At 41.7% G+C, this 50464-nt stretch overlaps 2 protein-coding genes across 6 annotated transcripts; one reads left to right on the top strand and one right to left on the bottom strand.

The window, feature by feature from the left end:
- Window positions 1-1445: 1445 nt before the first annotated feature.
- On the top strand, window positions 1446-6694 carry LOC122192025 (clathrin light chain A-like; the record flags this gene model as incomplete). Its single annotated transcript, XM_042892448.1, has 3 exons — window positions 1446-1581; window positions 2581-2692; window positions 6397-6694. Coding segments are annotated over 3 exons (420 nt in total), but the record flags the coding sequence as incomplete, so codon positions are not given.
- A 4729-nt stretch (window positions 6695-11423) lies between these two features.
- LOC122192024 (bifunctional UDP-N-acetylglucosamine 2-epimerase/N-acetylmannosamine kinase) lies at window positions 11424-47522 on the bottom strand. 5 transcript variants are annotated; one of them, XM_042892445.1, is made up of 13 exons: window positions 38067-38103; window positions 37213-37363; window positions 32272-32480; window positions 30038-30489; window positions 28721-28873; window positions 28078-28290; window positions 27407-27494; window positions 21830-22040; window positions 18583-18712; window positions 15781-16002; window positions 14697-14879; window positions 13921-14037; window positions 11424-12636 (listed from the first exon to the last, which is right to left on the bottom strand). In XM_042892445.1, exons 3-13 carry the CDS (start codon window positions 32433-32435, stop codon window positions 12401-12403), a joined length of 2169 nt encoding a protein of 722 aa, XP_042748379.1. In that variant the 5' UTR covers window positions 32436-32480; window positions 37213-37363; window positions 38067-38103; the 3' UTR covers window positions 11424-12400. The 5 variants fall into 5 exon arrangements, with proteins under 5 accessions (XP_042748379.1, XP_042748378.1, XP_042748377.1 ...); XM_042892444.1 differs by lacking the exon at window positions 38067-38103 and adding an exon at window positions 37473-37729; XM_042892443.1 differs by lacking the exons at window positions 37213-37363; window positions 38067-38103 and adding an exon at window positions 47472-47522.
- Window positions 47523-50464: the final 2942 nt, after the last annotated feature.

Here is a 50464-nt window from a genome sequence, read left to right on the forward strand (position 1 = left end):
GCAGAGAGGTGGTGGAGTTGCCGTCCCTGGCAGTGTTCAAGAGGCGTTTGGATGACGTGCTGTGTGATATGGTTTAGTGCTTGTGGTGGCAATAGTGATGAGGAGATGGACTGGATGATCTTATAGGTCGTTTCCAACCGGTTCTGTAATATGACTTAGCATATACTTGATACAGGCTAATAAACCAAATGGAACATGTTCTGATTATCTACTTCAGAGTCAAGTTGCTTACTCTTTAATGATAACTCATGTTGTCTTATCAAAATTGGTCTTACAAGGAACAAATTGACTGAAAATATATTTGTTAGTGATGTGAAGTTGCATGACATTAAATTACTGGCATGTGGCTCATTCACATTATGAAAGCGTGTTTGTTATATTACAGACAATGTTTTGTGTGTGTCAGGGAGAAACAGAGCATGCTCACACAATTGTTGTGGTATAGCTGAATTTAATACCTGTTTTGCTAAGGCATTGCTGATTGTTGAGAGAATTCTTTGGAGAGCCCTGTTTAGATAAATACTTAAAAGGGAGCAACATATAAGCTACTTTTCCACAGACATTAGTGAACACTGAGATGGACAGAAACAAACTGCTTTCACTGCTACCGTTTTTATATCCTCACTCTTGCTGTGAGGTTCTTAGGAAAACTGCTTGTTATTGGTTCTCAGTTATACAATAAAAGGCAAATGAAATACCTTGATTGTTTATGATTCCAATAGCTGCTTTGTTTGATAGAGCTTCCACTTGATGAGGTATTTAATCTGTTAAGGGCATAGTGAATCAATGGAAAGGGTTGGACGTGGAGTATGCTCTGTGGCAATGCACTTGTCTTTGAAAGTCTAATGTATTAATAACCCTGTGCACTGCAAGTCTTTGAAACGTTGTATGATAAACTGCAAGTGCTAGCATACCTTTTAAAATTTAAGCAAAAAAAAAAAAAAAAAAGCATCTTGTGTTCTAAGCAGCTTACAGTAGTCCCAATTCTGTAATGCCTCTAACCAATGTTAGAAGCCAACTTCCGTTGAGGCTTGCAAATTTCTCTGAAGCAGACAAATGCAAATTATAGAGAATACTTAAATCTCCTGTGCACAAAAAAAACCCTCCAAAAATATACTTTTGTTGCAAATATTTAATGTGATATTAGCTGGGGGGTTTGTAGGCCTACAGCTGAGATTCTGTGAATGGTCTTATTCTTTCTTTGGTCTTAGACCTCTGACACAGTTTGAATTCCCAGTTAGCTTGAATTTGTTTGATCCCCAGTTGCTAGAGGCAACTTTCATATTAGTTTACATCAATCGTGCTGCCCTTTATAGCCAGAGATTTTTCATCATGTGGTATGAATGTGGTATAGCATCAGAAGAATATCACATGTTCAGTTCAAATCTCTACTTTTTGTAGCTTGCAGGTATTTACTGAAATGTACAGTTTTAATGTTTAAATGACATTTCTTTTTTCCCAAGGAAAGCAATGGTCCAACAGACTGCTATGCTGCCATATCACAAGTAGATCGACTGCAGTCAGAACCAGAGAGCATTCGTAAGTGGAGAGAGGAGCAAAAGGAGCGCCTTGAGCAGCTTGGTAAGGAGACTGTTTGTTGTAGTGGTATTCTTGGTTGAAACTCAGAAGTGGCAGTTTCTTAAGCAGGAGAGCTTTTCAAACAATGGCCTCTAGCTTTCTGGAGTTCAACTTGCTGCTTAAGCAGCCAGCCTACAGGGTAAGACTTCTAGTAAGCAAACTTTTAATATTGGTGTAGGAGTTAGGAAGCAAGTGGTTCTCTGAACTTTCTTCCGACACTACTGAAGTGGCCTGTTTAACTTACCAGTGAGTTCCTCAGTTCTGTAGCAGAAAATGAACAGCTTTTATCAGCAGGAAAGAATGAGTAGATACAACTGCCAGCACTTTTCTTCAAGGAAGGAGATTGCTCATTTTAAGATTGCTGAGGCCACTTGTCGTTTTGTCATAGTGAAATTAAATAACCAAGTAGTAACTAAATTCAGCTATCAAAGGCAGCCATACCTACCTGTGGACAACTCTAAACTGGTGTACTTTCCAGTTTCTCTACGGAGGAGGCCTTACTTTGAGACCATCAGGACAGCCTTCTGAACATATGATTCCAGACAGAGCTGAGTCTGTTGTTCCTCTTTTATACTAGTTACAACAGATGAGCTTATCCTGAACTGTGAGTTGGGTGTAAAGGCAAACTGAGTATCACATTCCCTTAATTTGTCTAATGTAGAGAGTTTACTGAGCTTTATTCTAGAACAGCCATAGCAAGGTGGCAGTGTTTTCGAATGGTTTGCAGGCTAGCAGACTGACTGTATTATAATTAGTCTACATATGCTTAGACTAAATTGAACTAGACTGTCTCAGTGCTGTACAGGGACATTCTGTTTAGCTAATCTTTTGAATGTTGAGGGCATTAGAGTTCTCATGGCCTAAATCAGAGAACCTCATAAACCATATTTGAGTGGATTAAGTAATAATTTGCACTAGAGTACACCCTGAACTATCAGTTGAAATGTTAATGAAATCCAATTGGAATAAACATGACTGATAAATCAATTCTTGAATCTTTAGATGCTAACTCAAGAAAACAGGAAGCAGAATGGAAGGAGAAAGCAATAAAGGAGTTGGAGGAGTGGTATGCCAGACAAGATGAAAAGCTCCAGAAAACAAAAGCTAGCAACAGGTAAGATTTCTCCAGCTATCTGAAGAGCTATATTGCTGGCTTTGGAAGTAATTAGGCAAAGGAGAGAAGAGTAGAATGTTTACTATATCCTAAGTCGCTAGTCCTTCAGCCCACTAACTATCCTGTTAAGAGATGAGTGTCCAGTTGTAGACTAGTCTGAGTTTCTTTAGAGGCTAGCTTAAATGTCCAAATGGGAACACTGAAATAACAAGCTATTTCAGAAGCTTCCTTTAATACAAAACTTGAATTTGGACAGAACTGTTCAGTCTGCTCACTTCTCTGTATGTACCTAGCTGCACAGCTCTTCAGTGGCTAATTACCTTGCAGCTAGCGGTCTTACTTGCCAGCTCTCAGAAACTTGGAAGTGGTCTCCTAGTTACTCCAAAGCAGATTATTTCATTAGATATCTTAAAACCTTTGGCTGCTTCTTGTGGAAGTTTATGAGAAATAAGCAGAGTTCTGTGAGTGACTATTTAACTCATTAAATTCATCATGCTTGAATTGGCTTTTATGGGCTGTGGAGCAGAAACAAGTGACCTAGGCACAATCTAGTAAATTCTTACACTTCCTTATGAGTTCCATGCAGAACTTTGACTTCTGGCTACATAAAGGTAAATATGATAATGCTGACTTAATAACGCTTAGGACTTCACTTCTGACCTAAGTCTGCCAGTGTCATTTTCTTCAGGTAGTCATTGGGGCTGCTTTAAACTTTGGGAATCTGTAGACTTCAAATTGAAATGATTTTTGAAATGCCATTTTTCCTATCTGAAGAGCTGGTTTATCATAAGTAGTCTTAAGTAGACTTTACTTACTGAATGACAAAAGGAGACTTTATACTTCCTACAGAACTATGGATTTGACACTTTCATTCCCTCAGACACAGTCTTTCTGTTGGGCTGAAAACAAGATAGCTGTTACAGGTGGTGGCAAGAGCTTATTACCTCTTTAACTTTGTCTTGGCCAGTGGTTTGAGATCAGGGTGCGCATTCTGGAGTAAGGTCAATTTAAAAAGAGCTGTAGTCAGAAAAGTCAAGTGTTTATCTGAGGGGATGTTCAGCATTCTCACCAACCTGGTGAGATCTCTCTACTTCAAGTAGTCTCTGGTATCTGGAGATGATGTCATGCCAACACTGGGACTAGCCCTAAACTAGGTAGTCCTAATTTTCTATGATATAGGAGAGTTTTTGTGTTCCCCCTTGAGTTAGCAGCTTAATTGGTATGTTCTGTGTGGCCGCTGCTTCCCTGTTTCAGTGAGTGTAGGTGATACTAGTTAAACTTGCTTTTTAAAACTGCCTTCGGTTGTGTTCTGTACTTCTCATCCTTATCTCTTTTCTCCTGCCTGCTTGCCTGCCTGTTGGACTATTTGCTACCTAGGGTGGCAGATGAAGCTTTCTACAAACAACCCTTCGCTGACGTGATTGGTTATGTGTATGTTGCTTAACTACTAATTCTGTTTGCTAGTCAGCTAGGTAATGAGGAGGGTCTGAAATAGTGCTGAATGTCTGAAGATGTCTTCTGCCAAATATTTCAGCCAGTATAATAGTAGAATAATAATAATTAAAAAAGTAGAATAATAGCCTGTTTTTTGTCCTGACTCTGATCTGCAGCATTAAGTGCTGTTTTCCTGTGATGATCATACCCAGCACACTTAAATTATGTAGAATACATGCCACTGGAATTTTGTCAGTGATTCAGTACCCTGTAATACATTGGGCTTCAGTTTACTGACCTTCCAGGCCAATGCAACAAGGTGCTTTGATGCATGTATGGGTTACAGTCAGATGGAGTCTCATGTGGGTGCTGTGTTTAGTCCCAGTCACTTCCATGGTGAAGTATAAAGTATAACTGCATGTTTTGTCATAGGCACTGTGTTCCTGGTCTGTTCCATTTGACTAAATAATCAGAAAAAGATTAAAATGAGGTTCACATACAGTGCAAGGGGAAGAAATTGCATGCTTAAATCAAAGGAGAAGAGGTGCCTATAGAATTTAGGATGCTATTAGAGAACATGTGGAAAAAACAAGATGATGGTACTAGAAAGCTAGTAGTTGCTGGTGAAAGAGCACATATGTGCAGATGTATTGCCAGCCTCACAGATCAGTGAGAAGACAGCCAGGATATTCAAGCCCCAGTAATTATGCTAGTTTCTGTGGGGCAAAAGGGTTGCAAGGTTCATTGGCTTGTTCATGTATTTTAATTTCTTCCCTTAATTTGTAGACTTGAATTGAAAGATGGCCATGTCACAGATTCTAAGGTGACACCTTTAGAAGGTGTACTGGTGAACCATGGTTTGTCTTTGAGTGCATTTATACTGAAGGTCAAGTGTGGAATTCATTACCTAATTGTAGATGGATGTAAAGCAAGACTTGTGAAATGATGGATTTACAGGTGGTGTTTGACTTTGTTCTGAAGTTTCCTGGAGTTAACTTAAATTTTTTCCAATAAAATCCTTCTTTTCCTGTAGCAAATGTGCAGTGCAAGTGCTGCAGAATAAAATTGGCAGCATGCTTCCTGAATGTAGGCCAAACTGCTAGTGCATGTTGAGCCAGCTGACCATCTGCATTAAACTCATTCTCATTTTCTGTATCTGACTTAAACTTTCTCTCGTTTCTTTTCTTCTCTTCACCTTTAAGCACAAACATAAATCATCCTTGCTACAGCCTAGAACAGTTAAGTAAAAAACCTTCACTGCCCATTAAAAGTGTCATGTCACATAAAGTAGCAGTGTTGTAGTGATCCTTGTCTTCAGTGGTGTCTGTAACCTTATCATCCCTGTGAACAGTGCTGAACCCTCATGGGGGAGTCATCCTCACTGCTTTTTCTGTACTGCTTGTTGGAGTAGATGGATTTGGTTTGATCTCTCAATGCTTACTGCTCTTTTACTCAGGCAGCTACCAGGGCCCCAGAGTTCCAGTAAATGATACTGGATTGTTACACGTGCATTGAAGCAATGCTGTTGGTAGCACAGAAATGCCAAAAGGATACTGCTGGGAAGCCTCTGGTGCTAACCTGTACATATTGTATAAAGCTTCCTTAGAGTATCCTTAGGGTAAGAAGAGGGGAAACATGTTTATCCTGCTAGCTGACTTCAGATGAGTCATCCTATCTTCCAAGATGTGCTTTAGACTACAGCACCCACAGGCATGGAATTCATTACTTACGTTCCTTGTGATTAATACTGCTTCCATACAGCATTGGGAAACATCAGCAGATAGTTTTATGATGGCCTGAAGGCCTTGGAACTGATTTAAATCCTCAAATGGAATCTATTCTAAGACATGCTTGCAGGGAACTGTAAATTTCTGGTTGGCAAGTGTCCAAAGCAAGCCATCAAGTGACAGAAGCTTAAATATTTAAGACCTGGGCATTTTTCCATAAATAAAATGTCTGCACAGGAGTACCTTACCTTCTGGGAGTTTGGTGACTCCTGTAGGCAAAGACTCAGTGACTACTCTTAAAACCAAACACCTGTATTCCAACATTTTACACAGCAATCTTTTGCACTGCTTGTGCATAGCATACTACTGCAACCTATTTCCATCTCCAGGGCTGGGGCAGTGGGAGCTTAAGTAGCCATGATGTTCACAAGCAGCTGTCAGGTCACATTTCTTATGAAACGTGCTGAAAGGAACTGCATCCTGTAAGTGGGAAGGAGTGCCTTATGTTGGGCATTAACACAAGGTCCATTGCATTGCTTTCAGGGCAGCTGAAGAAGCCTTTGTGAGTGATGCAGAAGATGTTTTTCCAGGCACTGAGTGGGAACGCGTGGCTCAGCTCTGTGACTTTAATCCCAAGTCTAGTAAGCAGGCTAAAGATGTGTCCCGCATGCGTTCAGTTCTCATCTCACTCAAGCAGGCTCCGCTGGTTCGCTGAAGAAAGGCACAATGGAAACACTACAAATGCAATATCTTAACCTTACTCAGAGAAGCTATGTTTGCTGTAATTGGATTAATTGCTTCTATGTTTTTGTTGGACCAAACATGATGTATCTAGAGCTGATCACTGTTTCATTGCATGTTCTTCCTCATGTCTTTGTTTTAAATGAGAGAACCTCCTGAACTGTAGTCTGTGCTATTTGCACTGAGAAGTCACTTCCAGTGTTACTGATATTAAAGATGTGTTAAACTGCAAAATGTGTTGACTCTGGATGAATTCAGAAGCTCTCCTGCACTCTTTTCACAGGGAGTGTTTAAATCAAATGTTTCTCTGTGCTAGTGAATGACTAGCCAGCAGTATCTCTAGTTTCTCAGAGGCTGTCCTGCTTGTCTCTCTGTAAGCTTTCTTAAAGCTCTTGAGAGCTTTAGTTAGAACTGCTTCCTTATCCAATTTATTACACAAGGCAGAAGCTTTGGGAAACTGGAGCACCAGGCCTGTTAAGGAGCTTATCTTAGTTCTGTTTGAACCAAGGACGCTACCTTGTTGATAGTTTTCTGCTAGGTGACAAACTCACTCCGGCTATAGGTTTTAGGTACAGAAAATACCACAAGGGCATTGAGTAGTTACAAACTCTGACATCCATCTGCTTGTTGGGATATCTGTTTTGCCATGTAATTATTCAATACCAGTTTCACATGCGGAGCCCTTTGGTGTGGAGGCTGCCTCAGATGCCAGCATTCAGATCAGATTCCAGCTTTGCTCTGGTTGATATAGTAGCTTAGCTAATGTGTAGGATTTCTTAATCTTGTGTGCATGAGCTGAAAGCCTAGCTTAGTTTGGGGAGGATTCCTTATGCAGACTAACATGGAGTACAGAGGAAGCTTTCTGTGTGCCAGTTTACATGCACTGCACCCTGTCCTGGCACCGGGCATTTCTAAAAAGAGCCTGACTGCATCTTCTTTATGCTGTCCCTCCAGCTATTCATACACACTGATAAAATCCCTGATAAGTGGGAACCTCCACTTCTCCGGACTTAACAGTCTCAGCACTGTAGGAGAGGTGCTCCAAGTTGTTTGTCACCTCAGTGCACCAATGTGTCTGTGTTTTCTCTTGCACTGAGGTGCCTGTAAGTAGTCAGTGTGTTGTAGTATACTCATACTGTACTCATGCTGTCTGAAAATTGTTTTTGTTACTTATGCCATATTCAACAGAGCAAAAAGGCAGTTAACTTTCTCTGGGTGAATCTAACTCCTTGTCTGTACTTCAGAACAGACTCCTTTCTGGTGAGCATCTGCCACTGTTCTGTGACTTGGCATGACGCTTTTGCACTGTGTCTAGCCTAGCTGAGCAGACTCAGTCCTCTTCCCACCACTGTTTATTTCCATAGCAGTAATGGGGCTGAAGAAAACTATCAACGGAATCTCAAAAAACATGGACAATTCCCGTCTTTTAAACTAAATTCCAGCTGTATGCACACCAGCAGCATTGAGAGAAGCTGTAGACTCTACTGAATACATCCTGGAATATGACTGGCTTCATTTAGCCTGTGGTCAGGTGGCAGACAGACCATACTGGCCTGAAATGGTGATGAGTGTATGTAGAGCTGAAGGGGGATGGTGTCAAGGCCATGAGTTCATTAGAGATAGGAACCTGAGTACTGCCCTGCAGCTTTCTGCCTTTTTTACCTATTCCCTTGCCGATCAAAACAAAAATTTACCTTTCTTTTTTAACCAACCCTTTTTTTTTTTTTTTTTTTTTTTTTTTTTTTGCGGCTGGTCAAGAAGAGAACACATAGTTTACGGGCAAGTATTTGAGAAGGGACAAGGGATTGTCTGTTGGGGTTGACAAGAGGATTCATCTGGTGGTACCTGTCACATGGGCAAGCTTGTTCCTCTGCAGAGCAGTGATGCTGCAGCAGCATGTTGGCATTGGGTGTAGTCTGTGCAAGTCTGGGCAGTCTGCTGATCTTCATTGTGAAAGGTTCTCAATGGAGGCCTTTGTGCTGTGACCGGGTATGGGACAGTCCATTTAAATTAGGAGTTGTAGCAATGGTGGCCTGATTGTAAAAGCAAAGCCTGATTGTGTGGGGAGGTACTATCTCTTTTTAAACAAACAACAAAAAAAAAAAAGTGAGGTCTCAAACAAGATCCTCTTCAGCTAAAAGTTAAAGATTCATAATGATCTTTGGTTTGCTTACAGTACTGCTGATACCTGTATGGGACCAGGAGGAAGGCTGTGCACACAAAAGCTTCCCTCGGTTATGAGAGTAGCAGAAAATTGGCTGCATTACCCATGTCCTTGTTGCCTTGCTCATTCTGGAAAGTGTAAACTTAGTATGATTTTACACCAAACTGGAGTGTACCATACAGTCAGTGTTTTGGGCATCATTCTGTTTCCAAAGAGCAAAGTATGTGTTTCGTGCTTTGTGTGAATTAGCTGATGGACCAACCCAAAAGTGCTACAGTTGCTTGTGCAAACTTAATCCATGGACTTTGGCTTTCTGTGTCTTCTTCAGAACCTCATGAGCATCTTTAGCTGTTTTTAAAACACTTACTTACATACTCATAGTGCGAAGTATCTGCTTTCAGACTACAAAGCAAACACAGCTGGGTGCCAGACTAAAACACAGCTGTACTAAATGCATGACATTAGCAAGGACATTTCAGCTGCCAAAGCAAGGGTTTTAGTGTGCCTTTGATGAGCAATTTTCCGAAGTTACTTGGACTTCCCTGAGGGCTGTACAGTTCCAGCATTTTCCCCTCATTAATGCCTGCATACTCTCCACTGCATTTGAGAGAGGCACGGTAATCAGATTTCACTGAGGCAGGTGACTTTCACTGTGCAGTATGATTTGTTTCTGCAATACACCGTTAACAATATTTCTACTTGGTTGTGCATCCCAATTTTTGACCATTTAAATGGAAGGACCTCCAGAAGACTGTGGCATTTGTTGATTTTCACTCTCTGGACAGCAGATCAAAGACAGAATAATTACAGAATAACTACGCTTGTTGCTCAGGAGACTAAAAAGACATTCCAGACATTGTTGCAGTGCTGAGTAGCTATGCTGCTTGCAAAACATCAGCAGAGATCAGCAGGCAAGCAGCAGCGGACTAGTTTTCCTACCAGATGGAGCAATGCAGCATGTGGACACACAGAAGTCTTGTAGTGACTACATTCATTGTAAGGTACAGCACTGAGCCTGCATCAGTTGAAATTACTTTTCAGCCTTTTGGCACTATGCAATTTCAGGTACTGCTAGTGCATGTTAATACTGATGATAAAAATGCATGTCCCAAGGGGTCTCCTGGAATGCTCCTCAGAGCCGTATGCCATTCTGTTCAGAGAGTTGACTGTGGCATGCTTGGCAAGCTTATTAAAACTTCAGCACAGTTGTGATAACATGTGCACTTACAAGGCACATTGTAAAACCAGACTTCCACCTCCTCCAACAGGTGGCTTTAGCAGATGGTTCCAGTACAGTAACGGGAAGGCACGATTGTGTAAGTCTCACATTTCGTTACAGTCTGAAAATGCTGAAGATAGTTTGGAAAAAGGAAATCCAGCTATTGCCTTTCTGCCCTCCCAGAAATGGATATAAAGGCCGCTTTGCTGTCAGTAGGGCTCATGACTTTCAAGGAGTGGGGTGCTTTAAAGTGCACAGGGTCAACATATACTAATCACACAGCATGGCACTGTAGATATTCTCCCCTGGCACTGGATAGGACTAAGAGTAGTGTCCATGAAACCTTTGGTTCACAAAGAAGTGTCTGAGGTGTGACAGGATTCTGAACAGGGGAGGAAGAAATAACAGAAAAAGCAAACAAAAGTCACACTTTTAAATATGAACATCTTTTTAATTTTATAAACTGACAACTGTCTCAGGAAAACCAAGGACTTCTTCTGCACCACTTGCCCCTTTGCAGCTGGTTTTTGTCCAGTTGCCAGAAAAAAACAACTTCAAAAACATTTTAATAATTGTTTTCTTAAAGAAAATAGACTTTTGGTTTATTTTATCAAATGTTTTCAAATGTTTAAACATCTTTCATATTTTGTCACTGCCTGCCATCTCCCTTCAGCTGCTAAGGAGAAATTTTATCTGAGATGTCAAAAGGGAAACAGCATTGGGAAGTCTGGAAAGCAAAACCTGGTCCCACTTTTTATCAAACAGTCCTCGTGATGCTGGGGGGATGGAAAGGTCAAACGATAGGTATTCTCTCTGCTAGAACCTCAATACTATTATCCCCACCCTGAGCTGTTGTCACTGTAGATCAAAACAGACTTCTTGACCTGCTCATGGAGCTACTGCTCTAGTACTGAAGTTACTGAAGTTAGTCTAGTCTAGTCCTAGTTAGTGAAGGAACCCATCAACTAAATCCAGACACTAATGAAAAGGAACACATAAAGCCTGATGCAACTTAGCAAAGGTTAAGAGCCAGTATATCCTCACTATGGAGTAGATGATTCATTAAATGCCAGGATACAAGATTGTTTCTCTGGCTGCTGTCTTTTTTCTGGGATAGCTGACCACTTACACTGTCCTGTTTTTAAGTTTCTTCTTGTGTCAAGTAATTGTCAGTATTACAGCATCTTGAAAGCATGCCAAAAAGCAGATCAATAGAGACAGAACTATGTATCAAATAAAGACTTAAAGCTAAAGAAACCTGCCTTCCTTAAATGCACACAGTACACTGTGTGATCTTTGGCCTCTATGCAGGTCCCAGAAAAGCCCTCTCTCTCTCTCAGAATGTTTCCTGTAAAAATTTCCAGAGTGTCATATAAACTGTTTTTTAACAAGGCAAGCCTTTAAGGTTAGCTGCTCCAAGGCTAATAAATACCTTGTGAGGACAAGGCTCAGATTTAACTTTCCATCCTATGAGTTGATGGTAAATGCAGGACATCACTGACACTTCACCTGCATCCCCAGCACTGCTGAGGAGATGCGCTAAGTCACTCTGCAGTGAATGAGATTTCTCAAAAGGCAGTCTTTATGCTTATATATACCACATTATTGGCTGTCAGATAACTGGCCACTGAAGAATAAAGTCCCCTCTGCTAATTTGGGAGACAAAGTGGTAGACTAAGTCCCTTGAGAATACCCATTAAAATGAAATTCAACCTCAAAAATAAAAATACTTACTGCGGGCTGTAGCCAGAACACAAAGGTGAACACTGCTACACTTGTCAGTTTGTTTGGACTGCTCTTGCAGCGTGCAAGCTCACGAGACATCTTTCTCCTTCATATGCAAAGCTTCTAAAATGGGACTCTGCCCTCTAACGGCGATGTAATAAATAACTGTATCCTCCAAGTCCTTCACAAACCACTTCTAAATAGAGCTTTGTTTGCGGAGGCACCTTCTGTTGTTTCCACTTACAGAAACTAACACCTGCTGTTGGTGATTGTATCCTATTTACTGTGTGGGTGGAAACCTGTAAATCGAAAAGCTGGTCACATTGTAGACTTCTCATTTCACAAAGGTGAAAAATGAGAACTGGATCCCCAAGTATTAGCTATAATTTGACACAATACACATATTCCCTACCTTACATCAAGATACGCTCATAAATAATTCAGCTACACTTAAAGCCTACTCTGGGCTTTGAGGTGATTAAAATCAACAGAATTGCACAATAGTTCCTACGAATTTTGATGAAATTTAGAAAAACTACAAAAAGCTAATACCTCAATTAGGAAATGTAGTCACTAACTATTTAGAACATCATTACTCTGATTCTGTAGCTGCTCTGGTCAAAAAAAGATTTTGGGCAAAGTATTCCCTCCACCCATAAGGAATATGAATAGTTCATTTCTGTAATTCTTCCAGGCACCTAGTATATTCTACGGGTAGTATAATCCAGTACCAGGCTAGCAGCTCCAAGAAGAGCAGGGTCTGCTAGATTTGAGACCACCACATCCACAGTTTTAACAGATGACAGAGCCTGTCGATGTATCACATCTTTGACAGCATTAATATAGTGGCTGGCTAGAACTCCAGAAAGGATCACAAGGGAGGGGTTCATGGTGTGCAGAATGTTCACAACTCCAAGTCCTAATGCTGTACCAGCTGAAAAAAATAAATGAAATTACATGGAATACTCAAAGCAGTGCAAACACAATTTTTTGAAATAGATCTGATAGCAGCAAATAACTCAGTATTCAGAAGAATGTTACAAGTTTTGAACTTATGTTATCAGACTGTATTAATCTTTCCTTTAAAAGGAAAAAAAGAAGTGCAGTAGTGCATTATTCAATAATATGGATGTGAAAGATCAAGCTGTGTATTACCACACTTGTACTCTAGAAGAAAACAGCAAAGCATTATTCTAACTTCTCAGTGCTACCAGGTATGTATGAAGAAAGGCCAATGGCATCCTGGCTTCTATCAGAAATAGTGCAGCCAGTAAGTGATCGGCCCTCTGTACTCAGTCCTGGTGAGGCCATGGCTCAAGTACTGTGTTCAGTTTTGGGCTCCTCACTGCAAGAAAGACACTGAGGCCCTGGAGCACGTCCAGAGAAGGGTAACAAAGCTGTGAGGGGTCTGGAATACAGGTCTTATGGAAAGTGGCTGAGGGAGATGGGATTGTTCAGTCTGGAGATGAGGAGGCTCAGGATTGACCTTATTGCTCTCTACAACTGCCTGAAGGAAGGTTGTGGTGATGTGGGGGTCAGCCTCTTCTCCCATGTAACTAGTAATAGGATGAGAGGGAATGGCCTCAAGTTCTTCCAGGCAAGATTCAGGTTGGATGTTAGGAAATACTTCTCCAAGAGAGCAGTCAAGAGCTGGAATGGGCTGCCCAAGGAGGTGGTGAAATCACTGTCCCTGGAGGTGTTCAAGAAATGCTTAGATGTGGTACTGAGGGACTTGGTTTTGTGGGAAATATTGGTGATAGGTGGATGGTTGGACTGGATGATCTTAGAGATCTTTACCAACCTTGATCATGATTCTATGACTATATGTTTCAAGCTAGTAAAATAGTAAATTATCCCATGTAAAATAATAGGCAAATTGCCTCTGCTTGCTCAGACTAGACATTCACTTGCATACAATAAAATGTCTTTTCCCAAATTCTTCAACATGAAGACCTTGAGACCTCACTTCTTTTTTTCATTTAAGACCAAACTGATCTTTTCAGGATTTTAATCTTATTTATTAGAACAGAAAATCTTTGATATACCTTCTGCTCACACTTCCTCCAACACTTGTGTTTAACATTTCATTACAGGTAGAAATTATAAAGATAGAGGTCCTCAAATGTACATTGGTGTTGTGTTTGTAGTGTATTACCATATCTGTATCCCCAAAAATCTAATCATGGGAGGGTTTTTCCACCTTTGGCTGTCTTCTTACCTGTTCTGAGAATGCTTTCTGCCTTTGTGTTTCCAAGTTTAGCTGCTTGAATGAGATGTGCAGCACTAACAACCTCTTCATTCTTCATTGACATTCCTTCTACTAAAAGCAGATCCTCTGTTTGGAGAGGAGGAGAGAAAGCCAAGAGATATAAACGGTGATGTGTTAACTTAAGAAATGGAATAAACAGCAATTAATTTTTCTATGTCTCTACTTACATTCTGAAGTCTGAAATTTGAGCTATCGGCTCTGCTCTGAATTTAGTGATCACAGTTCAGAGAACTGCTTGTAGAAGGAGAGCATCAAATTCAAACAAAGTAATTCACTAATATGATTACCTGCACTAAAACCTTCATAAAATCAAATATAAATGTTATCAAACTCAGTCAACAGAGTGAGAAGCTGTTGCTGAAAGATGATGCCTGTGAAACTCAACTGCTCACAGAATGCCTGTCAAGTTGCAAAACTTACCACATCATTAAAAAGGAGAAACTGAACTCTGCTACATGTTTATTGCAATTTTGAAGCCAGAGGTTCTAAATATGGCGTGACTGCATACTACCATATCTGAAAAAGAATTGTTTGGTACTAATACAGGCTGTTGCAGCTCCTCCACTGCCTATACACAGGACCTTCTAGCCAGTTGCCTGTATACCTGCTATTGCCTCCTCCTGGTGGCAGGTCTTTTTTTCAATGTCTCCTTTGAATTTTTTTTTTTTAACTATACTGCAATTTAGGAATCATTTAAATGTTTTCAAAAATAAAACCATAGGTACCGTCATGCAGTTTCTTAGCTTCTCTCTGTAATGCTATTCCAGAGGCATACGCTTCTATACATCCTTGGCTACCACACAGGCACTCTGGTCCATCTAAAGATACTACAATATGCCCAAGCTCAGCAGCACAGAAAGAACTGCCATGGATCAATTCATGTTGATGTATGATTCCACCTCCAATTCCTGCAAAGATACAAAACCAGCCAATAGTAAAAAAAGTAAAATGCAGTCTTCAAACACCCCAGTTCAGTAAGACATTGAAATTGGCTTATTCTAATACAGATTGGAAAAAGTATGTGCATCCATGGTCTTCTGTACGGGAGCCCACAAATGACTGTTATTCAACAAATTTCTCCTATTCAGCATACATACTAAGTAAGCTTGTATTACCTCCTGTTCTTATGTAACAAAACCAGTATATATTGCTTGCTATTTTTTCCAATCTTATTTAAAATCTGTGGATGACACGGGACTACTGTAACAGATCTTTTAAGCTTGTGGATCATGCTTTTTTCCTCAAAGATGACACCAGAAGTGGCCTTAAATTTTTTTATTTTCAGAGGTTTTAATACTGTATTTCAACAGCTGTTTAGAATAACTAGTCATAAAGAATACTGTAAATGTTGTGGCAAATGGTCAAAAGGACTGTATGCTTAGGAAGAAAAGTCTACCTCTGCACTTGAGATACTATCTGTCTTACTCAGTTTTCTTATCTAGCTATTCTACATATATACTCTGATCTTGTATTTCTGCAGACAGAAGAGAAATAATTAAGATATAGAGCTGAACAAACTAAAATTACTCCAGCTAAAATTGATCAAATTTTGCTTATTTCAAGAAAATGTCTTGTCAGCAACAGCAGAATTTACATTTATCAAGAAAGATGTACCATGCAAAGGGTATCATATCATTCACCTGAATAAAAGTACAAACAGATATAGTGGCACAAGGATTTGTGGTTTAAGAAGTTAATATATCAGAGCTTTACAGGTGCTTATCAGGTGTTTATGCTTTTAAAACCAGATGAGCCTCTGAGTATTCTGGTGTTTCAACTTCACTTTTCACTGAACTATAACATACTCACCTGTACCAGTGATGAGTGTTACAAAATTTTCTATTCCTTTTCCATGACCAAATTTCCTTTCTGCTAGAGCAGCACAGTTTCCATCGTTGTCCACCCAGACTGGCAAGTGCAGAGCATCAGATATTGGGGTTCTGAGATCTACAGAGCTCCACTCCTGAATGAGCTTTGTGGAGTGAAGCACAATTCCTTCTCGAGGGTTTACCCGTCCACCTGTGGAAATACCTAAGTCCCAGAAGTATAGGAGAGAAAAAGCAGAACTAAGTCTCTTTAGAACCATAAGTAAAAATTAGTTTTTCTCTGTGCATTGAGAAGTATTATTTCTCCTATTAGTGTTGAAGCAAAGTGGTAAGGTAAAAAATTCCATGTATTATTGCCAGTGTTATTGCTACTAATGACATGTAAGGAGAATTGTTACCATTAACCAGTTTTCTCTAGCTGGAGAGGATTCTAAAGCTAATGGACTCTTTCGGCACCTCTGAGGAGCCACTCTATTATAGAGATATCTGGGTCTAGACACCACAGTTTGGATATTTTAGTCATCATTCTAGAGCAGACACTATGCAATTCTGTAGTTTATCTAAAGATACTCAGAAAATCCTTACTAAAAAAAAAAAAAAGCTTTCCATGCTAACTCAGCAAGAACTTGTTAAAACATGCCTTTACTTTTACCATTACCTATGATAACTAATCAGTAGTACTGACAGTGGCTCTAGGATCAAGGATCCTTCTAAGTATTTACAGGACAGAAGAGATCACTTAAGTTTATGATTTTTAGCCTTAAGGAAATAATGATAATTTAGCAAATTAGTTATTCCCATAGAAATTACAAAAGAAATCTTAATTTCAAGTAACAGCCTGATTCAAACTGCAACACTGAATGAGGCAAGTATCAGTCAGCAAAAACAAAATAACCAGGTAAGACATGTATCTTATTCTGTAGCAAAATTTTTCCTTCAAGAGCAACCAAACGGTAACAGTCAGTCACTGAAAGTCAAAGAAACTGGGCTGCCAAGTAAATAGGAATGTAATTCTGACACAATTAAACAAATAAAAGGAAAGCTTTTTCTTCACATAATAACACTGTATATTGGTTCTTGTAACACCGTTATCCTAATTCACCTAGGCGATGATAAAAAGTTCTTAGACATTTGGGATACCTATTAATGCAGAGTTTGCGACCACTTCTACAAGAAGTGTGAGGCTTTCAAGACTGAGCATCTGGGCACAGTAAACTAGTCCGGGTGGTTAAGTCATGGGTACTATGCAACAGGTAGTCTGAAAGATGCAAAGTGCAAAACTGACACTTCTTACTGACTCTGTGCTTAACATTGTTTCAAAAATAATAAACTTTCAAAGTTCAGAATAACTTTGATATGCTAGACTGCAGGGATGTAATCTGGCTTGAGGAGTGGGTCTGTTAAACAAGGCCAAGTGTAAAGTTCTGCATCTGAGCTGGGGTAATCCCCAAGGTCAGTACAGGCTGGGGGATGAATAGATCAAATCAGCCCTGTAGAGAAGGATTTGGGGGTGCTAATGGATGGAAGACACATTATGCCTGCATTAAAAAGTATGGCCAGCACAGTGAAGGAGATTACTATCCCCCTCTGCTTTGCTCCCATGAGACCTCTCACAGAGTAATGTCTCCAGTTCTCAGTCCCCAGCACAAGAAAAACATGGACCTGTTATACTGCATCCAGAGGAGGGCCACAAAAATGATCACAGAGAGCTGAAGAACATCTCCCATGAAGGCAGGCTGAGAGAGTTGTGGTTGGAGAAAAGAAATGTTTGGAGAAGAGAAAAATTTGGAGAAAACACTTGGAGAAGACTTTCAATGTACATAGGTAACTTATAATAAGGACTGCAAGACTTTCTACCAGATCATACACTGACTGGAAAAACGACAATGGTTTAAAACTGAACAACAGGAGACTTAAATTGAATGTAAGGAAGAAAAATTCCATGATGAGGGTGGTGAGACACTGGAACAGGTTCCCAAAAGAAGCAGTGGATGCCTCATCCCTGGGAGTGTTCAAGGCCAGGTTGGGTAGGGTACTTTGGGCAACCCAAACTAGTGTGCAAAATCCCTGCCTATGGCAGGGGCATTGGAACTGGATGGTCTTTAAGGGTCTCCTACAAATTAAACCATTCTATGACTCTACTACAGTGTAAGCAAAATGGAAATGAATTAAGAATGTTGCCTTTGTTTCTGTTAGCTGCAAAACTGATATAAGATTGTAGCCTTTTTGTTCTGCCCCAGTGCGACTGAGACTTCTACAGCACAACCAACCCTGGCCATAAAGAAAGGCTTACAGGTAACAAAGCAAACTGAACTCAGCTGAGGTTGTTTCAAGACCTGTTTCAATACAAAGATTCTGCAGGGAATTTCACAATCCACTTCTGTGTACCATGGATTTCATATATGTTTAATTCAGAGAACTTTTAGAATGTGCCATTCAAATTCAGAAGTATAGAAACCATATAATAAGTACAAACAGCCATTTTTTTTCAGTAACATGGGAGCCTTTACTGTAAGCTTAACTGTGCTAGAGGTTATGACTTGGGCACTGTTAAAACTCAGCAGATTACCTTCCTGGCTGTTACAGGCTAGAGCAATTTCAGTATTTATAGTCAGCTTCCTGTTTTCATAAAAAGTTAATTTTTTCAGATGTGGTGGTAGGAATGAAGTGTAAGAGTTCAAAATACACAGGATCAGTTTGAAAGAAGTGCTTTACATTAGTCAGTAACATTTCGTTACATGTTGAACTCTCAGATGAAAAGACAAAAAAGTATTCACTAACTTACCTACTCCCAAAATTCTGCAGTTCAGATTTACTGCCTCCGATGCAGCTTCTACACACATCTTTAGAATTAGATCTAGTCTGTCTTCATAAGTTTTAGGGTTGAGCTGGGTATACTTCTTAACTATTTCACCCTAGAAAATAAAAACCATAAATGTTCTCCACAGAAATTTACTTTCTAATGAAATTTCTCTTTAATTTCAATACAGGTCAACTTAAAAAGTGAATATATATATATATATGTATATATATTTAATACATCTTAGACTTTGGTGCTACAGAACAGATTGTCCTCTGATTCCTGAGGACTCTGGGGGACAAACTTGCAAGAGGAAGGCTTTAAATTCTGTATCTTAGGCCTTACATTCTGCTTCAATTTCCCCTAGCTGAAATAAAATACAGATGGAACATGTGAATTGGATAAGGAAATGTGCTGGAACTGTTGTTAGGAATAAACTGTGACACAGCAGTACTCTTTTCTTAAGCTCAATTCTTAAGTATTAAGAAAATTAATAATAATTGCTAAAAAAAAAAAAAAAAACAAAAAACACAAAAAACACTGCACTTAAGAATGAGATGCTTCTAATCTGACTGCATGGAAATTTGAATGGTGTTGCTAGCAGTAGCTAGTATCTTGTTGCTATACCAGCCAGAGAGAAGTGCTTCAAATTTTAACGTACAACTTACTATCCTTTCAGAAATAACCTTTCTTCTAAGTGGTTATGACTCTGAGTCACTGGAAATATTTCTGGAGTACATCTACTGTGACATCTGATGTATGTGGGAGGGAGGATGCAGGAGGAAGGGATTATTTTTAAAGCCTGTGAGTCATGTATTGGTAGTAAAAAAATTAATTACGCACATCTGAATCTGTGGTACAAAAGAACTAACCTTAATGTAATGATTATATTGCAGGACAAGGCTATGAATATGCAGAAGATGCTATTTTCTTTAGCAAAGCTGTTCTTTGTATTATATAGTGAGTACTCTACAAAAATATGCATAAGTGAACAGCAGTGTATTTGCACATCTAAGGAAAAAGGAATAACAAAGTCAGTCAGTCTATATGCCACACATCTCACATGTTCTTGCCAGAGTAACTAAGAAAATGCCAGAACTTTGATATTTTTGAGCATTACATTTCACTCCATCAGCATCAGCAATGGTGCTTTCTGTTGTTATTTTAAATGTTATGTTTAGTTTCCTCTTCTGGTTTGGAGGGGAAGGCAAAACAGAGGAAGGCATTTGTAAGACAAGGCCACAGCAAACCTCCAAAGACAGCATCTTTCAAAAGGAGCACTTCCTGAGTTCTTGAAAACTACTATTTTCTTCCTGGAAACCTCACCTTCATCTCTGCCACTTGCTGTTAAATCCTTAAAACTGTGGTGTAAATTTTATTATGAAGCGTTGATCTTTTGCTCTGATGTGCTAACATTTTAACTTTCATAAATGCCACCTCAAACTACACACTGCAGAACAGACAACATTTTTTCCAATTTAGTTACCTTCATCTTTGTGTTGGCAGAAATCGTGGCATTAGTTTGACTGCTAAAAAAAATTATAATTGAAAATGTTTTCTTCCAGACCTCAGCTGCCACACACATACTTTCAAGTGAATACAAACATTCTGAACAATAACAGGTCTATTTAAACAGTTCTTCCCATTTCTTCAGGGACAATGTTTTGTCCTCCTTTCTAACTATGTCTAACTGATTTAGATATCTGAAAGTACACAGTGCAACAGAAGGAGTAGTTCTCCAACACTACGGAGAATAAAAGCCAAAAACTTCATCACAAACTTTAATCAAATCCTTAAAGTGCTGCAGAATTCAGAATTTTTATTTTTCATTATTACTTTGTTTTCTAAAGCAGAAAAACTGATGTTTAAATGAGTTTAAATTCTTAACTGTCTTCTCATTATCACCTTGATAATAATTGCAAGAATTTTAACACCATAGCTAAATAATAGTTACATCAATACTGCCCCTACCTTGAAGCTTCCAAGTTCAAGTAGATATTCTCTAATTCTGAAATTCTGATTCTGGGAAATCAGCTGATGATCATGGGTGTGTTTACTTGTTTCACTACAGGACACCTTCACAAGTGATCTGACACCAGACTGATACTGATGCCATTTTGGTAGCCTCTCTTTTTTTCAGGACTTCAGTTTTCATTACCTTTCACCAACTACATATCTTCACCTTGTTGAGTTAGTTGGCAAGCACCTATGATATGCTGTCTGTAGGAAGCAAAACTATGCACACAATGCATCCTTATCTGTTCTATGGCACAGGCAAAGAAAAGGTTCTTACTGTGCCATGTTAGCAGACAAATGGGTAGGTGAAGTTTTAAGCATGGGTACCATTAACTCTCCCTGCACACTCTAATTTCAAGCTGTAATTTCAAGCCTATTTCAAAAGTAGTTCCTACTATTTCTGTGACGAAGACATCATACTGTCCCAAACAACCTGTTCTAACTTTTGAATTTACAGCTAAGTTGGATAGTAAAAAATCCTTTAGAGTAATTTTCCACTCTGTAGTTTTAATCTGTTGCTATTTCTTCATACACATATTGGACTAATTTTTTCTCCTTACAGAAAAGGCTTCTACATATCTGAAGGCTTTTTTCTACAGCACTTTTCTCTTCTCTGTATTAAACAACTCTAGTGTATTCAACTTTTCCCTGTTTTCCAGGCCCGTAATTAGTATTTTATTTTTTGCCTGCCTCTCTATAAGTGGTTTACATCTCTGTGGTGTTATGTCTTACACAGAATGCTTTTCCATGTACGGTTTGGTGCCGCTACTTATCATGATGCTGTGTAGGAAGATACTAAGATTTTTTGATTACTTACTACCTTTTCCTCTCCAGGTAGAAGAGATGCAAAACTCTGTGTCCTGTGACCACCCACCATCTCCTCTGAGTACACTGCTTTTATAAATACTGGCTGTTACTAAAAGTGGTTCTGTGCATCTGTTACATAGCTGTGTAAGTCAACAGGAAAGTAACGAGACAGGGTATGGAACCCTTCCCTCTTTGCTGACAAATGAAAAGCTGCATGGTGAACTCAGGCCAACAAATCAGAAACTTGCCCTGTACTTCTAAGATCATACGACTTTGTGCGGAAGGTATGCAACTAGGACCATACTGCTTCTTTCCTCAAGTCTTCTGCATCCTAAGCATATCTCCATTCTAGGAAAAGAACCACAAAGTCCCCAAAAGTTTGCAGAATAGCTAGAAGGATAGTATTTACCTTCATACTGACAATTGCTACTCGGAGATTTGTTCCACCTAAGTCCACAGCCAAAGCACTCTGTGTCTCTAGAATGTGGTCTATATCTTGAGAAATATTATCTTTGACAGGAGGAAAACAGAATTTCTTTTGCAATGGCTCTTTGAGGTCAATAGATTTAAGGAACTTCAAAATCCTTGGAACAGCATTACCATCACCATATATTTTTGAGCTATAATATGAAAACAAAAAAAAACAATTTAAATGGAAGTAACACTGCAATCTCCAAATCTTTTTAAATGACAGAAGGCTGTGATACTGTATCGTTACAAAATTATAGTATCACTATTATGATAACATTACACTTTCGACTACTCAAGTACATTGTGGTATGTGGTAGATAGAGTACAGTAGCTTGAAGATCACACACAACAACAGATTGTGCAAGCCTGACATTAGCTTCGTTTAGGAATATGGAACATGAGATGGAAAAAACTGGAAAGTTTTTAACAAAAAAAAAAAAAAAAAGAGCAAATAAGAGTTCAATTAAAGCCCCACAGAATAATAATCTAAAATTACAGATACTGAGTTTCTGAACATGCTACACACTCAGACAAGATATCACAAATATGACAAGTAGTAATAGTAATAAATGGTAGTAATAGTAATGGTATGTTCACAGAATCACAGAATCATATGGGTTGGAAGAGACTTCAGAGGATTATCTAGTCCAACCCCCTGGTAAAACAGGTTCCCTACAGTAGGTACCATAAGAAAGTATCCAGATGGGTTTCGAATATCTCTGGAGAAGAAGATTCCACAACCTCTTTGGGCAAACTGTTCCAGTGCTCTGTCACCCCCATAGTAACTAAGTTCTTCCTTGTCTTTGAATAGAACTTCTGTGTTGCACTTTTTGTCCACTGTCTCTTGTCCTGTCATTGGACACTACCAAAAAGAGTCTGTCCCCATCCATTTGACTCCCACATTTCAGATATTTATAAACAGTGATGAGATCCCCTCTCAATCTTCTTTTCTTCAGCTTGAAGAGTCCAAGATCTCTCAGCCTTTCCTTAAGCGGGAGATCATAGAATCATAAGGCTGGAAACGACCTATAAAATCATCCAGTCCAACCGTCTCCTCATCACCATTGCCACCACAAGCACTAAACCATATCACACAGCACGTCATCCAGACGCCTCTTGAACACTGCCAGGGACGGCAACTCCACCACCTCTCTGCGCAGCCATTCCAGTGCCTGACCATCCCCTGAGAGAAACAGTTCTTCCTTATGTCCAACCTAAACCTCCTCTGATACAACTTGCGGCCACTGCCCCGTGTCTAGCTCGTTGCCTGGGAGAACAGGCCAAAACCCTCTTCACCATAACCTCCCTTCAGGAGGTTGTACAGTGCATTGAGGTCTCCCCTGAGCCTCCTCTTCTACAGACTGAACAATCCCAGCTCCCTCAGATGCTCCTCATAAGGTTTGTGCTCCAGACCCCTCGCCAGTTTTGTTGCCCTTCTCTGGACACGCTCCAGGGCCTCAATGTCTTTCCTGTAGTGAGGAGCCCAAAACTGAACACAGTACTCAAGATGTGTCCTCACCAGTGCTGAGTACAGGGGGATGATCACCTCCCTGCTCCTGCTGGCCACACTATTTCTAATGCAGGCCAGGATGCCGTTGGCCCTCTTGACCACCTGAGCACACTGTCGGCTCATGTTCAGCCGAGCATCAACCAACACCCCCAAGTCCTTCTCCACACTCATCCAGCCACTCATCCCCAAGCCTGTAACACTGCATGGGGTTGTTGTGCCCAAAGTGCAGGACCTGGCACTTGGCCTTGTTGAACCTCATCCCATTCACCTCAGCCCAGCAGTCCAGCCTGTCTAAATCCCTCTGAAGGGCCGCCCTACCCTCAGGCAGATCGACACCACCTCCCAGCTTGGTGTCATCTGCAAACTTACTGAGGGTGCATTCAATCCCCTCATCCAGGTCATCAATAAAGATATTAAACAGGATGGGCCCCAGTACCGACCGCTGGGGGACACCACTTGAAACGGGTCGCCAGCTGGACTTCACTCCATTCACCACGACCCGCTGGGCACGGCCCTCTAGCCAGTTCCTTACCCAAAGAAGTGTATATCTGTTCAGACCACGGGCAGCCAGTTTCCCCAGAAGAAGCCTGTGAGGGACCTTGTCAAAGGCTTTGCTGAAGACTAGGAAGACTACATGGATGCTCCAGGCCCCTAGTCATCTTTGTGGTCCTCTGCTGGACTCTCTTCAAAAGTTTGTTTTTGTTGTTGGTTTGTTTTGTTTTTTTTTTTTTTTAACTGAGGAGCCCAGAACTGGACAATACTCCAGATGTAGCCTGACCATGGCAGAGTGGAGAAGGATCACCTTCCTCAACCTGCTGGCCATGCTCTCTGCAACACACCCTGGGATACACTATTCTTCTTGGCCACATGAGCGTACTGTTCACCGTACTTGCTGTCCACCAGAGCCACTAAGTCCTTCTTACAGCTACTTTCCAGCAGGTCAGCTCCTAACCTGCACTGATGCATGCAATTACTTCGCCCCATGTGCAATACTCTACACTTGCTCTTGTTGAATCTTATCAGATTCCTCTCTGCTCAGCTTACCAGTCTTTCCAGGTCTTGTTGAATGGTAGCACAATCATCCAGTGGTGTGTCAGCCACTCCTCTCAGCTTTGTATCACCAGCAAACTTGCTGAGGGTGAACTCCATCCCTTCATCCAGGTCACTGATGATGTTCAGTAAGATTGGGCCCAGTAACCACCCGTGGGGAACATCATTAGTTACAGGCCTCCAACTGGATTCTGCCACTGATTGGAGCTATCTGAGCTCTTTCTGTCAGCGAGTTCTCAATACACCTCATTGACCTCCACTCATCTATCCCACATTTGACTTGACCTCATTACAAGGATGTTGTAGGAGAAAGAGTCTAAAGCCCTGCTGAAGTCAAGGTACACAACATCCACTGCCTTCCCCTCATCTACTTAGATGGTCATGACAGCATAGAAGGCTATACCAGATTGATCAAGCATGATTTGCCCTTAGTGAATCCATGCTGACTATGCTTGATAACCTCCCTTTCTTCCACTTGCTTGGAGATGCCATCCAGGATAAACTGCTCTACCACCTTCCCAGGGACATACGTGAGGCTGACGGGCCTGTAGTTTTACAGGTCCTCCTTCTTGCCCTTCTGAAGACGTGAGTGACATTGGCTTTCTTCCGGTCCTCAGGCACCTTTCCCATTCCCCATGACCTTTCAAGGATGACAGAGGGTAGTGTAGCAATCACTTCTGCCAGCTCCCTCAGCACCTATTAGTGCATCCCATCAGGACTTGTGGATTTGTGTGTATCGAGTTCGCAAAGACAGTCTCTGACCAGATCCTCATTGACCAAAGTGAAGTCTTCCATTCCCCAGACCTTCTCTTATCTCCAGTGTCTGGGATTCCTGAGGGGCAGTCTTAGAAGTAAAGACTAAAGCAAGAGAGGCATTCAGTAACTTCACCTTCTCAGTGTCCCTGTTACCAGGGCACTCACTTCTGTCAACAGCAACCCACATTTTCCCTGGTCTTCCCTTTGCTATTCAAATACTTAAAAGAAGTCCTTCTTGTAGTCCTTAACCTCCTTTGCCAGATTTAATTTCAGGTGAGCCTTAGCCTTCCTTGTTGTATCCCTGTGTTCCCTGCCTACGTTCATATATTCCTCCCTCATAGAGAGACCTCTTTTCCACATTGCACTGACCTTCTTCTTCCATTTGAGTTCTTCCATGAGCTTTCTGTTCATTCACGTAGGTCCTCTGCCACCTTTGCAGAATTTCTTTCTCTTACAGATGCACTGAACTTGAACTTGGAAGAAGTGCTGCTTGAATGTTAACCAACTCTCTCCAACCTCCTTGCCTCCCAATGCTCTAATTACTGGGATACCTCCAAGTAGGTTCTTGAAGTGGTCAAAGCTGGCTCTCCTGAAGTTCAGAGTGGTAATCCTTTAATCCTATTTAGTACCTTTCTTCTTCCACGTAAGGTTTTGAACTTCAGTATTTCACAATCACTGCATCTCAGGCTGCTCCCAACCATCATATAACCAAACCCTTCCCTCTTTGTGAGAACAAGGTCCAGCAGCACACCTCTCCTCATTGGCTCCTCCATGATCTGCCACAAAAAGTTATCTTCATCTCATTGCAGAAACCTCCTGGACTGTGTATTCCTGGCAGTGATGATTTTCCTGCAATTATCAGGGTGCTTGAAGAATCAGCACCTGGGACTGTGAGACTACTTTCAGCTGTCTATAGAAGGCCCCATCAATTTCCTCCTCCTGATCAGGCAGCCTGTAGTAAACATCAACAACGGTGTCACCCGTATTAGTCTATGACTTTGTTCTCACCCACAAGCTCTCCACTCATTCATCAGTCATCCCTACATGGAGCTCAATGCATTCCAGTTTTTCTTTCATATAAAGAGCAATTCCACCATTTCACCTTTCTGGCCTGTCTTTTCTAAAAAGGACATATTCATCCATGACAGCATTCCCAGTCACATGTGCTGTCCCACCATGTCTCTGTGACAGCAGTGAAATCACGGCCCTGTGACTGCACATAAATCTCTGTTTCCTCCTGTTTATTCCCCATGCTGCATTGGTATACAGGCACTTCAGAGAAGAAAAGGGAGCAGAGGGTGCAAGTATCCCTAGAGGGAAGCAAGAGGATCCCCTGTAGCTATACACACCCGTGAGGCAGCTGGCATTGTGGCTCTTGTCATGCAACACAGCTAAAAAACATCTGCCACTATTCTGGTTGGCCTGGTTCATTCCCCAGTTGATTGCAATGGGGTTTTATAGTCTTCTTGGATTCTGCCCATGTTCTGCTTTACTGCATCCTTCATGCCCATGTGAAAGAGCAACAGGGGATAGTAGTCTGTGCTCTCGACAATCTGTGGTACCCTCTCAGCGATGTCCCAGATCTTGGCTCCTGGGAAGACCTCTCAAGACTCCCATTTACATCAGTTTGCTACAGATAAGTCTCATTTTTAAATATCTCTGTACATAATAATGTCAGACATTTAGTTCTCCAGTGTTTAATTTTATTATTATACTGAGATCTTCAACCAATACACTCTTGAGTCTTGTCCTTAATGAAACATATGCAACATCCTGAAGTTTTTAAGAGCTCAGATGTTTTAGAACTGAGGCTCAGTACTGTACGTATGAAGAGCAGTGAATACATCCAGCAGCCTCTCTGAGAGTTTGTACTCATGGCCCTGCATTTATTATGCCTGAAGCCAATCCTGCTACAAAGTACTGTGTCTTTCAAGCAGATGTCAAATGTAGACAGGCAGGATGTTCTCCCCATACTCTGTGTTCCACTATGGAATGAGCTGTCTTCATAATTCTAGTCTAAACTAATACATGAATTTTCTCCTCTTTGCTTTCTGTTAGATGTTAAACTACCAATTGTATCAAAACATCATTAGTAACCTCAGATTAGCACACTAAAAAGTCTGTGATCAAATACGACAAGCCATATCTAAATACTTTCCTCAACTACTTCTACACCCCCCCCGTGTGAAACATACTTACCATGGATACTGCTTACCAAACTGGAGCTGTAGCGCATGCAGAATTTTATCCTGTGTGTCAGCATCACGAACATGAAGAACATTTTCACCTAGATGAAAATAACAAAATAGGATGAGTCACCTACTTAAATGATGTTAGAGGATAAGAACTGCTTTACAAATGAATAAGGAAGTAATCATTTTTAGTTCTTCTGAGCAAGAGACTCCAGCCAAATCAACGTTACTCTTACAGAACATGAAGGGTAGAGTACTAGTTTTCAACAGAATTCTGTAAGTACAGTGAAAACCATAGACAAGTGGTCAATCTGCATGACTGAAATACCACAATACAGATTTGGGTACAGATGATGGGTTCCTGTTTTTAAAGTGAAAAATGCATACAAGTGAACATGGAAGTAGCTATAAAGGATAACAATTAGTCCTCTCTCTGCTAAATGGGATGCACTGCAAATGGAGATCTATATTTAACTTGTCTACAGATAAATGCCTCATTATCTCATCACTAACATGATACAGAAATATGGGAATAGCCAGCAAAGCTTTAAGAGGTCAAAAATTAAGTTGTACTGACACTGCAGGATGGTCTCTGTAAAGCCTTTGTTTTACTTCATTAAGTGAAACAAAAAACCTTCAGAACTACAAAAAAATTAAAGTAGTTATGCAAACACTTACCTGTTTCTCTTCCTGTCTGGCGTGTCCCCAAGTTGATAACAGGTGTGCCAAATGCTCCCACTTCTCTGACACCACAACTGCTGTTACCAATCATACAACCAGCATGGGCAACTAGCTGAATGAACTGGTCAAATGGGACATGCTTCACTGCCCGAAAATTGGGATGATGTTCAATGCCCTTTTTCCTCATCACCCGAACCATCTCTTTGCTTCCTACACAAAAGCAAAAGACATGAATAAAGGAAAAAAGTTCAATGAGAGTCTCAACACACAAAGAAGTGAATAGCAGCCTACTGAATTGTCACCTCTGGGCTGTTTTTGTTCCCTTTCAGGCACATAAACTTAAGTTTAATCCCCAAAATCATTTCAACAAATCTAACATAATTTTTCAGTTAGTGCAGGAGGCATTGCATGTTGCTTCCATATGTAATACAGTTTCCCTTCATCTTCCTTCCACACTGAAAAGCTGTGACGTCCTTCAGCAATTTGGACAAGGACAAGTTGCAGTGGATGCAAGTCTGACGCTGAGATCATCCAGCTATTTCCATCTGGCTGGAGATTATGGGAAAAAGCACTCTGTATGAACCAATGTATGCTTCACAACTAGTTATCCGTCCTTCTGTCACGCAGGCATTTTACTCACCTGCGTCTACATTGGGGAATAGAACAAGCGTTCTCTTGTTAAAGGAAATGAGCGCATCTAGTGTCAGTTCAAACATCTTTATGGAATGTTTAATATCTGTGGTTACAGGATGTTGCAGAGCAACTATATAATCTCTGGGTTTAACATCTTCACCTGTTCAAATGGAAAAAAGAAGAAAAGTGTTTTTTATTTTTCAGTAGCAGAGAACAGTAAGAGGAGGGAGTGATGTGACAGCTTATTATTTACCTCTCTAGGCATGACTCATAACTTTTACTCTCCAAAGCTCAACACACTGTTAACTTTCAGGCCTAGATCTCAATCTTTGCAGGTCTAAACCAGAGCTGAGAGCTGTTCTCACATCTCCCTGTGTAGTAAGTCTGTAATAACATGAAAGCTTTGAAGCTCCTCTTAACTTTCACTGACGGCAGCAAGAAATGAATCTTCCTGAAGAGCTGCTTCACAACAGGAGATGAGTAGGTTTGTGATTGTCATTATCACTCATTACTTGGGTTTTCCGCCACCTCTCCATCATCATGCAAAGAAAGACTTTATTCCTAAAGCTACACTTGTTTTTTGCGTATTTATTAAACAGCTGATCTACTACACAGTCACCTACTAATCTAATAAGATTCCATTTTCCAAGTACTCAGGCTACTGTGCATTATAGGAGACTGCTTTGTCAAATTTAACTAGAAAGCACAAAGAATCAACATTTACAGGAAATACTTGGAATACAGGGAATCAAAAGCGGTAAGCACATATGGCCCTATTACAATAAATTCTGCAAAGGAACGTTCAGAATGTAAATTTGCTCAATTCTTTTTAGATTAGTTCTAAATAGCTCTGATTCTCTTTTGACATATTCTTTACACCATAAAAAAAGTGTTCATATAGGAAAAAGTCTATTTTTAAATTGTTTGCATCAGAGAAATTACCAATTTAAGAAGGTCTTGGTGGTGGGTTTTTTTTTTTTTTTTTACTTTGTTAAAGGACTAATTTTCTGGTAAGACTGATTTGCAGCTTTTCTTACATACAGAATAAATACAGAATAAGGCCAAATGGTGCAAATAAAGCTATGGTAGATACTGGTAGCAAATACATTCCTTCTCTTTGTTTGTTCTTTCTTTAGAAGAAACACTTTCACAATAATCCCCAATTAAAACAAAACCCACTACCAATAAGTCTGTCCTTCTTTGTTTCCCATACATTTCCTAGAATCACTGGGCAATAGATCCCCAAGGCAGCACAGACCATGGATTAAGAACTCAGTGAGTTTGTCTAAAGTCATTTGAAAACCATAAAGAAGTGGATGCTCACCTAGCCATACACGTATAACACTCATGTAGTCCTTATTTTTGGCAGAGAGAAGCTTGTCATATGAAGGACAGCCTGCTAAAAGGATGCGATCGTGGTCTTCACACATGGCTATCAAATGCTGCTCTGCACTCCTTGTGCAGCACACGTGGTAATGGGCAAGTTTGGTGATAGCATGTCTAATAGAGTCGTCAATGGTCCCACTGACTTCCCCACCTTCAATGTGAAGAATGCGAATATTCATCAGGGCTGCAGATGTGGCTAGTGCCAAAGCATCAAATCTGTCACCATGAACTATCATTATGTCAGGTTTCAGGCGGTTCAGGACATCTGGTAACTTCACTAATGCGAGGCCTACTGATTCCACCATGGCTGCCTCATCCTCCCCTCTCACAATAGTGTGCAATCTTGTATGAATATCGAAGTCATCTTGTTCAATCATGCGATAAGTGTTACTGAAGATAAGAGAGAAAGGGTTAGAAGAAATAGAACTTGGATTTACAGCAACACAGCTTGACAACATAATTGCACACCAGAACACTAGAATAGTTGTACTATGTTTGAACAAAAGCCTGCATATCAAGTCTCCCTCACTAAGGAAAGTAATCTGGGAACACTTTAGTCTATATAAAGATCATTCCTCCTACTCCAATTCCATCAAGTTTTCTGTACACCTTTAATAAAAAGTTTTGCTAAGCATGTTCCAGAACCCCCAGAAACTAAACTCTTTATTCATGTCTTTGCGGGGTCTACTGGAAAACTGATATGGCTCATTTTCTTTTCTGAAAAGATATGCCAGTTCTTCACCAATAAACAGACATTGCTGGATGAATGTATAAATACAACAGAAAAAAAAATGCAACGCTGAAGACTGCTGCTTGCTTAAACCTAAGAGAGAAAAAAAAAAAAAGTTTTCCCATTTTGTCTTCAACCTATCTACATTCACTGCTCTTATCTAAAGGTTACACTTATAAATTAATTTAAATCAGACTGGAACAACAAAAAACCCTCTTCAGCTAGCGAAGCAGGACTGGCTTATTTTTCCAGCCTGACCATATGCTAACCTCACAACAGGGGTTTTTTTTGTTTGTTTTTTGAATCAGGTTAGTTTTAAGGTATTGAATTCACATTACCATATTACTGGATGAAAACAATGGCCAGTGCAAAGCAAGAAACAGAGCACAGTACTGAGAATGGGCAGCAGTTACATTTGCTCTCTTTGCAGTCTGATGTAACAAAACTACCCATGACCTCACAAAAAATCACACCTTAACTTATCATGTGCCAAAATCGCTGGTTGGGAAACCCAGAAAGTGCTTTTACTTGAAGATATGCATGACATTTCTAATAGTTTAACAGTGCTCGAATGCTGACCGTTATGCTAAAACCTTACTTTGACTTGCAAAGTGTTTTCTTAACAGTTTAATTCTCTTAGCCCAGTTTGATAAAGGCATCTGGAGCAAGATCAGACATAAAGAACCCCAGCAAAAGTATACACATTCTTCCTTCTGCCTTCCTCCTTTCCCTCAGCAGATAGGAGAATGCTTATCTGGGATATAGGAAGTTCTTACAAAGGAAAGGATCAGAAACAAGACATTCCATCTACCAAGGCAGGTAATGTGACTGCTCACTTACACATTATTAGGAAGGGGACCCTAATCTCTCCTGCCAAATGATATCTAATACCTCTCCTTCCTCTACCTCTAGTCACTCATTTTGTAAGAAAGAGATTATCCTACACTGCTTTCTTCCCCTGCAATCCTGGAGGTGAGAACTAACAGTACTTACCTGCAATACCAGTTATATAAAAACTTTATCCAGTAAGTATGTAAATTACAAGAGCTTCAACTTAGAATGACTGCAAGTTATCTTTTTGCCATGAAAATTCAAAATTGTAACACATTTTCATTTGACGATAACCAGATTCTAAGGTAAGTCTGAATGAACTGAATTGCTCACTTTATTAGAAACTGTGTTGAAAACCTCAGTTCCAGCACTTACACAAAACTTTCTAAAATTCCAAGACTGATTTGTAAAAAAAAAAAAAAAAAAAAAAAAAAAAAAAATCTTAGTAGAAGCTGAAAATTGAGATAGAATATAATGTCTGAAAAATGATTTTTAAAATTTTGTTATGTGCTTTCATGATTTCAAGCATTTTGTGACCTAGCATTCATGACTGTACTGCCAACACATCAGAAACAGAATGAGAATGGGAGAGATACAAAAATCCACCTTACCCATAATCATCAATCAAGTGGGAACCAAGCACTACGACATCAAGCTCAAAGAACTGTGGTTCTGCCTTAATACCAAACATAATAGGAGCTAATTTTGAATAATCAGCACGGTTGCAGGTAGCAACACAAACACGAAGTTTGTGGTTGTTTCCATTCTTCTCCATGTCTTCTTTTTGTTTCTGTTTTGAAAGATTCTTGAAATACAGTTCCTAAAAAATAAATGAATTAATAAATAGAAACCATTAGTAACAATGTTATAGCAAATAAATGGCACACGTTATGAATAGCATATGTAACTGTGGCCCATAACTATAGACATATACTGCCTTACCCACTGCTAGCAGACAACTGATATCTTACAGTACTTCACATTAAAAGATTTCAGAAAATAAAGAGTAGGGTTGTTCTTTTCATTTATTTAGAACTCACTATTTTAACACATTTTCTTCTATAGGTAATTCACATATTCTATACGAATAATATTTAAATACTACAGAGTTCAATTGTAACTCTTAAACTCTGGAACACTGAAAAAGGGAGCAAACAGTGTAGAAAAACTACAAAGCTGTGGTCAACTTGTGCAGGTAGAAAATTGGAATGGCCAAAGCTCAGCTGGAAATCAATTTAGCTATTACAGTCAAAGACAATACAAAATGCTTTTATAAATGCATCAACTGCAAAAGGGGGATTAGGGAGAACATCCATCCTTTATCAGATATGAGGGAAAATGCAGTGATGAAAGATGATGACAATGTTAAGATACTTAATGACTTAATGATTAAGTTATGGTTAAGATACTTAACCATACTTAAGCACTGCAATAGGCTCCCCAGGGAGGTGGTTGAGTCACCATCCCTGGCTGTGTTTAAAAACTGTTTGGATGTGGTGCTCAGGGACATGATTTAGCAGAGGGTTGTTAGAGTTAGAGTAGTATGGTTAGGTCGTGGTTGGACTCAATGGTCTTTAAGGTCTTTTCCAATCTGAGTGATTCTATGACTTTTTGCCTGTTTTTTTTAGGAAGGCCAACTGTTCCCAGGATACACAACCCCTCTGAGTTGAAAGATGGTGACAGGGAACAAGATGAAGCACCTATAGTTCAGTGGGAAACAACAGATAACCTATTACATCTTTTTAATATTCATAAATTCAAAGGGCTGGATGGAATTTATCCATGGGTACTGAAGGAGGTGGTGGAAGCACTCACCAAGCCATTCTCAAAAATTTGCTGACAGTCCTGGCTAACTGGGAGGTCCCAGATGACTGGAAGTCAGTGAATGTGACTCCAGTCTAAAAGGAAGGCAGGAAAGAGGATTAAGGTAGCTACAGCTCTGCCTGTACTCATCTTGGTACTGGGAAGGGTTATGGAGCAGATCCTCTTGAAAACTGTCTAACAGCAGACGTGGAACAATTGAGAGATCAATGCAGCCAGCATAGCTTTATGAAAGGCTGTGGATGTTGTCTATTTGAATTCTAATAATTCTAAAGTGTTTGACACCATCTCCCACACTATTCTCCTGGTGAAACTGGCTACTCATGGCTTGGACAGGTGTACAGTTAGCTAGGTGAAATGACTGGATGGATGGGCTCAAAAGGCAAACAGAAGTCAGTCCAGTTGGTGGCTGATCAGCAGTGATATTCTCCAGGGATCAGTCATGGAGCTAGTTTTATTTAACACTTTTATTACATATCCACTTCCAGAGGAAGAAGGATCAAGTGCACCCTCACTAAGTTTGCTGATGATATCAAGTTAGGCAGGTACGCGGATCTACTTAAGAGTAGGAAGGATTTACAGAGGAATCTGGTTAGACTAAATCAATGGGCCAAGTCCAACTGTATGACATTCAACAATACTCAGTGAGTTAAATCTATCTGGAAACCAATCACTAGTGGGGTTTCTCAGAGCTCTCTTTTAGGTGCAGCTCTCTTTAAAGTTTCTGTAAATAACTTGGTTGCAGGACTGAAAGGAAGTCTAAGTGAGTTTACTGATGACACTAAATTGGAAAGAACTGTTGATTCCCTTGAGGGTAGGGAGGTCTTGCTGGGAAACCTTGACAAACTAGAGTTCTGAGCAAGCACCAGCCACAAGAAGTTTAAGAAGAGCAAGTGCCAGATTCTGCACGTGGATAAGGTAATCCTGGTTAGACGCAGACTGGGACACAAGAGGTTGAAGAGCAGCTCCATGGAAAGGGATCTGGAGGTTCTGACTGATGACAAGTTGAATGTGAGCCAGCATTGTGTACTGGCAGCCCAAAAGGCCAACCACACCTTGGGGTGCAGCAGGCCCAGTGCTGCCACCAGGCGAGGGGAGCGGCTGTCCCCTCTGCTCTGCAAGAAGGATATTAAGTTACAGAGAAGTGTTCAGAGAACAGCAATGAAACTGGAGACTGGAACAGTTATGAGAAGTGACTGAGAGACTTGGGCTGCTTCATCTGGAAGAGGCTGAAGTAAGACCTCATCTTTCTCTGGAAGGACCTGAAAGGAGGTTGCAGCGAAGAGGGTGTTGGTCTCTCAGGCGATAAACATAAGGAAAAAAAACCACATGTTGTGCGAGGGGATTTTTAAAATAGACATTAGGAAGAATTTCCTCCTCGAGAGCGTGCTCAAGCATCGATACAGGCTGCTCAGAGAAGTGCTGCAGTCCTCATCACTGGAGGAATTTAAGAGGCGTTAGAGGCATAACTAAAGGAGCTGGTTTAGCAACCAGACTTTGTAGGTCAGGCTGCTGACTGAACTTTATGATCTTGAAGGTCTTTTCCAATATAAATAATTCTATAATTCTAAACAGTAGGATGACTTTTCCCTATTCTAATGGAACTTTCTAGCTAACAAAATTATTGGCACAAAAATAAATCAAAGAAAAAAAAAATCTGTTTTAGAACTACAGAATGGAACAAACTGCTAAGAGATACATTCACTGACAGGCTCTGTGAACAAAAGGAAAGTTTTTGCTCAAATCAGTTTATGTATCTGTCAAACACACTTTGGTGAAATACAGTGAGTTAAATATTGACTCCTAATCCCTTTCATACTATGTTGCGGGGCAAAGTACATCAAGATATTAAATAATACAACATTGGGTTAAGTTACAGTAAAACAACAATTTTTGGAGGCAATAATGACAATAATCAGTAGTTGATCTGGAGTCTATTTTTGATTGCTGTTGCTGTTGTTTATTTTTAAAAAAGGATTCTTAACATCTTAACAATTAAGATGCCCCAGGAATTGAATACTTTTTTTTAATTAAACAAACAAAACAACAACAACAAAAACAAAACAAAAAGCAAACATCAGCAGATAACATAGCAAGACATTTACTCTAATGGACTCTTCTAACCTGTTAAGTAGCTGATTAAACTTTGTAATCCTGTTTAATATTTACCTACCCTATGTTTACCATTTTACCTTGCTCTTTTCGGTTATTTCAGAAAATGGGAAAAAAAAAAAAAAAAAAAGAAAGAAAAAAAAAAAAGCTTCAGAGAGAAAGAAAAATTCATTTAAAAAATATAGAGGAACCCAATTTACACCTCTGCCTCCCTTTCTCCCCTCAACAGAAATCACCATTTTGGTAGGAGAACATCAGACCAGGTATGTTTTTGTAGTTCTCTTTCTGAGAATAACTGGATTTTAAATAAGTATTATGCTTGGGGTAAGAAATTTAATGCTATGTCAGATTTTTACTGCATTTTAGTGGCAAGTAAACTAGAGGTGACTTTTCCCAGCTTAATGCAGAAGGATGCTCCTCTCTGACACAGATAATAGCAGTATCAATCTCTGTACTCATTTAGATAGCTAGGGAAGCTCTTCCCAAGCAGCTGCTGTGTAAGCACAACAATAACACTGACTGATTTCATGCTCCTTTAATTTTTGGTATTTACAGGGCAATGGAAGTTTGCTGTGGGGAAAAGAGAGAATTACTTCCGCAAGGTCTTAGCCATGATGGAAGGATCAAATTTTGTACTTTCACAGAAGACTCAAGGTCAGATGACAGCCAGGGGTTACATGCTGTGCACTATACACAAATAATGCAAAAAGAAATTGGTTTTTAGCTTTGTCACATTCTGACATCAATATAATCTTCCTTTAGTTGATTCTCTATTACTGACACTATTGCACAGATATTCCTCCACGTCCACCTTATAAATGGGGAAAAAAAATATCTCATTTTTCAGTAAATTTTTAAGACAAAGTCAGTTAGGCTATTTTAGCATCCCACCCTCGTGACAATTAAAAAATTCATCAGTTTTTCCAAGTTCTCCCTATTTTTCATGCATATTACATTTTGTCACATATAACAGCCACAACAAAATATATTTTGCAGTCATGTTAGGACTATCAGAAATCCGTCTCAAGTTGTCAGTGGTAAAAGATATTTCTAGTTTCCACTTGCTATGCATTAAGGCTCTGTGAAACTATAATCGACACGGTGACTTTTTTTTCCCTAATATAACTCCATCAGTCACAATTTACCTTTGAGAACGAAAGAAAGGCGGCAAAAAGCAATGACAGCTGCCATGACTGAGCTCATCAGAAATGGCATTTCTCATTCACCCTTGCAAAACAACAATGCCAGCCACCTTCAGCAGAACAGATACAACCTGGAACTTCAGCGACTTATTCTTACGACAAATTAAGCTGAATTCTATAAATCCAGCCATAAGTTAATAGTATTTTTTCTACAGTGAGCCGTTACATTTGTATTTTCATTAGACCCTTGCACTGTGTTAATTGAATACCGGATTACACTTTCAGACGGTAACGCCTCAAACAAATTAATTACTTCCTCCTGCTAGAACTTCCGCAGTTATCTGTTTAGATGATGGCTGCTTTCATGTGATCTAATCTTTCCTTTTGTCCAACGGTCTACAAATATTTTAAGTGCACATACAGCGTTTAGTCCCTCAAACTGAAAACGGGAGAAAGAGTGCCTGCAGAGCCACGTACACTTAGGTCAGGGCGCGCGTCACCCTTTATCACCACACACAACCTTGAACCGCATCACCAGCAGTCAGACCCAGCAGCAACACTGCTTCCCCAGTTCTAAACCAGCCTCTTTTGGAGATGCTCCTGCGGAGGACATTCCAGCTCTGCACGCCTAAAAACAGCAACGAATTCAAATGAAACCACATCGAAGATGTGAAACCGACATCCCTAAGGCGTGCCTTTGAAGCCGCACGAATGACGTTCCCGGATCAGACACAAACCTCTCACCGGAGTCCCGCATACGCTGCCGCACACAATTCCACATTTCAGCTTCAGTTAACACTAGGTTTTGGGCAGCCCCGAAGCGGAATTATTTTTAGTACCCTCTGCAGCACAAGTTTAACAAACAAACCCGTGTGAGCCACGCGCAGGCCTCGGTGCAGGCGGGCGTTCTGCGGCTGCCAGACCGACGGTTTTCCCCACCCCGCAGACGCTCCCCTAGGAGAGCCGACCCGCAGCAATCCGAACCGAACCGTCCGCCGCCTGACGGCCCGCAGCAGAAGCGAGGCGCTCCTCACCGCAAGCTCGCTCCTCCTTTCCCCCAGACCCGCCACCTCACCGGGGCCCGCTTCGTCCCCGCGCGGCTGCACCCACCGCCGCCGCGCCCAGCCCCGCGCCCGGCCGCCCGCACGCCCGCGGACCCGCCGCTCCTCGCGGCAGACCCTCGCCCTCCCCCACCCCCGACCAGCCCACGCGACGCATGCGCGCCCCGCCCGGCGATGCCCCCGCAGGCAGCGCTCCTCCGCCGGCTGCCCGGAGCCCTCCCCGCGGCGCGGCGCGGCGCGGCCGCCCCCTCAGGGCCCACCGGCGGTCACCTCGCTCGGCGGCCGCCTCTCCCCGCGCCGCGCTGAGGCCGCAGTGGCGGCGCCGGAGCCGCGCGCGTAGCAGCCCCGCCCACGGTGGGCGGGCGAGGGACAAGCGCGCAGCGGCGGATCCGCGGCTGGGGCACGTGTCTGACTCTCGGGAGGTGCTGCTGTGCCGCGCGGTTCTGCGGCCCGGGTGTTAATTCAGCCGATATCGCCTGTATCGACTTCATCCCGTTAGCGTCACTGGCAGTGCCGCGATGGAGCTGCTTTAAAACCTGCCTCCAGGCGTTACTCAACACCTGTGTGTTTCAGATGACTGTAAAAGATGCCTCATTTTCTCAGGCTGGGTCTGACCTGGATCTGGGTTCAGTTCCTCAGCAGCACTTGCCCACTGTGTTTTCCTACAGAAATGCCTAAATAAAATGCTGCAGTGCCACATAATCCTAGTCAAAGGAAGGTTCTTCACTGCGATTTTTCTCCCTGATGGATCTCTGATTAGTGCCGCTGAAGCCTGAGAAACTGACAGACTGATGTGGCAGGGCCATCCATCCTCAGACACTTAGAAAATACCAAGCTCATGGCACATTTATCTATTTGGCACCTACGCTCTGACAGTTCTTTAGTGCAAAGTGTGTCTTTCAAAGTGTGTCTTTCTCCAAAGTGTGTTCATCCATCCACAAGGGCTGCTCTCCTACTATTTTATGATATTGGCCCATGACATCAGAGAATGGTGTTGGTGGTACAGCAGTAGAGGTGGATCCTTCCCACCAATATCCCATTACATATTGTTACCATGGGAGAGATGGCAGTAGAGGGGCACCCTGACACCATAACGGCCGACACAGAAGTGTGTACGAAGCAAAGGTGGGTCACTGAATTCCTCTGTGCAGAAAAAATCACACTCATTGGCATTCATTGACACTTGGTGAACTTTTATGGAGACCAAACAGCAGATGTCACACACTGAGGTGGCGTGTGGCATGTTTCAGCAGTAGTGACAGTGATGTGAAAGATAAGCCATGTTCCAGATGGCTGCATACAGCAGTCACACCATGAAATGAAGAGCGTCTTGATCAGCTCATCCATGCAAATAGGAAGATTATGAACAGAGATGAGTACTGGCTCCTGTGCATTGGAAACAATGGTTGCAACGTCAGAATAACATCAAGTTTGCACCAATTGGGTCCCACAAATACTCTCATGGGAACAGAAAGAACACTGTACGCCAGTTTGTCAGAACCTATTGAACCAATATGAGGCTGAAGGTGACCATTTCCTGGATCACATCATTACCAGTGATGAGATGTGGTGTCACCACTGTGAGCTGGAGTCAGAATGGCCATTCATCAAATGATGACACGTGAATTCCTCATCAAAGAAAACAAGACACAACACACAGCCTTTAGCAGGTACAGTGATGTGCACTGTCTTTTGGGATAGGAAAGGGGTGATCCTTCTGGATTTCCTGGAAGCCAGACAAACCATCAGATCTAACTGCTACTTCATGACACTGCCTAGGCTGAAGGCTCAAACATCCAGAGTTAGACAAGAGAAGGAGACAACCTTTCTCTTGCAGCATGATAACACCAGGCCCCATACCTCTTTGAAGATGGTGGAGCACATTGCCATACCCACCATACAGATAGGCACCTTCTGATTTCCATTTGTTCAGGCTGATGAAAGATGAACTGTGATGGCAACATTTTCCTAGCAACCAGCCTTCACTGGTGTTACAAGAGCAGCATGCAGGCTTTGCTCATCGCTGGCAAAAGGCACAGATATTGGTGGGGACTACGTTGAAAAAGAGTATTTTGTAACTCAGAATTTGCTCTTTGAAATAGTGCTATTGTGCTCTTTGTATCTCTTGTAGTTTTCTTGTAAATAAATAGGAGACATTACTTTCAGATTGACCTATATAACATGTGTTATATCCCTTCTGCTTTCAATTTCAGCTTCTCAAGAAAGATTTATCTTCATATTGCCTCCTGTGGGCAACTCAACTAAAAGAAAATAAAGGAATCAGAAAAGTTATACTCCTATCCCCTCACTAGGGAAAAAAAATTGCCTTTTCCCACAAGGTTTTGAGGAACAAGTATAGAAATTTTCAATCATAAGACATCCTAAGTGGCTTTTGTTTTTGGCCTTTGTAAGAAAGGAATGGAGGGAGGGAGGGAGGGAGGGAGGGAGGGAGAGAGGAAGGAAGGGAGGGAGGGAGGGAGGGAGGGAGAAAGGGAGAAAGGGAGAAAGGGAGAAAGGGAGAAAGGGAGAAAGGGAGGAAGAGAGGGAGGAAGGGAGGAAGAGAGGGAGGAAGGGAGGAAGGGAGAAAGGGAGGGAAGAAAGACAACAATCCACCTAAGGCAATACTTATCTTTGGGAATATTTCAAACTCTGCTTGAAATTGACTGTTTCCAAGAGAGAAAGAACATCTTAATGGGATCAGTAACGGGAGATAGACTTTTTCCAGAGAGGGCATGTTTGCTGCTTAGCATTTGAACAGAAGACCATCTGATCGTGTCCTTTGGTCTGCATCTGGCTTAGAGATCGCACTGTTTGGAAAGCCATCCTGAGTGAAGTGACAAATACAGACTGTGGCCTGCACCTGGGAGAAGGCACCTGTCAGTGCCTGACCGGACTGTCGTACAGAAGATGGATAGCGTGGGCTAACACTCAGTGCCGCTGCCTTCTGCACGGAAGTTACCTCCTCCCACCCAAAAGCAAAGGGACATGTCTTTTTAAACATGTACATCAAGCATAGGTGTTATCTCCCTCTTTAACTCCCCATACATCTGTTTGATTTATGTCAAAACCAGTTGCTGAGTATAAGGAAGTGGAAACTCAGTCTAAGATTTTCACAAGTAACCAGAAGCAGCTGTGCATGTCCTTGTACATTGTGCCACCAAAAATGCACAAAAGAACTTGAATAATAGAAGTAAGGGCTTCCAGGACAGCTGGTCCTTCTGATGCAGTCATTATTCTGAGGAAAGTGGTGTCCAGAACCATTCAGCTGCTGTGAATGCACTCTGTTATGAATGTACCTCATAGGAACAGACTGGGTAACACCTACCGTATGATACAGTGAGCATATAAGCAGATGCACACAGCAGGAAAAGCATAATAAGACACTGCCGTTCTGCATCTTCTTGTTTGTTCTTCACAAAACTACCAGGTGAGCAGTGCAGTCAATACTTACTGCAAGCAACCACAGCAATTTTAGGTCAGTATTACCACAGCATGGGCTTGCAACTTATATCTGATGTTTCAGAGAAAGAGGAGATAGAGAAGATGAGATGAAGTCATTTACACTATGCAAGATTTGGAGTTTTATTTTCTTCTCCTCACAGCACAGATCTCTCACATCCCTGCTCAGAATTTTACAGATAGATGACATGGATGCTGGTAAACTTGTTAGGCACAGAGTTCCTTGCCAAGGAAATGAAAACTTAAAAATATCTGAAAATTGGAGAACATATGATAAAATGAAGTCCAGCAAAACCCCAGGTAAAGAGAACTGGTATTCTCACTGAAATTACAGGAATTGGATAAAGACATCACAAGACTTTAGAGTTGCCAGTGTTCTGTAACAGATTAATAACCTTTTTCTTACTAGAACAATAACATATGGTGATTTTTGGTGATTTATTGTATAATTTATATTTACCTATAAAATTTGAATTAAGTTTCCAGCTACTTGCTAGAGCAGAAGGATGCAATAGATGCACAGTATGAAAGGCAGCCTCTGTTCTGATGGCCTCCTTGGCCGAGGAGGGCTAAGATAGTACCTATATAAAACCCACGCAAAAGAGTGCTGACGACTTCAATTGATTTATATCATTTCATACAATCTCTGATGACGTGAGCCTACGTCTTTAACTGAATGAAACTTCACACACTTGGCGCGCGCCCCCCCCAACCCTGTCTCTCTAAAAATAAAACAGTGGAACTGACCCACTTTTTGCTGCCATCGCATGATCCACTCTGCTTGTGTGATCAATCCAGTGCTTCAAGGGTCTGTTTTCTTTACTTGAGTTAAAAGCTCTTAAGGACACGGTTTGTCTGTTTCAAGTTCCTCTCGTGCGCACTTCTGCTAGAATAAACATGATTGCTATTGCTGATTCATGCTTGTTGACACACGTCAAGCATTCACTAGGGGATACAGCACACTTCAAGCTGGCTTTGAAGCAGGTGGGGTTGAACAATGATGGCAGCCTAGCTGGGGTGATGCTTGTAGCAGGATTTTCAAGCAGGATGGCAAGATGCAGTCTGCTGAAGCCTGTGCTGTGTCTAAGCCTCAGTTAAGCAGAAAAGACAGTCTATTCAAAACTGGCTAAGATGTGTTCAAACAGGAATGAATACGGCCACTGTACCTAATCAGTAGTATTTGGATAAAAGCTAGGGAGGAATCAACATGGTTGCCAGCTGTTGTCATTAGGTAAGAACAGTGGTAAGTCTGTCAACAAACAGATTTCCATTTTCACTTCATCTTTGTTTGGGAGTGATATTTGTCAGGCATACTTGACAAAGAAAACATGCAGAAGAAATGGCCAAGTTAGCTTGATGCAAATGCCTCTCAAATGTGAAAGGCCATACAACAAAATTAAGTTCTTAAAGCATTCTCAGTTTTCCTCACCCTGGGCTTCTACCACAACTTGTTAATTCTGTTTAAACAGACTCGGTTACAAAGCATAGCTTAATCTTCTGTCTGGCTTTCAAGAGGAAGCTAAAGCTGCATCATTTCTCCTTCACGCATGCTGTATTATCTCAACCTTAAAGATGTAAGACACCAAAATTATTATCTGCCAGTAGTGCTATGGCTCTAATCTTGTGTTCCACATTCCACCCAGCACTTGGTCCTCACTCCAACCTTCCTGTCAGTGTCGTCACTGGTGGTGGGCATTTTTGTCTCAACAGGTGCAGAGACTGAGGGCAGATCAGACTCCCTAATGAGAGAGGAGCTGCTGTGCTTGTGGGTCTGTGCAGGCTTGCAAGCTCCAACAAAGGTGTAGGGATGTGCTGCCATGGAGCAGGAAGTGCAAGACAAGCCAGAAGCTGGGAGGAGTGGGAAAGAAGCAGAAACGCACATCTACTGATAGGATTGCCTGATTTTTCCCACTTACATTTAAGATATGATATTGAAAAGAATATTAAAAGACTGGCAGTGAGGAATGTTGCAGCATCAAACTCTGTCATTCTGTCAGTATTAATAAATACTTCCAGCACTGTGACCAGGTCTGGAGGTTTCTACTTGTTCGTCTTGTCCAGCTAGTACATAAGCTTTACAGCTTTTTTATAGCTTCTAATGTGCTACATCCTACTTGCTTGCAACTGTGTTTTCAATGAGACTCTGATGACAAATATGTGCTAGTCCATAATTTCTAATTTTAGGGGGTTAATACTGCTACATAGCTACAAATAAATAAATCACAGATAAAGCTCAGATCTAGACTGAAGAATGATACAAGTAAATATGTATTTCATCCTTTTTTTCCATGGTAAAATTGCTTTGTGTAATTTGCAAAAGTCTAATTTGGCTTTTAGCTTCTATGAAGACAAAAAGAAAAAGTGATTGTAGAGATGGTTATGCTACACAATACAGACAGTTTGCAATTTCAGGAAAGCTGGGGAAATTTTTAAAGACAGAATATAAAATGTGCAAAGAAGTGAGAGAAATCTTTCTTGTTCTTCTTTTGCGTGTATGTGTGTGTGTGTGTCTATGTATGTGTATATGTGTATAGCCTTCACTAAGAAATGGGCAAATCCTCCCGACAGGTCCTATTAGCTCAGTTATGCAAACATCATTTTTATTTGTGTGACTTTTAGAGCAGTCTCAATTCCTACACTATTAAGTGGCTGTTATCTGGTCCTGAAACAATTTTTTTTTTTTTTTTTTTTCATTTGAAGATCCTTGCAGAAATGCTGTGGAAGACTCAGATGACAGTCAAAAGCACAGCACCAAGCACTATCTACAAGTACATTCTTGTTTTTAATTTGGTGCCAGGGATAAAACAACCTCATTTTTTGTTTGGATTATCTATAGCCCACATTTTCATTACTTGCAGTCTCCAGAAATGGTTTTCTTCTCCAAACAAGAAGCAAAAGTCAAGGTAAAGTAAGAACAAACGCACAAATTTAAAGGAGGCACAATCTCTAGGGACTGTGCAAGAAGACTGCACAGACCTTCTGTAAACACATTTTACTTGGACAGGAAGCCAGGACTTTGCAAATGACAAAGAGCAAAGTTTTAAAGTTCAGGATGACATTTAGAAAGGGGAGGAAAAAAAAAAAAAGCAACTCATACAGTAAATGGTAATTTACTTCTTTCCTTTACATAGTTAACTAAAACAGAAAATTGCATCTAAAGCATCTGAGTTGTGATCAGCAGTTATTCTTAGTCAACTTCCAGGACAGTCTCATTTTCTCAGCTGGACTTCTACGCATGGTATGTCATTAGGGCTTTGATTTTGGTACTCAATGTTTGAATGAAAGATAGTCTCAAATTAGAAATTAAAAACAACTGCTAAAATATTCCCTGACTTTGCAGGAAAGGTGGTGTTCCCAGTATGTGCTCTAACCTCCACAGGCTGTGCTGAGGCTCTCCTGGAAAGGCCGTACGCCTGGAACACCACCAGAGACAGGCAGCCTATTTTCACAAGGCGAGATGTGTGCCAGGATGTAGAAGGCCACCCAGAGCCATATGGTTACAGACACCTTCTCATCAGCTTGGCTGCAGAGGCAGTCATGTTAGAAATCTGCATAAGCATCCCTGCCTTTGACTAAGGGGACTATTTGCCTGTGCTGTCTAAAACCTTGCCAGGCAATTCTGCAGTACTGACAATGTGTAGCATGCTCTTGTGCCTCACGCTAAGTCCCATGAGCCGTCTCATTCTTTTACAACAGAATTATGAGAAAAATGTGGCAATTCAAAAAGGATTTTCAAAAGGATGGTTTGCGTTTTTAAAGCAAGGTACTTAATGGGAAAGTCACTACGACCAACTTCTACCGCATGGAATTATGCAGGTTTGCAAAAAATATTAGAGGGATCCTTGACTCTGCCCTAGTCTCATTTTTATGTAACACATAAAAATCCCCTTTTCTTGAGCATCATAGCATTGATGGGATTCTCAGTTCCTTAATTATTTCCCACGGCGTGGGCTGCCAACTGTCTCACTAGCTAAATACTCCAGGCTGCAGGTAGAATGCTTAAATATAAAATGTCACAGGAGTAGAGGTGAAGGTCCTTCTGATACAAGACCAAAAGTCAAAAACTACTCTCAGTTTTTGTGTGGTAATATTCTACTGTTAGGGAGGACTTCTGCCTTCTGTTGCCATCTGTGCTGCTCACTTCATTGTTATGAATGGGGAGCTTTGATAAGGTTAGTTCCTATCTCTATGTTGGTTTACTCTTTTCAGACTCTGATGTCATGACACGATGGTGTCATGTTTAAACTTAAGGCACCATGGGGAAACACAGCTACAAGAGGTCAAAAAAACTTTGTCAAAGAATTTTTTATTTAAAAATAAAGACTATGGACATATTTTCAGTGCTCCACTGAAATCCACTTTTTTAAAGTCTGTATCTTAGATGGATGCTATCACTGGAGGATATCCAAGATGATGTTATTTCTCAGCACCTGCAGATCTGAGGGAGACTGGGAGCCAGATCTGAGCTCAAAGCTGGCTGAGAGGCAAGAGGAAAGCCAGGATGTGTAAAGACACACTTTTGAGAAAGAGGAATTTCAATACAACATGGTAAGACATTCAGATGGGACAAGACCTCTTTGCACGTACAGGCACACATCTTTGGTTTTGTACTTTGGCAGACATCACAGAATCACAGATCGGTAGGAATCAGAAGGGACCTCTGAAGACCATCTAGTCCACCCCCTGCTAAAGCAGGTTCCCTACAGGAGGTTGCAGAGGAGAACGTTCAGGCAGGGTTTGAATATCTGCAGAGAAGGAGACTCCTCAACTGCTGTGGGCAGCCTATTCCAGTGCTCTGTCACCCTCACAGTAAAATAGTTTATCCTCAGGTTCATCTGGAACTTCTTGTATTCCAGTTTGTGCCTACTGCCTCTTGTTCCATTACTGCACACCACTAAAAAGAGTCTGGCCCTACACACTTGACAGTTGCCCTTTAAATACTGATAAGTACTGTTAAGATCTCTCAGCCTTCTCTTCCCCAGGCTGAACAGTCCCAGGTCTCTCAGCCTTTCCTCATAGAGGAGATGCTCCAGGCTCCTTACCATCTGTGTGGCCCTCTACTGGACTCTCTCTAGAAGTTCCCTGCCTTTCTCGAACTAGGGAGCCCAGAATTGACACGGTACTCCAGACATGGCCTCACCAGGGCAGAACAGAGGGATCTGCTGGCCATGCTCTTTTAAAAATGCAACCCTAGATACCATTGACCTTCTTGGCCACAAGGGCACACTGCTGGCTTATGGCCAACCTACTGTTCACCAGCGCAACCAAGTGCTTCTCTGCAGAGCAGATCTCCGATGTCTTTTCTGCATCTTTCCTGCATGCAGTCGTATCTTATGGTCACAGACACAAAAAGGGATGAACCTGTTCTACAGGTCGTATTGAGCAGCCAGTAGTAACCACTTTGGGCAGAGCAAACCCTGTGCTGAGAGTGCTGCCCAAGGGGATGAAACAAGAACCTGCCTGGGGTTTGGTGGGGATCTTGAACCCCTTGGGAGCACCTCGTCAGCCCCCATGGCTCATTGTCCCCTTCTCCCTCTGTCTGCCTCTCTTTTGCTTTTCCCTCAGCAGCACCTTCACTTCCGTTAGCTGAACGCATTCAGAGAAAATCTACTCAGAAATACAGCCCCACAGAGAACGAAGCTCCCTGTGAGTCCGCTGGCACCTACAGCCCCCCACCCACTCACTGCCCATAACCTGCTTGGGATGCGAATCTTCCGAGGCCCCACATCTTTCTTCTCAATGGGTGCCTACCGAGCACCCGGCACAATAGGGCCATACCTCATCGCCACCAGGACAACAGCAAAACAAATGTAGTGACTGATAATGCTAAAACCTAACATCCTGAAACCTTCTCCGACCGCCCTCCCGGCGCTAACCCTAACACGAGGGAGCCTAAACCCAACGCATCATCAAACAGTACGCGGAGAAGTCGCAAGAAAGACGGTGCCGGCTGAGCGAAGGCTGCCAGCTCTCAAACCTTAACACGGACTATCCAGCAAGGCTGAAGCCGCGCAGCACGGCGGACCTTCCGGCACGGCGGCCAACATCCCACGCGACACGCGGGGATCGGGGGCTCCTCATCCCGTCCCGTCCGCCCGGCGTCGGCCCCGCGGGATCCAGGCACGGCATCTCGGGGCGGCGCCCCGCTCCCGGGGGCTCCCACACCGCCTCATCCCCCTCCCCCGCGGGCTGCGCGGAGCCGCGCCGCTGACTTACATGGGGACCTTGGGCGGGCGGCTCCCGGCGCGGCGGCACGTTCGTGCCCATGGCCGAGCCTCTCGCCGCCGGTGCTGCCGGTGCCAGGCCGAGGGAGTAGAAGGAACGGGAGAGGCGCCCTGAGCCGGGGGCCGCGGCTGAGCCCCAAGCACCGCCCCGAAGGGCGGGGAGGAGGGAGGGATGCGGGAGAGAGGGAGGGGTGCGGCAGTCAGCCCATCACCACTATGCCCAAGCACATTCACCTAACACCTTTATAGCACTACCACTTCAGTCAGCAAATCTGTGTCAGTTCTACTGAGCAGCTCCCACCCTGTGGTCGGATTTGTGCCCACACATATCCAAATCAGCAGTAGTGGCCATAACCATCACTGAAAGATTTTGTAACTCAGGACCCACATGCTGTGCTAATAACTGCTTTCATCCTCCTCCCATAGCCAGATAGTTTATGGTTTTGCATTTTTTGCCGCTGTGTTTCTGGCTGCTCATTTTACTCTATTACATACTTAAAAGCCAGGCAACTACAGCAAAAGGTTTCAAAAATGGACACTTGTAGAATAAGAGCTTAAGGAGGTAGTTTGCTGTGAAAATTGTGTTTTTTTCCTTGCTCTCCACACACATAACTGGCACAACTATTATTTTTTTAAATGTGTTTTAAAGTAATTTTTTTTCTGTTGAGTTCTTTGTTTCTTCTGTGTCAGAAAGTTACCTTAAATTTTTCTGTCTGCAATCTGAACTGAAACCCATCCATGCTACACTCTGTTCTATTAAGTCACATACCTTTCCTTCACGTTTTTGCAGCTCATAGTGCTTCCCAGCTTTGAAACACCAACATATTTTCTTCCCTCAGAGCAGTATTATAAGTATGTATGTATTTCCATATGTACATAAATACACATAAGTCACTCTGACAGAAACGTCTCCTTCCTTAGTTCCTAAGGAAACTACAACAGATACAAAGAGCACAGTAACACTATTTCAAAGAGCGAAGAGCTGTGCATTTCTAACAGCAATGAACAAGAGCCTGCACGCAACTTTCCTAACAATCTGCACCAGCAGAGGTGATCCACTGTTGCTATCACTATTTCTGAAATGCACCACCCAGTGCCTCACTGCATGACATCTGCTGTTTGATCTCCATAAACTTTTAACAAGCACTGATAAACATCAATGGGTGCCTTTTTTTTTTTTTTTTTTTTCTGCATAGAGGAATTCCGTTCCACCCCTTTGCTTCAGACACCACTCTGTCAGAGTGCCCCTCTGCTGCCATTTCTCACATGGCAACAACATGTGATGGGATATTGGTGAGAAGGATCCACATCTACTGCCCTACCACCAACATCAGCTTCTGATGGCAGGGGTCATCATTACAAAATAGGAGGTATTACTTTCTGATGAGCCTTCGTATATGTAGGTATGTGTTTTTTTAAAGATTTGTCAGTTATGGGAGATTTCAGAGAGCAAACTGTATTCAAATTTCCCTGTATCAGATGCTTGGCTACTAATATTTCCCCAGTGGTAACAAAAAAGGGCTGTTAGAATTGGAGCACAAGGCTTTGTATTTTCCCTGTGACAGCACTACATAGAAAAAAAAATGTAACAAAAAAACCCACCACACCTAAATGCCTATGAGCTTCCCCAGCCCCAACTCCCTTCTTACTGTACTTTTCCACCTTAGCAGACATTGGTCATCCTGCTTCTCCAGGCTTCAGTAATCACCCGTCTGGCATAGGACCTCTACTTCCTACTCTCCTGATGATTAATCTACTGCCAGAACAACTGGCCTTTGTTCTGGAGGGATAATAACGCAAACTCATTCATGCAACTTGCTTGTTCCTCTCATACTACGCTAGAAAGCTGTCAGTCTGCTAGGAGCTCTGTCTGTGAGAGTGCTTCCATTTTATCCTTACCTCCCCACATTATGCCTCTGATTGATTGGCCCTATTTGCTTCTCCTGAAACTTCACAGCAGCGGAAGCCACTGCTGGCCTGGTTGATCAGCTGGAACTCAGGTCAAAGCACCCCTGTTGTCTAGTAGCGAGAGAAGGGAGAAGCTTTGATTTTGTACAGTTACATGGGATATTAATATGCATACAGTGCTGTATGGGCAACACAGTGATGGCACTGGAGCTTCAAAAATTCATGCCTACCAGGGCATCTCCACATATTTCTCCTGGTCTTTCCTACCAGGACATAGGCAGCACCCTAATTTTCCTTGGGCTGTCAACACCTTACAGGTTCACCCCTTCTGAGGGATATGTGGCTCAGAGTCCTCTGGCCTGACCAAGTGGGGAGGCAAGAAGGGAACTGAATTTTTTGCAGCGTTTTTCTGCACCTGCACAGGAATCCAGAACCCCGAGCTGGTGGTGCAGGAAGCTGAGAGTAAACAGTGACTTCTCTGACCTCTTCTCCTTGCTTTGAGGCAAGGAGGAACAGGGAGAACTTTCTGAGCAAACTCTGATTAATCTTGCTACACCAGCTCTTCTTGTTCTACTCTCCCTATGTCCCTTTGTTTGCCTGTCAGCGGTTCCTGCTAAGATGGCATGCGAAAAAGATATACTCAGAAAAGAGAAGATACTTCTATGTAGTTCACTCAGGGTCTGTTACAAAAAGGCACTCCACAAACACTGCAGGAATTCAGTGTAACAGTGATGGCAGTAAAGTTGCTAAAGGAGAAAGGAAGTGTCAGTTTTTCCAGTATGGTAGAAAAAGAGGAGTTTTCACCAATCATTGCAGTGAAGGGCTGTGGACTCCTCCAGCCAAATGGGGCTCTCCACTGGCATTCTACAGCCCTCCTGGGGTTAGCCAGTTTTAGTGGATGAAGTAGAGATGAAGCAGATGGAAGCTGTGAGTAAGACTCTTTTCCTCCTCTATAGATAAAGCCTGGCCACCCAGGCTTGTCTTGTAAGAGTGGAAAAGGGATTTTGGGTGCACAACAGCAGGGACTCTGGATTGAGAGGGAGTGGAATGTCTCTATGCTTGCAAGTTTAATGAAAC

This window comes from Lagopus leucura, unplaced genomic scaffold, assembly GCF_019238085.1.
Source record: "Lagopus leucura isolate 7727_CA_CO unplaced genomic scaffold, USGS_WTPT01 63709-0_obj-0_obj, whole genome shotgun sequence".
NCBI classification, from domain to species: domain Eukaryota; kingdom Metazoa; phylum Chordata; class Aves; order Galliformes; family Phasianidae; genus Lagopus; species Lagopus leucura.

Bases quoted from the DNA above. Each gene is read 5' to 3' on its own strand.
- LOC122192024 (XM_042892443.1), bottom strand. From the start codon at position 47,522: ATGGGCACGAACGTGCCGCCGCGCCGGGAGCCGCCCGCCCAAGGTCCC. The intron at 32,481-47,471 runs GTAAGTCAGCGG...TTTATTTTTTAG, and splicing joins CGCCCGCCCAAGGTCCCCAT to GAACTGTATTTCAAGAATCT. The intron at 12,637-13,920 runs GTAAGAAGACAG...TATTTTTTTCAG, and splicing joins AGAAAGCATTCTCAGAACAG to CTGGTACAGCATTAGGACTT.